Here is a 72,089-nt window from a genome sequence, read left to right as displayed (position 1 = left end):
TTTGACCGCAAGCAGCGACATCTTGGCAGGGAGCATTTGGAACCAGTTGCGACGAAACGAATGAGAAAAGTTACACTTTGACCAAGTTTAGGCGACCAATCAATTCGAAGGATGGGTATGGTTGTACACATTGTGCTGTGGCAGATTAACTAAAATGACGAGAAATAAATCATCTCATCTTAATGAGTGTAGAGTTGTGTTGACAAATGAGTAAAGATTTACCTTGAGTATTATGTTTTTTTTGCTGTATTACTGATTTTATCGAATTTGTCGATGAGGTTATTTTGCACAAAACATGAGCAGCAGAATTCGTTTTTTACTTATTAGAAACTAAACTACCTAAAAACAAAGTAAGGGGATTCGTGAACATGTGGAAAACTTTTTTTTCTGATTTTATTATGTTCTGGGCCCTCCTACTAATGGCTATAACATGTTAAATTGGTACCATTGTCAATGGATTTAATAAGCTCAGCGAACGTAAACATATAAACAAAACAAGACCGTTGTGGATAAGTAATTTCGGGTGTGAAGTAAAAAATAATAAACGAGAGATGTATTGCCCGTTGCCCGTGATATTGAAGAATTCGTTGTGCGGGAATGCTTGTAGGCAACATTTTCGGTTGCGTTGTAGGCAACATGCGTTCGGTTGTCCAGGTAAGGCAACATTTTCGGTTGCGATGGGAAAAGAAAATCCGAAGCCTGGACAAGGTGTTGGTAGTCTGTTATTGTTTTCTTTGCTTGGATTTTGGATTTTTATCATGATCGCATTAAAATCCCTATCGGTTGTTGATCTTATACAGGATTATCTTGAATAGCATTATGCTTGATGGCGAATTACGTTTCACTTAGGTCTTGCATTTTTTTTAAATATATAAGCAACATAAAATGTTGCAGTGGTTTTGGAGAAACTTTACCATGTCGGCTGAAAAGAGTTTGGAAATCGTGAGAAGAATTGAAAAAGAGTTTGTAAGATAAATACAATTTTATGAAGTTTGTTAAGCGTTATGCCCAAACTTGCCTTACTTATAAATACACTAAGCGAGGAAAGGCGTATGCGATGTGTACAGTCTTTCCCCGAGTTACGCGAATTTTTAGTTTTGATAGTTTATAGGTCAAATCAGTTCAATGTTCTCCATTAATTATCAATCGTTAAATAATTTTCAAAAAAAAATTAAATCATAAAAAATACATTAATAAACGAATTTTCTACGCAAATTGCATTAAATATGTGATATATTACATAAATGAACTAAATTTGATCAAAAGTAATTATTTATTAAGTAAATTTTGGCTGTACAATGTAATATTCGACTTACGCGAATGTCTCTGGAACGTTACATTCGCGAAACTCGGGGAAAGACTTATTGTAGGAGGTCGAATTGGAGGAAGAGAGAGCAATGAACCGGAAACGAGTTTAATTTGGTCACTCGGTCGTACAATCGCGCGGACATCGATTAGCACAATCAACTATTAGAATACAATCAATAATTAAGTCATATTAACCTCTCTGGCGATATCAATCTTTCCTAATAAATGTTGAATAATTTTTGAAGCAGTGTACTTTTAACTAATGGTTTACAACATCTTAAACCGTTAACAACAGGAACAAATGTCTGATATTGATTTATTTAACAGCAAATTAATAATGTAGCTAATCAGCTCCTCAAAACGTGACAAAAGATACTACTAATGCAGTGAGGCTTACAATATCACTGAATGGGAAACACTAACAAAAAGGCCCAAATAGAATAAGTCTGCAACAATGTAAGCCTGATGAAGTGAAGTCAGCAAAGACTGAGACTAACACCTCAATAATGTGTGAAACGAGAGGTATTTTTTGTGAGTGTGGAAAAGAAGAGGGAAATCTGAAAACAGCCGTAAATTATACTCCCATTCTAATAGGAAAACTTCGAAATCCCTAAAAAGAAGTTGAAGTAACGTTACATCAAATTGACAGCAGCTATAATGCTCGGTCCCGTGTGCAAATGTGTAAGTGATCACAATCGCGGTCCTGGGAATTTGGGAAATCACGGAGTGTTTGGGAGGTAGGGCTGAAGTTGGTCTACCATGTTCTTACGCACCGACACAACCATCTGTTTCTGCAAATGTGTCAATAGTTCGCTGATCATTTTCAGGTGCTAAGCGCGAGCATGTATTGTAATGCGTCCCAAGACCTACACATAAGCACACGATCCGACGAATGAACGGAATGTGCTACATATGTAATGAAATTGCCTTCCTAAGTCGGTATTGTTGTATCGAATAAGCTAATAGAAATGTCACACGTGACTAGCATTCAACAGCCGTCTCCTACATCGTTTTGAGTTTGGTTATGAAGAGTGTCCTTCTGGTGGAAGTGGTAGCTGAGCTGTTGGTAGGGAACAGAAGCAAGCAGCTAGATGGTGTGTGAAGAATATGGTACAGTTGATATACGAAACTGCTTAGGGTTGTCGAGAAATATGAAGAGTGAAGCAATGTTCCCCCATTCCACGTCGATAGGAGCACTTAAAGCTCATTCTCCATGGCCTGGTAGTCTTGCCCACATTTGATACCGCTGTTGAAATTGCACAGTTCTCCATGGGTGTTGTGTGAGGTCGTTTTCCATCGTCCCCTTGCGTATGATGAGCAAGACTCGCGGTAGAAGAGGCTAGGTAGCGGTAAATAAGCATCTTATCTATATCGTCACTTTATGTGTTGATGCGGATGTTACTGAAAACAAAAGGTGGGAAGTGGGTATGAGTAGTATTGTATACATGCGTTTGTAGAACCATAAGCGAATATCTGAAAAGTAAAATGATTATGTGTATTATATTTATGTATTATAATTTATAATGGGAAATTGGTATTTTTGTTATCTGGTGTGAAGTATTGAAATAATAAACCATGTCTTCAGCAAAATGTGCTGAACATACAAATGCTATCCAATTTGTAGTAACGAAGAATGGTAGTTTGTCCCAGTTAACTTGAACATCTATCGCATTTAACGTCCCAACGGGTAGGTTTGATTGCTTCCTTTTTCTTTAGTAAATCAGGCAAACACAATCATCCACTTGCCCTTAGGCCAAATATTCGCCATATCAGCATTCTTACCACAGCATTTGCTCAGAGCTTGTGCGTTGTCTCAGGGGAAACCCCTATCTATTTATCTGTCCATCGCTTCTTTGATACATAATTGATATTATTATCACAATTCAATTCCAAATACACGGAAATGTCGCACGGGAGGAGTGAGTTGGATTGCATTAGAATGCGTGACAAGGATCGCCTCGATGCTTTTTGTCCAAGCTGAACGGTTAATTTTGTGTATGTTTCTACGCATGTTTCAGGTTCTTTTCGGCCGACCCGTACTCGGGAAAACAAAGAATAAAGTTCGAAGAGAAAACGAATTGGCCCTGTCGGGTGTGCTTAATGTTATGCAGCTTATGTTCATGTTAACACGACATTTAAGGTGCGGGTGAGACGTTCGGTAATGGCAGAGCCAGCTTTTTGAATAGGATTACTAGCAATATGCGGCGATGGCTGTGGTTAAGACAAAAAATATCCGAAAGTACATCAGAACACAATCCGTTTATTTTCATCACCTCAATTATAGTACGAATGTTGGAGAGGCCAATATATGTCATTGTTGGTTTATGTTGATTGATACGTTGACAAAATAAAAAATAATCTTATGCTAAAAAAAATCAGCCAAGGGGGCTATGTTCATACTGTAACACATTTTCAGACACAGGAGAATTATTTACGTAATGGCCCCTAAATGGTTTAGCACGTTGTGCAGACTAGACAAGGTCATTGTCCCACCGTTGATTAACTAAAATATATAAAATAACAACAAGGACAAATTGTAAATATCCGGTTGAGCAAAATTCTAAATAAAATCACAAAGGTTATTTGATATTTGTTTATTTGAATACAAATAGCCTTTTGTGGCCCTCTCGAAGGGGGGTTACAAATAAACGTATATTAATAAATGCAGTCGAGTGAGTCATTCTCATAATTCATTGTCGGTCGAACATGAACTTGAAGTACTTTTTATACAATGTACAGTCAGTTCATGGCTTTTAACCAAACTTACCTGCGATACATTGAATAGCAGGATTGTTTAAAAATCAAACATGTTTAAATCGTCAAATCTTGTCATGTCACTGATGACATGACTATAAAAATATATACATGAACAAGCAAAAACAATAAATGTGCCAGCATCCTTCGTGGTGTATGCTTGCGAAATTCGTTAAGGTGAATTGTTAACCCATAGGGAGCGATAAATTTCATAGTTACAATGTGTTTCTCAGACACAAGATCCTACATACCTATACCATGCCTTTGCCAGAATATGCGATGAATCTTCTCGCTAATGTTCAATCGGGCCAAATGTTTTGACAGAAAAATGATAAGTGAGGAAATCTTGGGGATTATTTTGCGCTGTAAATACGCTTGAATTGTTTCAAAAGTATCGTTTTCGCTATTCCGATACTTTACGCTTGCACAAAGGTTATCGGTATCGGAAAATACCGGTTGCTTGTTATGACGCAAATTTATGTTAATGTCTCAATAAAGTATCCCAGCTGTCTGCAGAAAAGGTGCAAAATAGTATAAAAGCTTAATAATTGAAGCTTAAACCGAAGCAACATGCTATTCTTTTTATTTGGCGTAACGGCGTAGGTGGTCATGATTCCTAGACTGATTATACAAGGCATTCGAATTGATAGTTATTTTTACTGAAGGATGGTACAAATACAAAGCGAAACAAATAAACTTTTGAGCTAAAATGTTTTGTTGTGAATTGAAATATGCGAAAAATTTGTGGTGTCCTTCTTACGTATTGTAGCTTCATTCTAGTAAAAAATTAGAGCAAAGTTTATTAAATAGCATATTATAAAAAAGTATTTGTGCTTGCTGGCGTAATTTCAAACGCTTTATGGAGTCGCCTCATGGAGGCGCATGGTATGCATTATATACCGGTTAGTATCAAAGCTTCTAGGTGTATAAAAGTGAAAAAATATATACTAACATTATTGTTAAAGTTAATAAATTAGGCAAAATATAATGTAATTCAGCTTATATATCTTACAGTCAGTCAGTCTTTGCTACGGGGTCCATACGAGGCTTGAACCCATTACGAGGATGTTATTAAGTCGTGCGATTTGACGACTGTATTAGGCTCTTTCGTTGTTTATATGCATCAATTATTTGATGACAAACTTCACACTTACTGTGTACACCGAAATCATACTCTCTGGCGTAGAATTATGATTTTGATTTGTGTTATCATTACAAGAAATCGTTATCTTTTACCTGTTCAAAATATAAACAGATATTCGAGTTGTCAGTTACAAGAATATAGTGTTGAATTCATAATTTATATACAAAAAGTATTTAGCGTAGACAAAACGTGAAACATCAATTTGCCTTGTACCTTCCCACCACCAACTTCCACCCATCAATTCAGTGAATTTGCAGTTTGTAACTCGAAATGGTTTAGAAATATAAAAAAAAAATGAGTGCAAAACGTGACAGGTCTACATATGTAAAGTGCCACAAACATCATGCTAACCCCTATTGCTCAACGAACAGTGTTTAACCAAATCCTGACCTTGTGTGGGATTGTAGGCAACAAACAACGTAGATATCTCGAATCAAGTTGTTTTAGTCAAAGAATGCCCGTTTAGGTTGTATATGTTTGTTTACGCAAGAGAAACAAACTCGCTCAACTAAAGCGCTTGCTATCGTTTGTCCGACCCTTACTGTATGCCTAGCGGCAAATTAGTTAAACCTTGTGCAGTATGTATGCTGTGCGTACGCTGTAACCGAAGTGCATTCGAGCAAGAGTAATCAAATAGAGCAAATGGGTGTTTCTTGCACTACCGATGAGGTGCCACTGTGAACGTGCTTCGAGCTGCAATAACCTGTGCAACTGGCTGCATATTTGCCATTGTATGTTAAGCATGTGTGTCCATCAGTGCATTGCACGTGAATGCAAATGTAATAGATTAGTTCTTGCGGAAGCGATTTTGCATGCCTCTATTCCAATTTCTCTCTTAGTATCAAGGTTGATTGTCATCGTGCAGGTGTTCGAAAAGCATATTTTGCTTTTTCCCTCCGACACGGGGCTTTTTCCCGGGGCAGTTCTCCATACGAGCAAAATACCCGTTCGAGATTTGACAACACAATCGAATTGCAATCCAGCATCGGTGAATGGAAACCATTCGCCTTCTCGACAACACGTTTCCCTTCACTTTTGTTTAACATGGTGCTGTTCAGAAAAGCAAATGGACGATCTGGTGAGTTTATTTATCGAACATTATAATCGGATTATTGTATTCGCCGTTGCTAAGGATGGTACTTTCAATCGGAACAGTGCAATGCGTTTTCGATTGCATATATACACTTTAATTGATCACGACTAGCACACGACAAAGCCAATCCAAAGTATACTGTACGACCAGGTAATTAAACTCAGAAATTTTCTCAGAAAGATGCCGCCAACTACAGCCAGAAAGTTTTAGTAGTACAGAGCACAGCAGATGAAGGACAGTGATTGTGAATGGAAAAATAATATCAAGTCACTCGTCCATCCGGTTCGGCCTTAACGCGATGCATCACAGCAACGTATGTCGTGGTATTCAACCGAGTTGTGGGGTGTTAGGTCTTTTGTCGAATGTGATTCTTTGCAAATTCGAAAGGCAGCATGAGCGTGAGCCACAACAGCATGAGCCACTCATGGCAAGTGGTACAGCGCATGTTTCTGCAAGTCAGACCATTGTTAGCATCGGGGTTGCTCGTTCCAAAGCAAGTCTAGCAATGGGAACAATCGCTATCGAAGTCCTCTGAAATAATATCTAAACAACACAATAATCGATGATTGAGCACAAACAACATAAAGTGTGCCCTAGACGTACATTAGTGGCCAATTGAAACAGTTTCACCGGCAACGGGTCCATTTTCATTGGAACCGATCCTTGTAGACAGTGCAGGATTGATTCATTTTTAGAGTTTTCGTATTATTGTTGCCGTTCGTTGCCTCTGTTCAGCCAATGAATGTGAGCCAGCTTTGGACAACAATTCTGCTTTGGACAGTGGTTGCTAGTGCACTGGTCAGCCAAATTGGGGAAGAAGCTGCGACCCTTTTGTGTTGTCACAAAAGTCGTGCAATATTATTAATCTTGATCATGTTCTCGATCCACCGATTTTTCTTTACAATTTCGTTTAACTTTACCATAGAACAAGCTTTATCTAATGAAGAATATAAGTAAAAAATTGTTAACGTAGACAATAGATGAACAGGTTAGCATTACGAAATTTGTCAATGATTGAACGCAAGGGTTTCCATTTTTGAAGGGTATAAAAATCGATTTTAAAGTGTATTGGAAATTAAAATAAAATTGGAAAAATAATTAAATTGGTTTTGCTTGGATAAAAAATGTCATTTTTGATACGTCAATCAGAGATAGTTTATTCATAATAATTACTAAGGTTTAAAACTGTAATGTATGTATGAATTTAGTCAGATTGAAATTATGATAACTCATTTATATTTTAAAAAATAACTGCAAACAGCACAATGTTTACATCCCAACCCAAACTAACGGAATCGCAACCCTCCAAATTGCTCCGTATGACATCAACAATGCTAGTTTGGCGTTTAGATCGGTTAGCGTACCGGGAATGACATACTCTAGCCTGAGTGACAATGGTCAAACGTTATTGTTGTACGTTTTTACCCGTAGCTATCTCAGTCCGCGACAAGCGTCTATTATGGTGCTGTGCGATAAATGGTAAAATTAAAATATCCTCGATTTGCTTCGCCGGGAGCAGCAGCAGGTGCGAACAAATCAGATTTGCGTTTGTTTTCCGAATGGGAGCTCAAAGAAAGCATCCGCATGGCACCTCTACACATAACTCGCTTGTATTACCGCTTCATCGTGAGATTTATTGTGATCAGCGAACCTATCCTAATCCCGAAGCAAATCGGTAGCGAAGCCTGCTTCTACCCGATAAACAAGCATCAAAACGGTGAAAAGGGTCACGGCAGCTAACATTGATGTTACCAGTCACTAAGGTATCCGCGGGCATATGGAAAGCGCCAACGATACAGTCATTTGAGATACGGAATTCAATAAAACCCTTCGGAACGGTATGAATGCAGCACCGTTGCACTGCAATGGTAATAACAACCGCTAGCGATGGCAGGTGATACATGCTAACGGATTGGATGTGATTGGCCGTCGTTCTTGATTGCAGTTCGTCTAAGGTTGGTTGCAGAGTTTTGTATTGTTATGACGGCTATTGTGGTTATTTTCTCGGAGCAAACTGGCTGCGATACAAAACGTATGTCGCAGCGAAGCTAAACAATTAATTGAACGGGATAGTGTCATTCACTCAGATGGTACAAATGTAGCAAAACGGCTTAATTACTTCCCGCACGGTGTTTTAGATGTAGGAATTGTTTACAAATCCGAAGTTTAGATTTCCGTGCGAGAATCGTACGATAACGTAAATCTAACAAGGGGAGCTTTTACGATACTAGCCAGCAGTTTGAAATGGAGTCTGACAGTTGGTGGCTTAAATCGTGTATAAAATCAACACTTCATACAACATTACGCGCAATTCTAATTTCAAATGTTCAGCCTGAGCCTTGAAGCAAGAATATATTGTCAAGAAAGGTAAAAAAATGTTAGCGTGATTACCAAAAGGGATCGTAATTGTCAAATGTGTACATCCTGGATGAAGAATATTGCTCCACTGACAGGCTGAAATTTTTGCTCGTTGGCTGGAAAGAAAAAGCCTGAAGAAAGATAAGATTATAATAAAGGAAGTGTTGTAACTTTGTTGGACATGCACGGGAATTTAATGTTATACATATTGTAAATAAATGAATTAATCTCTTCAATATGGCTGCTTTAGTTTTTTTTATAAGAAATTGTACTACATCAACAACAGGTTATATAAATTATGACCCCTTCTATATTTTAAGACAGAAACCTAAAATTTTCAGCCTGTCTGAGGAAAAGTCTTTATGATTCGGGTTGTACCCATGTGAGAGCTACTGTCAGCCATATTAGATTTCAGCAATTATGTATACACAAAGATGCATTTTAGAACTGTATTGTATTTGTATTTTTGGTTTTTGTTTGAAATGAGTTATACAGTCACATTTCATTAGTTGGTCGCTATTTAGTTCGCATGATTTTTAGTTGAACGCTTGATAGTTGGCTGAGAGTTTAATTAAAAAGCATGCGTTTGTATAAAAAACCCGGTTTTTGATAAATTTCACTGTATATTCTTTTTTGTATTCTGTACTTTGGCCGATTCATACTTCACAAGGCTCGAATAGAAATGACAGTGCCCAATTGAGGGTTTACGTCGCTCGAAAAAGTATTTACGGCGACCGATAACGCTTTGACGATGCCGGATTGGCTAGGTAAACCCTGTATAGTCCTAATCATATTCTCTATCGTGTTATTGACGGATACTTCTGAACAATACGGTTAACATAATTATATCATCAAAAAGCTTTAACGTAGTGTATAATATAAATTCAGCAAATATTTTTTTGCCTCTTTTTAGTTCATTTTCATAAACTAAATGCTCTGTAAGCTTTGCATATGTTACCAAAATTCGTCACGAACACGTCCGCACTAAATTAGTGTCAAAATATGCTAAAGCTATCAAACAGAACAAACAATGTGGTCAGTTCGTCAGCATGAAAGCGCGTGTACCGGTCTTAAGTTAAAAACAAACACTAATTTAAACAGTCAAAGCCACTCGCAAAAACGCATTTGTTTATCCGGTCGTTCTAATCAACGAAAATCGCATCACACTGGTTAAATATAAGCCCTGCCGTAGCTGGTACCGTGGCGCGTCGGTGAGCGTGATACGATGGTGAGAGGAATCGGTAATCCATTGTTTTATCCTTATTTTTTATTCATTTTCACAACACTCCCTTGGGCTTACGTGTACACTAGGGTGTTTCATAGTGTTAAACATGTCGATACGATTATCAAAAAGCCTGGAAAAGGGGTGGGGGTGGAGAGAGAAGGAGATTGAACAAGAATCGATAAGAACCGTCCGTCCGCTAAAACCATATGCCAATTTCACCAACCCCTAATGTATGAATAAACAATCGAACGGATATGTGTTTATTGACGCTGAAAACAGATTAGGAAAATACGCGGCACAATTAAAACACAATTACGACATGTTCGGTGTCGATACCATTAGCAGCTGGTATTCGCACAATTTCGAGGATGGCACTATGGCATTCCAGATTGACAACATGTTCACGCTGGCCGTCATTTGGGTTTCCGCAGAAAATCCCTAACGGCTGACAGAAATCGGGCTGATTGTTTATAATTTTAAAACGTCAATTTTCATTCATTTCATCACCTCTACTCGTTTTGGTCTTCACCAACACCCACGCACTCCTTTTCCGTCTATAGCTATATGGAAAAGATTTTGTGGGCCAAATATTGGTCCCGTCAATGCATGCAGTTAGTGCGTCTGTGAACATATCCGGCACAAAGCCTCGATGCGGGTCAAAGGTAACGCGGTACATCGGCTGTCTCGCTAACGTTCGAGTTTCTGCATTCAATCAGGGATGTCACTCACTCATTATCGGTCGGCCAATGGCATCCCGTACGTTTTTCATTTCCTCTATCAACATCGCTACTTGCAGCATCACACCGAGAACGGGACGGCATTTGGCAGTTCAGCGAATTACGGCTACTAAAGTTTTGCCAGTGCATGTGTGAGGGCCAGTGTCAGAAGGAGAATGAGTGTGTGTATGTGTACGAATCTGTCACTGGCAGGGGTTGATCAAACAAGTAGGGAAGAGAAGTAGCGGGTCACAATTTTCACAATCACAGGTAAATGCATTCATCGTGTCCTAAAAAATAAATGCCAAAGAAAAAATTATAATTATCCAAAAACTGTATAGCGTGATGCTTTGTGAAATACAGTGGCAGGTGGGTTAGAGCTTTTCGACGAACCGACGAATAAGAAAAAAAAAATCGTTTTTTCAATTGAAAAAATTGACTAATTGGAATTTAATTGCAATTCAGAAAATCTTTTACTTTTGGTTACGTTTATAAAAATAATAAAAAAGTGAAAAAAATGTTTTCTCTAACACAGATACGATAGAGATATGTTTCGTGTAATGATTGTAATACTTAGCTATTGAAATGTATAAGCCTTTACCAGTTCAATAGGTTTATGTGTATAGGATAATATACAATTGAACTACAATCAGCATAAGAAAGATCACAAATATATTAATGTGTACTTATGAATAGATTAACGTGATAAGCGATTTATCATAAATAAATGTATTATACAAAAACGGTTTTTTTAAATCCACATTTTTACTTTTTTAAGAAGAATATATACATTTATGTGATGGAAATATTTCTTAGGTGACACCAAGCAGTGCAAAAGAACAAATAACTTAATACCTATAAAAATACAGTGATATGTAGTATATACTGTGAAATCTTCCCCTACTGTGCATGAAGTGTGATTGTTTGGGAAACTTTTATTTATTTCAATCATTGATGTTAACATAAAGCTTTTTTATTGAAATAGAACAGTTCCTAACCGTTTAAATACATAGTAACACAATAAACCCTTTCTGATGTCCCCTGACGGATCACTTAATAAAAAATAAACTGCAGTCTTTCATCAAATCATCCAAAACTGGATTTCTTCTGAAAACACAACCTATCTTAAAACAAACTCTTTTTGTCAGTCATGCATAAAGCAAAAAATAAAAGACCGGCTGATCTTTGGCTTTTTTGTTAAGACGAAGATTGTCTTGTTTCCGTTGAAAACTGCTTTAATATTGACCAACCAATCGAAACGTGTTCCAACAAACGGCTTAAAATAACAGACATATGGCCAGAAAAAAGAACAGAAATCAACTTCCACCCTTGCCATTCCGAAACTTAAATGATTCCGATATATTTTTGATCGCTTTCTGTTCCGGTTGTTAAGTAGAAATGGTCAAGGTTTAGCTCAAAGAGTTGTCTTCCCGATCCTTCAGGAGTCACCTATCAGAAACGCTTGACCGGGTTAGGCAACTTGTTTTTCTTTGTGACAGTGACAGAGTTATCACATGGAAATAGAAAAAGGGGTTCTATTTGCCTTTACAATATCCACATACACTGATGTAGTGTTGCGAATGTAGACTGACACTTTGGCTGAAGCGTTGGGGAATGATGTTCCGTCATGCGAAAAATAAGATAGAATTTAATTTGCCTCGCTGTCTCTCCAGAAACGAATGCATTCGTATGCTTTTTATTATATTACAGTAGTTTTGATGGTAGAAACTGTTTAAGGTATTCTAATATTGTAATTTCCCCTTTTAGATATATGTTTGATATCATAAGATACGTTCAACCTAAAAAGATATTCTTATACAATTTAAAAAGTTGTTTAGAAGGTTTGTCAATTTTATTTGTATTTGGAAATAAATAATATCTAATGAAATGCAAAATTGATGCTAATTGATAAATTACATGCATAATTTTTGTTTAGCTTCAATGACTAGCTAAATTATTCGTCAATAGATAAATGCAGTGGATGCAAAATGAAACGTTTCTTTGATAAGATACTGTTGTATTTGAACAACATATTTTTTACGATGCTTGTATGATATCTGTATTATGATTCTGCAGCTGATGATTATGAATAAACTAAGGTGAGTGGTTACAGTGAATTAGATTTTATTATAATACCCCACCCTGAAGGTATGTCCGTATTTTTATTTGTGCGGAATATTCAAACCTCAGATGCTCTTTTCTTGATACTCCTAAGAAACATGATATTGTTATTTGCCCGACAGAACTGGTCTCGGAAGAAAATACAAAGTTTATTGAGTTTTAAAAATTGAATCAGGTTTTCCATTGCTCACCTCGGTATGTGAAAGGCACATGAACGATTCCGAAATTACTATCTGTCATCATTGGATTTGAATTGGACTGCCTCGGGGAACAGTGAAAACTCGCACTGCTGCTGTTAGCCGTTTTCTACCGCACGGTAATGTTCCAACAAATCTTTTGCTTCGTATCGTATGCGAAAACAAAAAAGTGCCTTACTCCGGTGCCACACGATTTCCCAACGTACGGCAATACAATGCAGCAAATAGAATCAATTTTTCAAATTTATCCAAACCTAATCAACTAAGCTACCTTACAAGCAGCCCTGCCTTCTTCCCCATGTTGACTCCTGTGTGAGAGTGGCGAAGACACATTCATATGTGCGAGCTGAGGTATGTCTGGGGAAACTTCTGATGAAAAACAGAAAAGTTATATTTGCATTCTACCCACTGGGACACTGTAGATGATGCTGTCCAAGATGTGCGGATTAAAGCCAAAGAACAGTGGGGCGAAACGAGAAGCAACACAACAATGAAGGGGTATTTTGTTGAACGAATTTGTAGTAAATTGAATCAACTTCCTTGAGCGCGGTGCAAAAAAGTTGATCCATTATGGTGCGTTCCCAGACAGAGCTGGATTGTACAATTTGTTTGCACAACTTCGTTTTGTGCGCCGAGCAACCAACCGGAGTTGAGAAACCGATTTGCAGACTCCTACACTGACAATTGTGCTCACAATGTAGGCGAAACCAGCTCCATAGAGAGTGGATTGTTTGTTTGAAAGAATTCATAACACTAACTGTGTTACCTGTTGATTTTGGATTCACTGATATGGTTGGTGATATATTTTTTATATTTTTTGGGTGACCTGCGAAACTGACAATATTTTGAAGCATCTGTATAGAGCAGCTCATCTAAACCAATGAAATTAATAACTTTCCTCATTCGAGATGGCAAGAATTTTTGATTATTGGTAGTTATGGTATCTTTGATTTACAAAAGAAAAATATTTTTCATGTAGATTGTAAGTAAATTTGTCATAGTTCGTAAATTAGACCAAGGCCTTTGTGTCACGAAACTTAGAATAAAATGTCATGTAATTGCTTCACATTTTGAAGCAATTACAGAACAGAAGGAGGTACAAAATATCCTCTAAAGACCCTTTGCTAATTGTGAACGATTCTTTGTACCCTGCGCTGCTACCATCTACCATCAGAAAACGAGATAAACACATACATTTCAAAGGATTACTTTTGACTGCATAAGTCTTATCCAACCGGCATTTTTTCTTCAGCAATAGTCTTGAATTCAAAAGAATAATATAACAATTATGTAGCGCGGCATGCAACAGCTATACAAAGGTCAAACTCACCTAACTGTTTTATTGTACTGCAAAAGAATAGCATTTTGAACAAAGTCACGCTATAAGACTGCTTGCCAGCGCCCGGGTTCCTGTAATTTTACATAAAACATTTCAAACTGCAAGGCAGATGTTTCTGGATACCTGTCGTGATGATGTTTTGAGCTTTATGCATGCAAGTACATTCAAATTGGATGCAAAAGTCGTACCAAGCAGATGGAAAAATATAGCGAGACGTATTCTGGTCCAACCGAGCCGGAAATTCTTTGTGAACAGCGTTTCCTGTTTTAATTAGAAGCAAATTGTAGTTCGCGCTGCAGAAACATCCACCAGAACGATCATGAAGATTTGTATTGGCCTTCTTAGGTGTATCGTTGTTAATTTTAAAGAGAGAAAAGCATGTGAATTCATCATCATGCCGACTACCATTAAGTCACAAGAATTCTGTTTCTGCAATCACCTTTGACCGTATAAAATACACCAAACTAAAGAAGATAGTAAAACGCAATTAGAAAAGCGTGGGACGAAAGAAAAGGCCAAAAGAACGTTGAAAATGAAAATTATGAAAATGAGGCTTCATCCGGGTGCTTGAGTACAGTTATGTGGGCTAGTAGTTTTATTGCAAGGACTTTACAATTGAATAAAATGCAGAAAAAGTGCTAGGGTGGAAATAGGACGAACGAGATCTTTTATTCTAAGATGACGTGCAAAAAGCCTTAAAATATCATAAATTCATATGGAGCAACATAGGACTTTCAATTTACTATAGATTTGAGCTTCTTTATGGCTTTTTATTTCGTTTTGCAGTTTAGATTTTTGCAGTAGTATTTACATTGAAACAAGGTCTTTGTTCAGTTGTTTTCTTATCAAACGATTGAGCATAGAAATGTGAAAAGCAGGAAGCGAGTTGAATGGGGTTGAAAGCACATTTTTTTTGCTTTTTTTCCTCAACATTTGTTTATTTTCATAAAGGAGTGTCGTATTTAGTTTTTGGGATTTAGATATTCAAGGTGTGTTGAAATTATAAAAGCACTGAAATTAATGCCATTTTAATAAAATGCTGTTTATTTTTTGGAAACAGTCACTTCCCTATCTTGATAACTGATTGAGTACGAGACAAATAAACAGTACGAGAAGTAGTTCTTAATTAGCAAGCTTTTGATTGGATTGTTAGTTAAGCTTAATTGTGTAATGTGTTGAAGACCAGCAATCAACTTCAATGTCGAACTCGTTAACGTATGCTTACTATCAAAATTCATCTTTGGTACATCAGCATAAAAATGACGTAAGACACATTGTGTCAATCAACGTGAGTAGGCATGCTGTTGATAGTTGTCAGCAACGTTAAGAAAGCTTCATCGCAATAGCGACCCTGTCACTCCTCATGCAATGAGAAAAAAACACTCAGCCAGTCCCATACAATTTATTCCATTTATTATTCTGATGTGTACAAGTGTGAGTGAGTAGTACATAATAGAAACAATCTTTTCCAGACGATTTCGTATAACAGTCTAACAAAAACCATTCATGTCACTTCCCGTTCGTGTGCAATAAAATGCCGCATGAAGTTGTATTATAACCCACGTTCACCTCTTCTTCCAGAGCATAGCACTGTGCAATCGTTCTTTTGCGGTATTTTAATGAACGGCAAATGCACACGACGTGCTAGACGGTAGTGAAAGGCATGCATCGTTCACCGTAACGAATGTGATACATTTAAGAGTGCTCTGTTATAGCTAGACAGTGCTGGAACAAAAAACATTACGCAGGGACATCACAAGAAAAGTATATAGTGCAAATTCTGTTGATTAGAATGATTATGGCGCATTCCGTCGGCCGTCAGTGACAATTTTCATGTCAACGACATACCCCACGTACTATGATTACTTGTATGAGAATAGTATGGGCGGTAACGGGGTTCAGTTTAATCTGATGGAGGCAGTTTATATTTCCCAAATTTGGAAACGATGAAATTCGGAAACGTGATCATGACGACTATGTACTAACTTGTTTGACTTGATTGACGACTTATAGCAGTCATGGCGAGTGACAGCAACCTTGGTAAGAAAGATTATTTAAGATTTGAACTAAACAGGTGATGAAACTACTAACTCAAAGTTTAGGAGTTGTTCTCATACCTTATATCTAATTGACAGTTGCCTTCCGCCGTATTGGATATTTATTACTTTGTAAAACATAAATTTTCGAAACGCTCTTTTTTATTTAATACTTTTTTAAATTTTAAATTTACGTATCAAACTTTTTTAAACCTTTTTGATATAATGTTATTGTGTTTCAGCAAAACCCCCAAATCGCTAATCCTTAATAATTTTTTTTTTTTTTATAGCGGTATAACATATTTGCGACCGACAATTGTTAAATAATATATAAAAAAATCGCCAAAAGAAAACACCTCTTGATATCCGTATTGTCTGTTAAGCTCCTTGTTGATGCTGCTGTTTCTTAAAACTGCTGGTCTCGTGGTAAAGTCGTCAACTCGTAATAAATAATTACTAATAAGGTAATAAATAAGTCACTGAAACCCAAGCCCATTCTTGGTACTGGGAGGCCTTGACCCACAAGGATTGTTTCGCCAAGGAAGAAGAAGAAAAGTTAAGTTTAAGTTTAATTAAAGAAATCATTTTCATATCTATGGTATTGCTATGATTCTGGATTGTTGTTATGGTATGGATCGTTGTGTCCATGCAAAAACCAAAGCAAAAAATGAATTAAATAAAGCCGTTTTGATTTCAATTTACCTTACTCTTCCTCCGGTTGGTTTAAATTTATGACACTTTTGGTTACATAGCCACATTGATTAAAGCGATTGATTAATGATAGCGATTAAGAAAAACATGACATTCAGCACTTTGTTGCAGTACTGGTAGCACTGGGAACTTGGCAATGAAAACAGCAGGTGCTGGGTGTAGATTGTCATTAAGAGCAGATGTGGTGAAACTTTGTAGAACAATAATGGCAGGGTTAAACGAACGTTTGTGTATGTCATAGCGAGTAGCAAGCCTATAGAAATAACAAATGTGTGATATAAGTACATAAATATTAAGCTTTTCACATTGAACTCTGACCAAAAGAGAGTGATAAAAAAACGTAGCAATAGCTATTTTCATGAATTACAAAAAAAAAACGAAAAAGCTATTAAGTGTTCAATGAAAATGAATTCCGTGTGGTTCAAACATATTAAATGGGTTGTGATGCGCTTAAAACAGTTACCAAAGAACCAATACATGCGAGCTATATAAATCGATGGTTACGTGTTAAATTTATCCACTGTAGTTTATCTAGTTTATCCACTGTGTAGTATTTAGTTATAATCCCGAGTCATTATATAAGAAGATAACCTGTATTCGCACGCAATCCTCGCAGTGTAATCGCGATCCCTTTGGAGTGTATCCATATGCGGTGTGACAAAGATGTATTTATGTAGCAAAGTATGCAAGTGGCAGTAATTGAATGCCGTTAAAGACGCTATTGAGGTCAATACATATCTTCAATGGCGGGGATATTTCATGACAGGCAAATCATCTGCCTGGTACCTATAACAATAGTATGTTAAAATCAATAGAAAATGTTGGTCGAATAAAAATGATGACTTCCGTTAAATTTGATTGGAAAACATGCACTTCAGCCAATTATTACCTTTTCACAATTTTTTTTTTAACAGTCAGATTTTGATAGAGACATGTCAACATTTGGCACCACTTTAAATTGATGGCTAGAGTTTCTTTTAGAGATATAATAGGAACTTTAAATAAATACCAAAACAATGACTTTAAAAACCTACCTTTATTTTAGTCAATCAAGAGTAAAAAGACAAGTAAATAGAAAAAAAGAAAAGAACATTATGTAACTCTGACAGATTTTCTTACAAAACTTGTTTTTATTTAACTACAACCATATGGCACATTTACATTGATTTATTCATCGTGGTGATTATGAGTAACTCTTACATTTTAATTTGTTCTACCATTTGGTATGGTATAAATTAACAAATTCAGTTCGCTTTGCTAAAGGTTTACACATTGGCATGTTTTTGTATTGAGTTTCTTTTAAATTTGTATTTATTTGTTGTTAGTTTTTCGTTCGATTTGTTTACGGCTAATTGTTTTTCTTTCGTATCGTATAGTAATTATTGAGCGTTTGAGTTTCTTTGCTGATATGCTGACTTGCTGATAAGATGTGGATTAATTTAAATTATTATTCTTTTTCAACAAAAATATACAGCCAACAAAATTATATCAATAAAAACATTTTCTATTTTCACTTAAGGCTCTAGGAACTTAAATAATTATAGCAAAATAATCCACATCAGCGTAGTTTTTACTTGTAAATGTACACGGGAATATGTAAAGCGTTTGAGCTTATTATTCATCATCATTTCACAAAAACAGCTTGTATATTAATTTAATATATCGTTTATGAATAACCTTGGCAGACAGATGATAGCAACGATTTGTTTTTAAAAAAGGAATGGTTTTCGAATTGCATTACATGGTTTGGATCGTAATGCATAATTATGTAGCAAGTTTCAGCTGCCTTTTCTGTAATGATAATAAGTTGAATTAACTTTGCGCAGTCAACAACAAGAGTTCATTTTATTTCCTGTTTCTGAGACTCTCAGACACATACATACATCTTTTTTGCCGGAAGCATTAAACTACTGTAGACATTACACATTTTGTTGAAGTTTAATCTCAAAAACAATTTGGTCTGTTGTTTGACGCGTTTAATGTCATGTGGATTTACGATGCGTAGCAATACAAGGCTTACGTCATTGTGAGATGCATTCTTTGAATGTAAATTATGTTTCTGTTCAGATGAAATTTTTATATTTTCATTCAATTGATGTTACATAGCATATTTTTTACTGCCCACTTTTTATGCAATTTAGAATGAGTGCATTATCTTCCTATTTTGTGTTGTTAGTGATCCTATAGAATTTTCATTTAGTCCCTGTAGTCTAAAAATTTTACCCGATTTACTGGGATTTCCCATGGTTTTTATAAATTGGTGCTCATTTTTTGTATATGTTTTCATAAAAATTAAACATATGAAAATCAATTTGCAATCCATAAAAAGCTCAATAAGAATTATTTGTTAGTTATCTATAGATTGTAGATGAACCTATTCATAGTATCCTGTTTGAAAAGTCATTGAAATGAATCGTTCTTACTCAAGCTAACTAATAGATAGCTAAGCTAATTAATGAAAAGACACTAGAGAACTCAATTAGTTTTTCGTATATATCTTATATACATAGACCAAGCAAAAAAAAACTTCAATAGAACAAAAATAAATCATTAAATAATTGAAGATATTATAATAGAGTAGAATACAACGGATGCCACTGATGTAAATGTTATTAAACATAGTGTGAATTAATTTTATAACGTGTTTAATAATAACAAATACTTGGTAATTATTAGGGAGGATTAGGGTAATTATTAGGAGTACACGACTAGTGACATGCTATGTAAACAGGCAGCAAAAAAACATTGTTTTAATAGAAACAAATATATCAAAAACTTTCTCATTATGTTAGGACAGCGAATGGATCAATTATCCCTCCGAAGATAATTGCCCTAAACAATGGCGATGAATCGAACAAAAAAAAGTCAGTTATGCAAACCAATAAAAGTTTGGTTGTGCCAACCAATGTTTGTGGTGTGTACACATTAAACCATTTCATGTTCTAATAAGTTTAGGGAAGTTCAGGGCTTAATTGCAAATTGAAACCTAACATTCAATGATTTAAAAGCTTCTACCATTCGACAAGCAGCGTATTCCAGCAAAGTTTTTGTTTTTTTTATTCCTTGGGAATTTCAATATGTGGTTAAATCAGGCGTTAATTGAACTTTTTTTAAACTCATCGTTTATAAAGCTTCTACATGCTCAGCAGCGATAAGTTTTATGGTTTAGGTATACAAGTATAAGGCAAGCAAAAGCTGGTAGATTTCCGAAGACTTTCATAATGAAAATAATATGAGTATTTGAAATAATAAATAATTACAAATAATGAAAAAAAGTATAGAAAATCAATATTATGTGAATTAATCACGCTTCAATGAATATGAGAAAAGATGTTATTCAGGTTTTCCTGATGAGTTTGGAATCAGAACTGCTTCATTTACCACTAGCGATATGTTGTTCAACATATTTGTTAGTTGTTAAATATGTTCGTGAGCATACTAGCATTGAATAGCGCTGTTCAAATTAAAATGTGTTTTCGAAAACCCAGAAAACTTTGTGTATGCGTATTTGAATAGTGGATCATAGGATGCTTAAAATATTTCTCAAAATAGCATTGGCAGTGTGTGTAATTGTTTTTTAACCAGGCATTTATTGTTTATGGTATGATAACGTATATGTTACTGAAATGGATTACCAATCCATATAAATTGATGATTTTTATGTAATCACCTGGCTACGCTGTCTTTTATCTGTTTGCTTGTATTGTTTTAATCAGCTACATTTATGCTAGTGCCTTACGTCGTAGTATTTACAAACATATTATTCTTACGGTTGAAACACTACAATGCTTACTTTTAAATCGATGGTTGCGATAAGCCTACAGTCGAAGAGATAGAGTTACTAAAATGCAACGCTTGTATTAACATAGCTATTCGTTAATTTAACATTATTATTAAACAGTACTGTTCCCAAAACCACGCCCGTATTGAAGCAGAACGAATGGAACGTTGGAGGATAAAATAATGTTCAACCAACTGGTATGCCGCAGGGCTTACATCTAGCTAATTGACAACTGATACAAAACTAAAGGATGCAGAAATCTAGTTTCAGCTTTCAAAGAGCTGCATTTTGCACTGCCACTACAAAAAATAAACCGAGTAAACTGTAAGTGTGACTATTCAGTCAGATGGTGAGAAGAGTCATACATTGAATGATTTATAGGAAGCAAATGTATGTAGCAGATATTTTGACTGTCAAATTGGAAACTTCATGGATGGAACGACACATACAACGGACGTAAAAAAGCAATCCAAATTTTGACTGATGGAGGTGTGGCGTTTTACTGAATGTTGTCCAGGAAAATTGTCACAAATCAATGCGGTTGTATTATGTACTGGTCAAAGATAAACTTTTTAATTATGTTAAACTTAGTGTTATTAAATATTTTAACCCATTAGTTGATCATCTGTGCATCATATAAGCAATTCCAAGGTATTTCTTAATTGCGTAAAAATTCAATTGGTGTGAAAATATCCTTTACAGATTTACAGAAATAAGGTTGAATGTATGATGATAAAAACCGTAATAATTGGTTCAACTTATTCATAATAGAATTAGCCAACATTAGCCATGTAAGAACATACCAAAGGCATATTCAGATATTATATTTTGTGTCGCGTTTGTTTGAAACACATAGTTGTATGCCTTCAACCAAGCGTCGTAGAAAATTGCTGTACTACCACGGCATAACGAATTTGTGGTGGTCAGTTTTAAACAACCTCACAGCAACATAAACTGTGGAGTAAGAAACCACAGGAAAACTGCAGCAAAACAAATTTATTCAACGAGTAGCAAAATCTTTTTGAAGCCCCGCTTCCTGTGTTTTATCTGTATATTTTTTGTCCGGGTGTATACGCTAACCAGCAGAGAAATGTGCATCCAGTGTTGGTCGTAAAAAGATCCAATACCCATATGCATGATGCCGATGATGATGATAGTGATGATAATGTAGGTCAGTTAGGGCTCGAAGAACAGTATTGCAAGCAAGCAACAGTATTCAAGCAGCATTCCTAGTTTTGCAGGTTTTGTTGTTTATGTTGACGATGATTTCAATGATGAAATTAATACCGAACAAAGGATTGTTGTCTTGAGGCTGGAAAACTCGTGGTTTTCTTTTCCAAACTTATTCCTTTTGCTAGCGATACTTCTAACAGGATCAATACACAGCATTTAGCGCTCTTGGAACGTTTGTTTGCTGAGTAAATGAACATATTTTGAGTACCAATGCACTTCCACAGTGCATGTGGGTCTTCTTATTAGAACTAATTAGAAAATATTAGCTTATTACATTTAACAGACTTTTTTCAGCAGTCCAAACGATAAAACAAAAAAGGGAATCAGGGGATTCATTTGATGGAAGAAAAATACTCAATGAGGCTGTCAATGGAATAGAAGATAATAATGATACGAAAGGATCATCACAGGTGTTGCATTATTTATTACGGTTAACCAACGGTTAACCGCTAACATAAACGATTTTGATTGAAGCGTTTTGAGGTTTACATCATATTGCATTTTGCATTGATTGTTATGCAAAAAGAGACATTCAATGTAGTACGAGGCATAACACGTCAAACCACGTAATAAAAGTTACGCACAAAAAAAAACCGCAAAGTTCATATAATGCTGTTGCTGTGGTTGACGTCCGCTTTAATTGAAACCTAATTTTAACCGTTAAAGAGTCTGCAACGGTGAGGGAGGGTGAGTGTTAAAATGTGGTTGTTTGAGGGGTATGTATGGTTTAATTTTGTAGAATAGCATGCTGGTAATTGACAACCTAACTGTCCTCTCGGTCAAGTATACGGCCATGCTAGTCGTCAGTACAAATCTCGTTTAGATGTAGCAAATACATTCTCTCTGCGGATACAACAAAACCTTTATATACTACCGACGACTATACCGACGAAAGTTATTCACTGAATAAAAAAAGGATGTTTTTTTCATAGCCTTTACACTTTCACAATTTCGTTGAGAAAATATTTAATACCTTACATATTGTCAAACAAGCAATAATCCGACATTCAAGAAGCGTATCTCAGAATTCTGCCGGTATAAATACTAAACTGAACAGTTGTGGTTTCAACGTTGCATTTCTATTGGCCTCATCAATTTACATGGATTGTTTAAGTTCAACTCATTTTTACACTTGCACTTTGCAAGCATCCAACAAACAACATCGATGTAAAAGGTGATGCCGCCAGAAACCGCACAGCCGACGACACGGCCGAAATGAGTGTCTTCTCACGAGTACGCCGAGTTTGTTCTTTTCTCCACTGCTGCCACCAGTGCCACGATTGTCCTTGGCGCACGGTCGGTGTGGCTGAGTTGGTGGCCTCGAGATTTTCTCGCGTCACTTGCTCCAAGCAACGCCCGATCGAGTATAGATCGATTGAGCTCATTGGCATCCCGTTCACCTCGAGCGGGGAGATGCAGTAGTTCTTGGAGAGAAAGTCACCTGTAGGTGCACCATCGCGCGATGAGTAGCTACCGTTTGCGAGGGGACTATCTAGGAGCGTGTGGATGTGACATCCGCACGGAAAGTAGTTACTATTTACATGCAGTGTATCGATGCCCTCAAGCACGATTGAGCCACTTTCGGGAGTTTCGAGCAGATGGTTACCCTGTATCCGAAGCACCCTGATTCTATTGGCCGCAGTAATGTTGAGCTCCTGAATGGCGTCAATTTTGTTGTTGAGTATGTTGAGCAGCTCTACTTGCACAAGACCCTCAAAGGCGCCAGCTCGTATGATACCTAGATCAGATTCTTGCAGGGAGAGCAGTTTGACGTGCGTCAGGCCCCGGAATGTGTACGGCTCCAGGGAGGCAAGATCCATGAAAGAAAGCTTCAGATAGCCAACCGTTTCGAGCCCGTAGAAAGCGTCCGGCTCGATCACACGTATACCCGACGGTAGGATGAGTCGATCGACGTTGCTAAGGCTGGAGAATGCGTTCGTCTCGATCGTTACGGTTGGGTTGTCGGCGAGATGTATCTGTCGAATGTTGACGGCCCCGGCAAATGCGTACCCTTCGATGCGTAGGATTTTGTTGTGTGACAGCTGTATCTGCGAGACGTTCTGCAGCCCGGCAAAGGCAAATGATGCAACCGTTGCCAAAGGTGTATGCTGGATCGAGAGATCTCGTAGCCGTGGTAAACCACGGAAAGCAAATGGTTTAATAGTGGTGATGTTATTGCCGTCGAGTGACAGCTTACGTAGCGCTCATAACCCACCGAAAGCATCACTTTTGATGATTGGGAAGTAGTTTTTTGTGAGTGACAGTTGCTCTACCGTGACAGGGATGGCTTTCAATGGTATCTCACGCAGCGCACCGGTGTTGCACATCACCTAGAAGAAAGGTTGGAAAGAAAAGTTTGAGAAAAAATGAAAGAAAACAAATCAGGAATGTCGTTAGTGAGAAAGATTGACGTGCTCAAAAAGTGCAACAAGCGTTGTCATGGAGCTCGTGCTCCTTAAAATTCCCATTATTTGTTGCATATCGATATGCACTGTATCATGTATTGTATGCAGCTTTGAGAATATGTCAATCCTAAAACGAACTTGATTTGAATGTTGGTGATGGAATTGGCGTTGCTCTATAACTATCTGGTTATGAAGATGGTTTTGTTTATGGATTGTTAGCTTTCTTTTTCTATCTTTTACACAAACTTTACTCAACATTTGCTTGTCACATGGCAGTCGCATCACTGTTACAATCTCATTTATCGACGCCCTTGTTTTGTTATTGATTTCTCAAACATCTGCTCGATGGAAAATTGCAACCACAGTTTATTTTTCGCAAAATCTCAATCCTATGTGGATTCACCACTGACCCAGATGTGTCACCATCATCATGGTTATTAATTTGTTTAAGTGGAATTTTACTAACCAGAAGATGCGTCCGGAGAATATAAGCAAAGGTAAAAATCTGGATTTTGAAGATGGATGAATATTATGGAAACATAAGATAATTTCAGTTCATAGCGCATTTTGGATTTCGAACGAAAGCTCCGTTCTTGTTTTTTTTATACTACACTGCAAATTGTCAACTGAAGAATAAAGCTCCTGATGCAGTGAAGAAATAGTTGGGGCTGCTGTCCAACATTTGAGGCATTAGTCCCACTTCTACACGTTCACACAAAAACACATAGTCGACATGTGACATAAAAACCCATTGACTCACACTATTAGTGTCCACATTGAACGGCATAACCAGCATTTCTGGGATTAGATAAGTGAATCAACTTTCTAATTATGACATTCGGGAGGATATGGAATGTCAAGAGACAAAGACATGGGTCAACCTATCGCCATTTAGGTGTATCCTTTCGTATGGAAAAAAAAATGAAAGGCTAGTCATATAGGAACGGAAACATTGCACGAAAGGGCTAAAGGTTAGACCTATAACAGTTAGATAAATATGAAGGGTATTTGTTAGAGAAAAAAACCGAAAAAGATTGAAAGGCAGGATAGAATTAGAACATCACTCCCAAAGACAGAATAGAAAATGCAAGATCACCAATTGCAGCCAAAATGAGGGAAACAATCGTTTCGGAGTAGGGTTTGGTTAAGAAAAGCATTATTTTTTTGACTCATCAACCGTTGTCGGTCAAGACCTGCCTTGTACTACTACTTGTGAGGGTTGGCTTTCAGTGACTTTTTTTTTGGATTACCCCCATAGCAGGATAGTCAGTCCTACGTATGGCGGCACGGTCTATTTCGGGCTTGAACCCATGACGGGCATGTTGTTAAGTCGTGCGAGTTGACGACTGTACCATCAGACCGGCTAAAAAAAGCATACATATTAACATATGAAGTTAACAGCACCTGTTCTACGTTTTGTTTTGTTTAGCCCGGATACATACTGCATTTTATTTTACATTTCGTTTTACTACTTTACTACGATCTCACACTACTTCTTGAGTTCGCTTCTGGTCTGATTTTTATTTAATCAGAAAAATAGGTAAAAAGGTTATTTAAAGGTTTATACAATCGTAACTAAGCTATTCTTATAATACTAAAAAACAATTTAGCTCAAAGTTACCTGTGTTTGTGAGAGACAGATACACTCCACGGGACAACAGTGTGCCAAAAGATTTCTGTCGTAGAAGAATCGCCATAGTATTGCTAGGATTACCACTGATCGCCAGGATGTACTCATCTCCTCGGTCACCTTATTGTTCTCGCCTTGGGTAGAATGGTGATGCAACAGCTTCAGAACACTATGAAAACGTTGAATAACTTGTAATTCTCTTCTACTAATTGACTACATTCACAATGCTACACAACTGCTACAATCACTAATTTCGTATGTTTCGGCATAATGTCACTAATATAACAATGGGTGATGAATATGAAACTTTTCCACACGGTCAAATGGTATCTGAAATGAAACAGTAAAAACAAAAAAGTTAATACAATACCTTATAAAGACGGTTGACTTTCACAAAACAAAAAAGGAAATATAAAACAATGGAGACGCCTGGTGGCTTGTTCACGTGCTAGGAAATCAAAGAATACGTTTGATTATCGGCTCGCCTCTGCAATTGTTAAGTTAAGGGATGTTAGCAAAATTCGTGATGGAGCTATTCTTTGGAATAAAACTGTAATCAATTCAGGTGGTCATCGTTAAACTGCAATGAATGGTAAATAAACAGCCCGCGCCGTTCGAGTGCCATTTGTTTGTACGACCTGTTTCATCGATGGTCTTGCCAAGGTGAGATTATTTTGGAGAGGCTCTTATCGTGCATAATTGAATAACAAAAGCACGCTTCGGAGATTTATGGAACGAAGTTCGCCCTCGTAAAGCTGTTGCTTGAAGCGCGTGGTAGTTTTATCGTTACCGTAAGCTGACAAAACGCACCATCGACGGATGAAGCTTGTAACTCAACAGGATTGTTCCGAAAACTTCATTGAAGAAGAAATGACACTAAAAATCAGGCGTGCGGCGCGGTAAAACACGTTAGTTAATTTATATTTATATTCGCTAACTGGAGTAATATTGTTTGTGGGTTACAGATCATGAGCATCAGAGACATATTTTCGAATAATTTGAATGTAGCCTTCTAAACAAGTGAGAATGTAGTGGTAGATTTCTTCGATCACCATGTTGTTATTTTTATCATGCTACTCTTTGTAGTGGTATATTGTTTTCTCTTTAAAACTGTTTTCATTTGTCAAAATAAATTACAAACGGATTAGTAAGAAAGAAAGTAAGTAAGTATGTAAACGGATGCCAATTATGCTTATTGACATAACCGGTAAATTGCATTATATTTATTGATCGTAAAGTTTTCCTTATGATACTGCATTAAAACAAAACCATTGAAATTGAAGCGAGAGTACTTCTATATCGTCTGAGGTAAGCAATTTACATATATCATCATTAACAGTCTATAAAAGTTGAAGCAACTGGCATAACGTGAAATGTAAAGTGATGTATCGCATAATAATGGTGCATTTTGTAGCACTTATTGTAAACTTGCTAATACAAATTGGATACACTATATGTAAAACAAGAACGAGTTGCAAAACCACTATCTTTCTTTAGTTTACCAGTCCTATAGTAACTAAACAAAACAAGCCACAAGGAGGTGGGCCACGCAAAAAACGCCAAACTGTATGCTCACTGGCAGCTACACTGGAGGGATTAAACGTAACATCTATCAGATGGAAACTCAAATGGTGCGGGATACTAGAGTACATTGTTCTCGAAGCATGTACAGGTAAAGTTCCAGTAGTGTCTTGAAGAAAAATGGGGTGAGGAAAAAGTAATGTACCTTATGGCAACGGCAGGTCCACTACTGTTTACCGACATTCTTCGGCTAGCTACATGATCATCAGCTGCATCATGATAATCATTGCGTGTCGTGTTAGGGAAGGGTTTTGGTATTGCTGGGCAATAATAGCTTGAACATCCCCATGCAGTGCTCATATAATGGTACATACATACGAGAAATTTATGCTATTTACTAGCATTTGAACGCTGTATCGGGTAGTGAAGCAGTCTCACCATACCAACGCGTAGGATGTCTAGTTTGACTGCAGCTACCTCGAAGTACGCCTTTTAAACGATGGAAGATTTTGTTGCACGAAAGATGTTGCTCTATACAACATTTGCCATTAATAGTTGTCAGGAAAGTGGCTAAGTAATGTTGAAGTTATTTGCGGTTAACGTGTAGCAGTGAGTAAAAACTAGCAGAAAATGCCTGAATGTAAATGGTTTACCTGCATAGAATTTCGACCAACACAGGTAAGGCATCTCTTGTCCAGAGACAATGAAACGATGCAACAATTGTAGTAGAGCATGGTAATGTCCACAAGCAAAACATATAGGTAAATCCCGCCTATTCAGAAGTGTTAGTAAGAGGAAAAAGTTTTTCTTTAAAATTAACGTAGTTTCGTACTGCTGCGGCGACCCTGTCGTTGTTGTTTTTTCTGATATTGCCGGACAACTTTTCAGTACTGGGCCACTCTAACATTTGTGTAAAGTTGGCTGGTCGGTTCTTTCACCTGTCCTTTTAGTTTCCGTTTTTTGTGGACGTGCTTAGTGATTGTACATTGCAGAGCTCTGAGAATAGGTTTTATATCTGATTACTGGACTTAAGGAGCGATTAGTTTCATAGTTCCTACAAACAAGGGTATTCTTTTCTTCGATGCATTACCGTTGTGTTGTTGAACATTTTGTGTAGAAAACTGAAATTTGTTTGATATTAGATCCTTTTTTGAGTTCAACTGGAATTCGACTGGAATCTAAATCAGGATAGAATAAGCCTTATAATATGGTAATGTGGTTTATTTCATTAAATCGAAATATTTGGAGGTTCAGAATGGAACGAAAAAAAAATCAATCAAACCAACTTTTCGCTTACTTTATAACCACGAATGAGCATTGTAATTACAAGTGTTGAGTCATACCAAATTTATGTATTTACTCCTCTCGTGCAGCAGTGTAATATGTAGACATTTGCTGTGTGACATTAATCATCTCTTAAATCACTAATTTTTGTCTAGCATGATAATGACAAAACGATATGCTCGAAATTCAAAAGTGAAAAATTGAGCCACTGCTCACGATGAGAAAAGATTTAGCTGCAAATAGCAGTTAATCGGTTTTACTGTTTATGCTGAAATCATGATGGCATGACAATCTAGTTTCAATAAATTAAAGAAAATACAAAAATAATACAATGTGCTTAATTTTTCATAATACAATTACGATGTTCAAGTTCTCTGTTTCTAGAAATTTTATTAGAGCATATATAAGTCAGGATTTGTAGAATTCTTGAACCGATGTACTACCCACTGTGTGATATTGTGCTTCGTATAATGAAACTACGCAGCTTAGCATTTCATATTTAATAGCTAACATAAATCATTTAATGCTTTTCTTAGAATCATGTACAGTAGCAAATAGCTTTGTAACATCCAGCACACTGTCGCTTGGGGCATCTTAATTCTCAACAGGCAGACAAACACTGGTTTTAAAATATGTCCTTTTACCAGGTATTCATTTCCAACATTCTCCCATAGGAAATGCTTCGGAAAAGGAAGACTTGCGAAAGAGGCGACTAGAGTAAAGCTGATGAGTAAGTTTATTAACCACCGTAGACGCGAGTCACAGATGTGTGCGATTTTCGGTAAAATTGTGGTCGTGAAATAAATTCCCCTCATACAGATACGCTTAGAATAAATTGGCCGGGAAAAGAACAAAAATTGTCTGTTGTGCACACCTCTGAAGATTTGATCAAACCCAACTGTCATGGCAGCACAAAATTATCGTTATTTAAACATTTCACTTATTTATGATTCCGCTAAAAAACGATCCAAAGCAACTGGGAAAATATCAGCAAGAATGTAGAATAAAAAAAAACAGAAGATGGGTGGTTGAAAGATTTGAGGTCTATGATAAGCACGTCTAGCACGGATAAAATAATACCATGCTAGGGAAGGCCACAAAAAGAGTGAGAATGCGCTGCAAGGTGGGAAAATACTATCCAACCGAGTGACGTTAGTCATAATAAGTTTAAAAACGATGCGGTGCGCCACTGTCATTCGCAACATAACTTCCCCATTTCACTTTCATTCGGTATTTCCACCGGAATGATACCGGAAGCAGGAGGTAGCTCTCGGGAAAGCAGTGGCAGGAAATAAGCGTGTGGAAAAGGAAAGACAACGAAATCTAGTGATGTTGCGTTTGAAATCCCCAAGTGGCTGCCAACTTGCTGGAAGGCATGAAAGGCGCACGCGAAATGGGTTTTTAGCGCCCTGGGTAAAGCAACTCCGTGTCAGCCGCAGGCTTTACCTCGAGTTTAGGATCAAAATGTTGCAGAGACTATCACTGGTTCCACCATCGAGTAGGAAGTGTGCAGGAGCTAACCCATCAAACTGGGTAAAAGGAGAACGACCTGAAAGATTGCGGCATTAACTTACGGTTAACGAGACAATGCCTTCATCATGGAATACAAGGCTTTATGATTTTTTTGTAAGCAGTGTTCTCCAAAAAATAACAAGCACTTGTTTAGTGATATATTTTATGTTTCATTATGTATGGTAGATGATTAAACATACTGAACAAATCATGATGTCGGTTTTATATTAATTTTTCTTATGACAATTTATTATCTCATCTCATCTCATCATCTCATAACAAAACTGATAATACTTCAATTTGTTATAATACAAACTTTTTAAAAGTGTTGATTGATTTACTTTCTTATTTATTCCTTTTCTCGCATAACCATTTGGTCTTAATAACGAGGATACAGTTAATGATACTGCTAGAAGCTCACACTTTGCAATGGCAATTTCTTACAGAAAATCTACTCGAGCTTTATACCATCATCCACATCATCCACAAGTCCCTTGACGGGACCAGTTAATGCTCCCCAAAGAGGTGGAAAACTTCTCTATCCTCTTGAAAAACGTGAGAAACTCGTTGAGGCTAAGGAAAATGTAGTGTAGTAGATGATGGGAAAATGATGTGATAATTAGTTGAATAAATTTTGCCGAAATGATGCAAGACACCGCCAGACTGCAAATTAGGAGCTCCCTTTGGTACGAGACCAACCGGTAACAGCGTAACAAGATCGGTTATCCAGTTTCATTCGAGCAAAAAGCCTTCCCTTGGCCTTTTCTTCTGGAAAGCAGGTAAGCGTACTCCAGCTATGCTGTATTTATTGCACAGATGCGACAGATGCGAACACGCACGCAACTTTTAAGATTGGCTGAACTAGACATCTTTGTTCATCTTTTTCATACATGGCATGAAAGGATAATGTGATGGGGTAAAATTGGTTATTGGAGTATATGTGTAACGATTAAAAATAAAAAAATGTTGATTTTGCTTCAAGGTGTCTTTAAGAAATCAAAATCGCTGCGATATACAGTTAAATCGAGGATTTGATTTTTTTAAATTTATTATCACCGTCATCCCTAACAGGTTCTCAAGAAATCATTTTTTCTGGAATGGAGAAGGAGTTTGAAGCATCAAACTCAAAAACTCAGTTGTATGGTTAACAATGAATGGCCTGTTTTCAACGTCCTGTTTAAATTAGTTATAGATAGCCGCAGGACCAAACAACATAATCGATCTGGGAGGAATAAACTAAGAAAGCAAACTATGGAAACGTTTTTTATATAAATCACCTAGAAGACCAATTACTAAGTTTTCTAAGTTGGTGTAGTTATGCGTCGCAATCAGTTATCTTTCTCATGGCGACAGCACAAACTCCGCTCGCTGAAATCCGTTTGGCGCTCGCTACCAAAATTAGTTATTGTCGTGTTTTTTTTCATGTTAGCATGAATAGTTTTATTTTTATTTGAATTATTTTCGTTGAGAAATGTTGTTTATTGAATCAATTTGATTATAAATTTTTAATCAAAACAATTTGTTCATTTATTTACTTCATTTGATTAATGTTGTCTGCTATGACTCCACAACATATCTTAACATTAGTCAATTGCTGTATATAAGGCAAGGTAATTGAATAGGATGGCGGGGAAGCAGGGATAGAGAGTAGTGAATGCGTAGTCGGGAACCTAAATCATTCAAGCAAATATGGAAATCAAACAGACCTGAAGCGGAATCGAAGCACCCCATGGCTCGAATAAGGGGGTCGTTTGCACCGGTCGATATTTTGATTCATATTCCGGACAGTTTTAAGATCATGTTTTAAATTACGGATGTTTCGATTCAATTGGCGGACAGCCTCAAAATATCGACTATAATAATATACTACTATATTACTAAAATATCTTCACATTCTCATACACACTACGCTTTTTTAGTTTTTAACTTCTTTTAAGGTCCGAACACCCAATTGTGAGTATTGGTGTCGTCTTAGACCGACTGGATGTCTACTGTCCCCGTACGGCCATCAAGGCCATTGGTTTGAAGACAGAAGTCAAATATTGTTGTTTTATTGTTAATAAGCAATGTCAAAAAATATGTTTGACCAATCGATCACAATTTACTTCGGCTTTAAGGAATTTAAACCAGAATTGAAATCTTGCTTCGATTTTCGGACGGAATCAAGAGTTTTAGTAAAAATAACACTTAATTTAATAAAATACTGTTATTTTCACGATAACTAACTCTAGAAAAGATTCAAATGTTCTGCAATAAATTTGGATCAGATTAATGGGAGTTATAGACGAAACTACTTTGGAATCAGTTTGAATCAAAACTGAGAAGAATGCTTCTGGTGATACACTGACCGACAGTAACTATTTATTCATCATCAGGGGCTAGACACATTTTTAATTGATTCTAGAACATCATGACAACCTTGAAAAATTTAAATATGGCGTGGTCAGGAACTGGACATAACGAAATTTAAAAAAAAACTTATTGTCCGGAGTTTGAAGCTGTCCGCAATTTATATCAACACGGTAAATTGAGCAAGAGATTATGAAAGAACTTCCTTTGATTGTAGCAAAACTAATTGTCAATATTTCATGCCACTTAATCACTCAGCCAAAAATATTATGTGAAATGAAAAAAAAACTGTACTACATGCCAATATAAGTTATGTTGTCTGTAGTACTTTCCAAAGGTTATCTAGGTGTTTAATAGCCTCGAGCTGCTTGAGGAAGCGATTGCAACAGAGATAACCCCGAAGGACATTTCCATTCGATAGAGTTAATGCAATACGCGTGACCGTATCGAGTGTCCGAGATTAACGATGCACGTATGTATTCAGCTTTATCAGCAACATGCTGTAACATGATACTGAAGGCTTTGTGAGCCTATTGTTGGTGAGAAAGCAGGAGGAACAAACACGAATCATCTCCTGCCATTTCCTAAATGCAATCTGGAAGAATCGGGGCGTCTGGTTAGTAATCCAATTAGATTACCTTCGAACATGTACACCGAGCTGAAAAGAGCATCCAGCTCAGCATGTGAAACAGGATAAGGTTGCCAGCACCTGCCAAAATGTCAATAATTTGCCATCGTATGACATTATTTTCATTGGGAGTGCAGAATATATACGATTCACACACGAATAAACTCTGTATATTCCTAATTTGTTCGGTAAAATCTGGTGCATTGGTGCTCCAACAAGGCAGTGAAACTTTGATGCTTTTGCAATTTCAGTTGTAAAATCCTTTTATTATTTAAAGATTCATAACTTCAAATGGGAAGCTTTTAAAGGCTAAAGACAAGTGAGAAGGGTTATGTTTCAGATGTACCTTTTTTGAATTACGGCCGGAAATGAGGCTATCGTCATCCTCATTTGGGTTGTTGGAAAACGTTTTCCAAAGACCGGCACTGTTCCTCCCTTACAGGTTTTCAAGCCACGTCAGTCATACACATAGTTTCACACTGCAGCAAATAACACCTGACAGGACACAGACCAGATTGTTTTCCTCTTCTGACCGAAAGCCGGACGAGTGTTTGTCGAGATCTTCCGGCCAGACTGAGAAGGCACTGCCGAGGACTGGTTTTGCGCCACATACTACGACATGAAATCAGACTAAGAGTCGGTGAGTAGTGGAACGGAAACGAGAGACGCAGCAACCGCATTCGAAATCGTGATTTGTATTTTAAACTAGCAATTTACCGCTACCCACTTTTCCACAACAATCTGCACAGCGATACGCTCCTGTGTGTTAGAAGCCTGTTCGGTTCATCGTTTGCCTGTAAGCAGGTCAGATGAGTTAAGGCGGCCGAGAGTACAGAGTTAGGATTTTCAAACCTCATCGTTTTCCGATACGGGTCTTTTTCACTTTTCCACCCACTATTCGTTCCGGTGGCTAGACCTAGGCAGCAATAGCAGCAGCATCAGCAGCAGCAACAACAACTACGTACCATTCGTTTATACTAGAACCCGGAATGACGGCAAGCAACACGTACTGGCTGTGTACGTGCCTTCGGGCCATAGGGTACAGACATGGACGGGTGCATCAATTTCCCGCAAAGCGCACGGATTGCACACAGCTTAGGCTGGGCAGTTGGACCCATGTTGGAATGCTCCAAATCTCTTTCTCACCAACGTGCATTTTAAAGGTATGTCCACGGTGGAAAAGGGTTGCATTTTAGTGGGCTTGTGGAAAAATTTGCTGGTAGCTAGGTGACAATTTAAGGGAAGTTTATGCAACCATCAGCAAAATGGAAGAACGGTTGTGCCACCGAGATGGTAGTCGTTAGTCTTGACAGGCCATCGACAGAATGCTGGTTACCGTGTTGCCTTGGCCGAAAAGGGATGTGTAAATCACCGTCCCAACAGCTGCAGCCTTCGGTTGCAACCGCTGTCGATTCATGTTGGGAAGTTGTTGTATATTTTTTTCTTGTAGTCAGTGAACTAGCGCGTTCTGTGCCGAGAAACAGGATGGAATTTATCGCTTGGACAAATTTTCACTTCCTGCTACAGTAATTGCAGTGGCAACCAGCTGAAACAAACCCACGGGATGAACGTCATTATCCGGTTATGGCGTGAATGTCATCGGTTGCCCGTGTGCTGACGGTAAAGCTGACGAAGCAACGTTATGTCAGCATTTCAAATTTAGAAAAAAATTCGCGTATTAAGTTTGATAAAGGGACGAAAAGAATTGTAGCGGGAAGCGTCTATACCAAGGTATCGTCCCACATATCCATAAAATGAAAAGTTTTAATGGAATTGTCTAGGGCACAAAATTTTTAGTACAAATTTGAGATTGAGTATGTAAGTAAGAATTATTGTTTTAGCATTTAAACAAAATAAAAGCACAAATATTATACACTTTTGGTAGATAACTCAAGAAGAAGTAGATTTAGAAATAACTTTACTCATATTTCTTTACATGTTAAGTATTAATCCGTTACTTCTTTCAGCACATATTTACTTTTTCTTTTTGTTTCTTCTTCTTTTTCACATTCTTTTTGCACATATATATATAGGAATACACATGTTTTAAAACTACTTGGCGAAATATACATATACATACGACAGTTCTTAAAAATAACTTTACTGTTGTATTAAAAAAAATATCTACCTACCACATTGGATAAATCGCAGACCATTAGCGATAAAATAGAAAACAAATGAATGAGCGAATACACAAGAGAATTAAAATGGTTCCTAAATGGTTATATGCTTTGCTGAAAAATACATTTTTATAATTTATTACGAGAATCAACATTCATAACAATTATAATTATTTTCAGGATTATGCAGAACGGCTGAAGCCGTTCCTACTGAATAAAACATAAATAATTATCAGGTTAGAAACTTTGTTATTTTTTATGCTAAGATGACTGTATTCGCTATACATATTTCTATTTCGACAGATTCAAATGTAGTATTAGAAGTAGATATTTGTCAAATCAACGGTACTTTAAGTATAATTAACGATGCAAATCATAAGGTAAAAAAATGAACATAGTTACACCAATGCAAAATACAAATTGCATTCACTTCCGACACATTAAACAACGCATCTGGATATGCTTGTCTGATAGAATAATTATACTATTGGAGGTGCTCCAAACGACCTGTTTCATTAAATAAATTTACGAAAATAATACCCAGCGAACCCCTTTGTGTTTCTTTAGCAAAACGAGTTTTGTCATTACGAACAGGAAGCAGTTTCAGAAGCATCATGCACATAGAAAACTTCCACCCTTAATACGGGCATATTCATCAACCCAACCTCCACAATTTTCCACTTCGCTTCAAATTTTTGGGGGTTTGGAAAATAATATGGAGAACCCTGAAGTTTTCCCATTACTGACCACATCGTCCGGAAAAAGGGCAGCAACAAACCATTAATCAAGCGGGCCGGAGTATTTTTTACCCTTTTTTATTTGCTTTACGGATAATTTTAAGGGGGGATGAAAGGCAGCATGATTATTCTTTGTTTGTTTTTCGATTGTGCCAAAACTAATTGCAGTCATTGCAGAGAGCTAATGTGCAATTGTAGTGTCGTATATTCGACTGAAACATGTCGCATCAATAGACCCTGTATATGCGCATAGTACATGCACAGTGAAATGTTCAATAAAATAAAAAATAAATTAATAATAAAAATGAATAATACATGACATTTCCTTACATCCCCCTAGCAAATTGTTACCATTTCTTCTGTTAATTTAAGATGCGATGATATAATTAAAACAATGAGCAATTAGGACGGTGAGCAACGGGACAGAATATTTATAAAGGGAGCGAAACACAAGAATGCAAAAGGGAAACAGGAAAAATAAAATAAAGGAATAAATACAACGTGACGAAAAAATGGCCGGAAAACACGTTGCGTTTCTAAAGACCCAATCCTATAGAACCCAAAATACAATCAACAGCATTAGACCGTTTTGAACAGGGCAGACTGTGACTATTTAAGGAATTATGAGGCTGAAAACATCCCAAGTATTGCTATGCTCAATTTATTACTTAATTTTACGTAATGAGATACCTTCCGTCCGTTGCGTTTGCCCTTTTGCGTTTTCTTTACTCCCGTATGCTGCAAGGTAAGTGAGGTAGCACATTATTTTATTTCTATGTTTTAATGAACTGAGCAAATGCAAAAAACCCTTGCTTAAAAGGGTGGTAAAAGAGAATGGAAAATGTGTTAATTGGATCGAACCATGGCGCAAATCATAAATGTGGTGGGAATTTCTGTCGCTCTATTTTAAACTAGAAGCACAAAAAAGGATGGAACATACAGGAAAAGCGAGAACGTTTGATCTGACGATTAAGACATCAGACATAGTGAATGAATTATATATGTCGGTGATCAAGGATATCAAGGGCGTAAAGAAGCAAGTTGTCTTAAAATAGTTATGATTGGTGATTATTTTAAAACCAATGTTTTAAGATAACATTTAAAAGCTTTAAAATAATTGTAATTAAGGATTTTTATAAAATATGGGAAAAAACGAGCCTTATACTTAAAAGTGTAACATCCCAAGCTGTGAAACACAGCAAAATCTTATTTGTCTTCATTCTATGTACATAAGCACATCAGAAGCAGCAGAATTGCAAAGAAAAGGAAAGACGACAGCGCATCCACCATGTTTGCTGAATTAGACACCATAAGCATTTCCACTGAAGAAGCCATTTCGTTTAACGGCTTTGCTCATGCATAAGCTTCCTTAGTGTTTGGTGTGCTAGTGTTTTACGATTCATGGTAGTGTGAGCTCGATAACTGTCTCCGAGGGAAAGAAAGAATCACACCTAGCAAGATGTACCCATAAATGCTGCTGAATAAAACACGTCCTGAATGTCTACAACGGTTTCAAGAGGTTTATGCTACGCGCTGTTTGCATTGAAGCAGCGCTCTAATTAAGTGATAACCATTTCGTACTCACTTAGCTAAAACGGCAGAAAAAATAGCGTAGTTGGATGAACATGATTGAATTATTTTCGTGTAATAGTTTATCTACAATTTTTGTTGGGAATTGTATGCACATTTTTTACATGAATGCAACACATGTTTTGTAGTTTTGTATTAATTTATATAATTTTGGTATAACTTGTGTTTTATTTAAATGTTCAGACTTTTGGCTAACAATTTTGGTTTTCATGCAATATGATGGTGATATATTGAACAACCCTTTGAACAACAATCATTAAAATTAATGCAGAAAAGGCCTGTAGAGCAGCAGTTAACTATTTATTTTGTCTTAATTGTCTTAAAGTAACAAAGAAACCGAATAGTCTCAAATACGGTTATTCGCATTGTTATCACATGATTCTGTCAAGCTGATGAAAGTGTGAGGGATAATTTTTATATATGTGTGTAAAACATGGTAAAATAAGTCAAACAAAAATTTTTACTTTCGAAATGTGTGTGCTTAAAGCGTTTTACGGAAACGCTCCATCCGTATGGTCTACGAAATCGTGTTTGAATGAAGGTAAAAAGACTTCCTTTACCATCATACTCCCCCACACGACATACTAACGGGAAACGTTTTTTATCGTACAGCAGGGAAAGTGTTTTTGCGCCATGAAAGCATGAGCAATAAACAGCGTTCATTTTGCGTATATGCCTAGATGGAGCTGCAAAACTGGATGCGGTCATTTGGGAGCTTTCATGATAGCATACGGGGTTTGGGGTTTTTGAAACTCATTTGAAAAATGGAAAACGTTTGCGCTTTTTGGAGTGATTAATACGCGAAAACTTTTTTACGCTCATCTATCAGCCCAACGCTGTACAGTGAATGATTTTTTACGCACTGGTATGAGCTGGTCCTTACAGCACAATAAAAGCTACATGCACATGTACATGCCAACACGTGCAAAGAGGAACAGGGCAGCCTTGCAACATACTTATCGTTCCCGTTCCTGTGTCCATTCGAAAAGCCGATGAAAGTGATTTTGAGGCAATTTTTTTATGAGTGTGTGTACACGATTTCACATAATGGATCAGTTATGTCTATAAAATAAACATCGTTATTTTCAGCTACTGAATCCAATTGAATTGCTATTTAAAAAATCTACGAAAAAAAATTAGAGCTTTTATGCTTCAGAGCATAAATGATGCTCGTAGAAACTAAACAAAAAATTCGTTTTGTTTATGTCATTATAATAATAATAGTAATAATAATAATAATAATAATAATAATAATGTTATTATTATTACTATTATTATTTTACATGAAGCATGGAAGTCAATTCAACCCTAACAGCCAAGGTTCCTGTGCAACCTTCACGGTATCCTACCTTCTTATTCCAATGTATCTTCATTATTTAGCTCACTGTGCAAATATTGTGTGAATACCACTGCGTAGACCTTTTCCGTCCTTTTTGGTTTGTGTTAAAAGTATGTGAAATGGCAAACGACTCACAAAAATTAAATATATCCCGCGGAACGCATACACGCATGGAGGTGAGGAAACGTTAAATTGGGTTTTCATCTTTCCTCATCTCACCTGGCCCACCTGCCAACTGGGCGGTTTCGGTGCGCTCGGTGTGTGGTGAAAATTCTTCCACGAGGCGTGTAAACCATCATTGGGTGCCGGCCTTATCCATTACACCAGGTCGCTACAGGAAGTCGGTCACATTTGCCACTGCCGACAGCTGTGTAACGTGCGCAGGAAATAAAATCATCATCTGTTGCTGTTTGCTTTGGTCTATGACTTTGTGTTGGTGTGCGGGTTTACCAACCCACATTCACGAGCCAGTTTACGAAGGGAAATCTAAAATTCCACCGTTCCCAAAATCAGTGGGGCAAATTTTACCGTATAACGGCTCACACATGAGTTTGATGGTAAGCGCAAACCTTAACGGTTAAAGCGTTAACAACCAACACTCAAAGAGCTTTCCACCGTCAGAGAAGCCTCATTGCAGCTCAGGGACGATGAGGATTTAGGCAAGGCGTACGGTATGCAGGACGGAAAGGAGATCGAAATTGGGCGACACAGGATACAATTTTGTTTTTGCTGTGTGTGAGCCTGCTGTTTCAGCTGGCTTTTTCGGGTGCTATCAACTTTGTCGTCAAACCGCTCAAAGCTGAATGCAGAACAGAGCAGGGCTGGGAGAAACCCACAGCAATGCTTACCAGCAAAAATTCACGTACGTAGCCGTGCTAAACTCATCGCGTTGATTCTATTTTCATTCCAGCGGCCGAACATTTTTGTAATGAAGTGAACGCTTGTTTTGTAAATTGTCATGGGAAAATCTGTGTACCGTGGTGTGCACAGTCGGTTGACCGAAAACCATCGCCGTTGGTTGTTGCGTGTTGCATGGCGTTGACACCGATTGCATTTGCTTACGATGGAAATCATACGCTGGAAGGGAAGGGGGGGGGGGGTGTTTGGTGCATGATGCAAAAGTTATAACATGGAATTATCGCACAAAAATGTTAAGCAAGAAATCCAGTAAATTAAATAAATCCCGCGGATGAACCTGGAAAAGAGACTCCTAACTTTCAGTGTGAGTAGTTAACGTTAATCTTTCTTAACGAAAGATCATATTGATCAGATTGGTTGCTTAGCTTTGGCTACATCTGTACGCCAGTGATTGCAGTTCTACTAAACATAAAGATCCTATCGATAAACACATAATTCACCTACAATGATGTTCTTTCGATTGATGCTTACGATAACAAATCGTAAGGATTTCATTTAGTTTGATAACCAGAGCCGTAAACGTTTCAAGACCGTTAAAAAAAGATAAAAAAAAACACACAAACAAAATTGCCCATGGAATCTCGCCCTGGTTGTTTGGTGTCTTCCTTCCGGATGTTTCCTTGCGTTGTTTGTAGAAGTGAGATAAATAGTGTTGGTGACATCCTGTTTCCTTGCTGCTATTTTTCACTTTTCTTGGGAAGTTTCTTCATCGATGGTTCGTTACTTTTTTCCCTCTGCACTTCCTCATTTCAGCTAATGGAATGTTAATTAAATGTACGATCTAATCGTTCTTTACGCAAACGATCCTTTTAGTTTTTTAGGCTTTAAGTGGTAGAATGGTGCCCAAAATGCGAGCGTAATGAAGACGAAACACTGTAATTGCAGTAGGTTCTCTAAGAATCCAATACAAAGGTACTATCGGCATTGTCAGGGACATCTTTAAAGGAATCCTGAAATTTTAATGATGCTAAACTTTTGTGATGAAAAAAACCATTCACTTGAAAGCGAATTGGAGAGAAGGAACAATATCCGTTAATTTTTGTTCTGGTATGGGTCGAGAATGATAATCAAACCCATTGTCGAGTAAATAAAAAATCACCCTAATCGTCTTTATTGAGTTTTTGAAAGGGTGTGATAGGATGCTTTTGAATTGTGTGCTACTCCATGTTCAGATCTTTTTAGACCTCTTGGTACGTAGTAGAAGCATGGTAGAAGTTTTCTACCATCGTTCATTTAAAGTTTCCAAAGGCCATAAAATGAGCGGAAACCCCTTATTATGAGGCAAATTTGTCGGTCGATGTTTCCTGCTTCGCGTTGATGGCTTCGTCGTTAGGACGCGTGAAGTTAAGGTGCAGGCGCCGCTTAGACTTACTTCATCATCCGTTATGATATTCCTGAGAACGCCGTGAAAGCAATGGTTAGCTGTAAATATCGTAAGCTTTTTGGTGCGAGTTTCAGCTTTGCTAGAGGTTCTCCACATGCTGGACCGTACTGAAAGTCCTTCCAATAGATCATGATATCTCAACCGGCGTTTTCCCGATGTACTTATACGAGCCCTTGAAATAGAATAACCTAATTTGTGTGTCGCTTCGTACTTTGCAGAAGTAACTTGTGAAAGACTCCAGGAACAATGAAGTTACTTAGCCAACTAAGTAGCCAAACAGGGCGACACATTCAGTAGGGGGGTAGTGGTAAGAAAGACGGCCTGATGCATGAAATAAACTAAAATTGAACTCGATCGAATCTTCACTCATTTTGATTAAAGTAATATTTGGGATAAAATATAGCAATTTGTTTCAATGTGGAGATGTTTGAGATCTTATGGGGCTTTTGCGGCTTGTCTAATTGTAAGCTTACGTATTAAAATTTCATCAGTTCACTATCAGTCTCCTACCCGATCGGACGCATCTAATCGTTATCTGCGATCACTCATATAGAAATACACACACCCACACTAGTAATCAGGAAAAAATTGCTAAAGCGTTAAAAAGGATATTTCGGCAGTAAGAATAGAGTAGCTCCGGGTAATGCCGTTCCCTCGTGTAAAAAATAACTTGGGAATACCGAACTACCCAGAAGCGAAGTGGTTCTTATTCAGATAAATTTTAAATACCCGCCTCCACACAATTAATTTAAATCTTTAAAATATTAACACCCCAAACCAAGTAGACAAAGTGGTCAAATATTTCTCAAAACTAAATTAATTGATTGCGTTTACATAAAATCTGTCCCATTTAAAACACCAGATAAATTTTAAATTATTCTTCTTCCGAACATTTCGACACTGAACAGGTTGGACAGGTAACCTTAAAAAATAAATAACGACAAAAGCAAAGAACCAGGTTATTGAGAAAATGTCAATCTATAGTATTAAATCTCTATTGTACGTATGGGGATATGAGTCCGTGCGGATCTTGGTACCATGGTGAGTATGTAGTTACGCTGTGCGAGTTGACGTGAAATCACTCAAATAATGGTAATACAATTGGCTCACATTTTAAATGGACATACCTTACACCTTACATGTTTAAAATCTTACAAGAAATAAAAATCATCGTAATAAAAATCGCACGAGATCGGCCATATTTATATGTTATAATTTGTAGAAGTATCGTTAAGAAACGTGCAAACGAACATAAACTTGCTGAAAATAGGCACGTTACAAATTTGGCTGGGAGAGAAAGTTACAAACATAAATACAAAATCATATCTTTTACGGAAAAACCTAAACAATCAACAACAGTACGGAAGTCATTTCAATTGACACCCGCAATGAAAATGTTTATTTTCGTACCATTAAATTTATCTTCTCTGGGTCCTGGTCACTCCCAAGGATAACTCAGGTGTGGAAACTGATTCCGCGTTTACTGTCTGTCATTCAAATTCAGCATAATTTTACGGATGATTTTGTCTGGATTATAATCAGAAGCATTTTTGCGCTGGTGGGAACTTTCTACATTTCCGGGAAATTTGAAGATGGCAGCGATGGCAGCTTCAAAAGAGAAAATTCAAGGGAGCGATAAAAATGATGCAATTCTTTCTTCACAACGCAGCGGCGCTAGATGTGAGTGATAAAATCCTTAGAAGGAAAGCATTTTAGAGCGTCAAATCTAGAGATTTAGTTTTATGAGAAGATTGTCTGCACCAGAATTCGAATTGCTTCATTAAGTGATCACATAGTTCGGTGAAGGTTACAGTTTACGAACAGGTAGAAAGGTGTGGTGAGCGTTTTTTATGTCTGTGTTTTTTGCCTTGAACTGCATACACACAATCGATCCATAGAAAGGCTAGAGCAAAAAATATATATTTAGCTATTGTCAAAAAAAATTAGTTTAATATTTAGTCCAAACCATACTTAAGCTAAGACGCTGATATAGAACATCTCAAAATTTATCAATTTTAACAAGTTACTGGAAACATAGATACATGCATTGTATAGTTCTCATTTCACTGCTCATTGCTCTTATCGGGGCCTGCACAATATTTACAGCCAGCAACACACAATCACTAACCATCGAGACTGATGAGTGTTGCAGCTGTAGCTAGCGAAGGGTTGTTTTCGTGTGGAAAGGCTTTTATCCTGTAAAGGTGTATTCCTGCACAATAGATGGTACCGGAGTTTAAGCGCGAAGGTACAGAAAACAAAAGTTAAGCCTCTTAGCGTCGTACTTTGAATCTAGCGCCTTTCCATTATTAGTTATTCCATGAATAAACAATAGTTGTGCACGTTTCAAGTGGCTTTGGCCCCCGTCCAAACTGATTCGTTTTCAGCTCCGTTCCAGCATCATGTTCGAGCTGCTTGTCAAGAATAGTTCATCGGTGGTTTCATTGCGTTGTATTGAAGTACAGAGCAAACATATTGAAGCATATCAAGGTTCACCGTTAACGTTGCTTGGGTCATGCTCGCTTAAAAGCATCCAGGATGGTGTTGTTTATTTTTGCTTGCAATATGGCTGGCATATATTATAACAAGCTACATTGAGTTGAAATGGATGCATTAGTGTTCTGCCGAAATTGAATATTGCGTCGTACAATAAAATACTTAAACGAGCTGTGTTAGGTCTAGATGAAGTAGGTGTTAAACAATAATAGACAGTTTGCTCTTTCGTATGGTCGGAAATCTAAAGTATCATATTTTATGGGTCACTGTTTTCTCTTGTTATGGTTTCTTTTTGTTTGGATAATGTTCTAATTAAAGGTTATAATAATTGTGGTAAACTAAGACTCTTTTTAATGATATACCATTTTTGTACTATACATATGTTTGGAAGTTGATATGTTATGACTTCAAGCATTAAAAGTCCAACAATCAAGCCTTATACGTTTTCGATTTTTTATATTGCCTACATCAATCCATGCCTTGATTTTTAATAAGACTTCTCGCTTTTTTCTATTTGTTTAATCTTGTGTGCCAGTGTAATAAGTTAGCATGTTGATTTTGATGGTTAGTTAGAGCTTAACTTATTTAATGTACGATCGGTATGAAAAGTGAAGACAGCAACCATGATATTTTGTCTTTTGACTAAAAGTTATTTGACAAAAAAAAATCATGTATCGTGTTCTCACTCAAAATTCTCGGAAAATACACACTATCAAATAATCAAGAAAAGCGAAACACGAAAAGAAAGAAGGAAGAGCAAAATATTGGATGTGAAAAAATGGAGTGGATATGTGGAAGGTATAAAAAATCTTATAAATAAAAAAATATTAGAGAATATTATACACTCGCACATATATCTGATTTATTTGCAAAACTAAAGGCTTGTTAGTGAATAGTTACATTGTATTGCAATGTAACTAAAGGAGAAGTTTTGAAACATTTAATATTCTTGTATTTAGTTAACACGAAGATTATTACGATTCTGATAGAATTTATATTTAACGAAGAGCAATTTATTGTTTAATAATTTCCCCTATATTTTTTGCGGTTTACTCGGCAAATTAAGTTTAAAGAAGTATTTTATTGGCAGTATTGGCAATTGGCAGGAAGTACGAGCCAACTGAAACATTTTATGATAAAATTTTCTGTAAGCAGAACATACTTCACACATAATAAATAATATTATAAAGTCCGTCCTTGGTTGGTAAGTTGGTTTGTTTATAAAGACTTTGAGTCTCGCGATATCATTCGTCTCTCATCCGTCCTTTTACAGCTAGTTCGATAAAAGAAGCAACACATATACTAATGAATCGAAGCCTATGCCTCAATTCTGCACAGTATACTAACCGATCACGCTTTTCTCGATGCTTGAATGGAAGTAAATTATTCTCAAGCATCAATTAAAATGAAATGAACCGCGTTGGCTACAGCAAAGCGTGACTCTTCAATTGGGATGAAACTTTGAATGCGGAATCTATCGATGGCAGGGGAAGCATGGTATCATGGAAAGAGAAGGTGAAACAATGGTAATACCAAGTGTAAAGGACGCAATTATTAATGCTTTTCATTGGCACGGTTACAATTCGACGATGATGGAACAGTCATTGTTTGTGGAGGAAATAAATTGGCGAATAACAATGGCAACCCGCGCAACGGGTTGTTTCCTTCGACCCCATTAACCCTTCCATCCAATCTGAATGGAAGGTGAGGTGTATCACTTTACGCGTATTGTTGGTTGCGTGGTGGTTGTGGTGCCTTTTCAACTCGTTGCTATTCCATTTCATTTACCCTCAGCCTCTCCTAGTTGGCAAAAGTTATTTAGGAGTTAAATTATGTGCACCATGGCGATAAAATCTCTTACCGTGGCGACCATGAGACTCCATCCTTCAATAAAATCGCGCTAATGTGGAAATTTTGAAGCTGCTGAATAATGGAACGAAATTTAATTAATGAAAAACGATTTTGCTCATTCCTCATTGCCCGGTCAATCTTACACCGTTGTTGCGAAAGCTTTCGACTGAATTACGTCCGTCACACTTTATTCGACGAAGCGATCGGGGAGCGTGTTCAGCGCTTTTTCATCAGTGTGTAGAACGTTGTGTTGCATCTGTGTAGAGTTTTGTTTGTGTTAGCTCGCATACTCTTCCGGTTCTTCTAGTTCGCTGCATATTTTTCTTCATATCGTAGAAATTATGCTACAAGATTATACGAGATATTTTCAAGAGCATGTTTCATGCAGAGATTTGACCTGTTTTTGTTTTCGTTTTAAAATAATTGTCCGTTGCGGAATTTTATTTAGGTACTGCATGGGCTATTACATTGCAAAGCTCTTATCGCATAAAAAAATGTTATTATTTCATCCTCATTTATTTCTGCAAAATAGTGCAGGTGAGTGGGATCTGGAATAAAGATGTGATAAACATGATTTTTATGCCTTGTAACCATTTTATTTTGTTATTTTGTTGAATCTGTATCATTCCCTTTTCAATCGCTACCGTTATTTTTTTACCTTACCATCATTTCCCTTTCGACCGGAACAATTGTGGTTCAGATCCTAACGGAAATTCTGTAGGTACATGATGCATTGCAGTTGAGTGGTACGCTTGAATGCACGCTGGCATTGAAAATACAATTCGATTGGTGCAGGGGCCAAGTACAATGACCAAACGCTAGCCCATGGCAGATCGATTGAAATGCACTGAAAAAGCGAAGCGTTAATTTATTCATTCACTATTTATGATAATGGAGTATACTGTACAAAAAACACACACATATTTCATTGAAGTCACAATCGAGAAGGTTGGTGATTTAATCGAATGCATTTCGTGAACATCCGTCGCAGAGCCTTTGGCAGTAGGCGTTCAATATTATTTGGTTTGGTTAAGAACAGCCAATTGCTGATTAAATCAAATTCGTTCGACATAAATCAAACTTAAACTAATTTGTATCATTGGTTTTTGCATAAAACAGTATTACAACAGACTTTTTTATCGTAAACTTTACATGAGGACATGGAAACGAACGAACATTGTCGTAATGGTCATGGGTGCACTAAACATTACTAAAGTTATTCCTAAGTCTTCATAGTTTTGTGTTCACTTTGCATCCGATCATCGAGCATCAAAAGTCTCGAGGTCAAATAAAATCACTAAGTTATCGTCTGAGATAACAAGTTACACGTGTGATAGTGGCCATATCAGTAGCTCAATGAAGTTAACAGCTTTTTATGATTTCGGAAATAAATGAAGAAATATGTATAGAATGTAGTGCTCACGCGCACCTGTTCTAATAACAGCATTCCAACTCCTATGCGTCGCTCACGATTTACCACGATTTAAGTGCGACATTAATTGCACTTTAGTGTTTTTAGAGAAATAGAAAGGGAGAAAGAGTCCGACACGCTGTATAAATCGAGTCTAACAGAATAAGTTATCAAATAAAATTAATTCATATCGGGGAGTGATCGAAAAACGATCAGTGCAAGCAGCACAAATGTAAAACTTTGCAAAAAAATTGTATAAATAATAAATACATGAAATGTATGTATATCCTATAATTTAAGTCATATGATTGTGAATCATTGTATCTAAAAAGTTTCACAATGGTCCCTGAAAATAAAAACGACACCACGCACTAAATTCCCTTGAATTGTTTAACAAAAAAAAAAAACGATCATCTACCACACCACATATATTAAAGCCATGTTTCTGAATTAGGCTGCATTAACAGTTAACCAAAGACTTTTTCCGCTTGATAGATTCCCAAAGAAGATGCGACAAAAACGGCTTGCAATTTAGTAACATATATGCAAAGATGAAAAAAATTGGTTCCTTTTTAGTTCCTTATCCCGTTGGGTACTGCTTTAGTTCGTCGACGTAGGAATAGCAGGAAAATTTGCCCTTAAGTCAGTCAGCTAAAGGATTATACGTATAGGGACTTTTCAAATTCAATAGCTTACATTAGAAAACTTTTCTAAGAGGTCGAAAGACTGGGAAAATGTACTGATATTCCGATTCTGGATTTATTAGCTGCATCGGACTGGAATTTCCTGAAAGCCATATTTGATTTTTGGCTTAACTGTGTGATTACCCTTAAGAAAAATGTCTGAGAACCAACCAACATTGTTGGGAACAGCAATTTTGCATCCTATCATAATCCGTCTTGTTTGTCTATGTGCTATATGTACTACATCGCTTGTATGCTTGTGATGAATGAATGTTTGAATGAATGCATATTTAGATTATTTAGATGAACCTTACCGTTATTTTAATAATGAGCTGGCCCTCAGAAAACAGTATTCATATTAGCGTGTGAGATTTTATCATAAATTATTAGTATTATTCTGAATTATTCATCCGTTTTTTAAACGTTTGTCGCTAGACGGATGTTTGATTTTTGTGTTTCCAGTAGCAGCGTTTCATTTAGAGAAGTAAACTCAACGCAAAAGTTGAAGAACGCATGATTGTTGTGAAACTGAACAATAATGCTCGATGAAGAATTAAACGTCCATTTTATTTTTTCCATTTTCATTCATTGCTTACATTCACGCATAGTGGTATGTTCTAGAGATCAGAACGGTTGCATGCAGTCTTATTGAATGCATAATGCAATATTACCAGTTGCTGCTCTGCAGGAACTTAACAATATTTTCTCGAACTGTCGGAAGTGACTGAACCTTCTTGGGATTAAGTGGGCAAGAAATTGATCCATGCGGATCTAAAAAGGACTTTTCCTTTTATCATCGACTGCAGGGTGTGAAAGGGTAAGGAAATAGTAAGTGAAATATTCTCTTTATGGATATGCACTATTTATTTGCCTTTTTTAAGTAGTTTTTCTTTGTCTAATTCTTACTCCTTTATCTTATATGCAACCGCCACACTATAACTTGTTTGTTTTTCCTTTCCATAGAAACACATAACGATATCCTGGTGGCGTAGAGAAAGCTAAACGACAGGATACAGAACGGATCTGTCTTCAGAGATCGTAAATCATCAAGCTTTAAGGCAGTGCACAACTCATGCCCCGTGAAGTAACGGGATAACTGCCCACAGATGCACCAAGTCACATGCAGTTGCAAAAAGCAGTCTTCTTCATGGAGGATTTTCAGGACACATGAATTTCTATTATTACGATCCGCTCTTTCGGAAGTTCTTGTTTCAGCGAAGCGAGAGAGCATAGTCATCGCAATGCCATGAATAAGCTATTTTATCTTTCTTCTTCACGAGAATGGTTGCCATGGTGCAATGGCCCGGAGGACGTAGTGGTTGGTTTTAGTGCTGTTGTGGTGTATTTTCCCTTTCCTTATCCGCTCAGTCTGAACGTTTCATGTATTTGATCTCGTTTGGTTCACCCTGGGTATGGCTTCGGGTCATGTTGAAATGGTAGCTTCAATCTTTCGCGGCACTGCAAACAGCATGAGCCAACACTAAACTATAACATAGAACCATCAATTACTCGCCCAACCGCCTGAATGATGCTTGTACGTGAGAGCGTTCATCGTGAAAGGCAGGAAGCGACGTGTCAAGGAAGCGTAAATGTGACAAGTTTGATCCGGGATTAACAATCTGTGAAGATTTGTGCAGCTGGTGGTAGTCCCCAGAGCTAGTTTAGGGATGATCTCATGAAGAGGTTAGGTGACAAACAAATGGGTATTATTCGCGCGTAAGAATCGTGTAGAATGTAGTTGTACATCTGCTGCTCCAAAGCGAGGGATAGGGATATAGAAGGCGGATCTAAATGAAGACATGCTGGAATGATGTTCAGTGAAGCATGCTGACGTCCAGCGTTATGTTTTGTCGTGTATTTCCCTATACCTCAACACAATCTGTGTTCATGGGATTCTTGGAACGACATAAACTTTTGCATGAAAAAAATGTAATTTTTAATGTTAAAATTTATTATGTATTACTTTTTTGGAAAATGATTACATTTTGTCGTATTGTCAACATTTATTGTACGAAAGTTAATTCTGCTTCTTCTTTGGCGCAACAGCTCTTGTCAGTCAAGGTCAGCCTGTATCGCTAATGGGTTTGACTATAAGAGACTTTATGTCATAGTAATCAGTTATACGCATAGGTGCAAGGGTCCTATTCATATGACGCTTTAACTTTGAATGAGGAGTATGTTGTTCAGTCGTATGAGTTGTAGTCGAATGAATGTACCACAGGATCCTGTAATTGACCCCCAATGTGATCATTGATGACTAAAGATGAATACCGGTTAAGACAATTTTATTGAACGATAGTTGTTTAACGAAAAATATACAAAAAGACACATTTGTTAAGCTCATAAAAAATTAAGACGTATTTGATGATAAACGCATTCATACGTAAATTTATCAGTTTTTTCATGAGTGTTGCATAATTAAGGGAGGAAGCTTTAGTACCTTTTCATCGAGATATTATGCTTTTATTGGTACGGTATCAATTCTAAAACAAACTTTGATCTCACTGGAAACCTTTGAGTCTTATATCACTGTTTTCAATTTAAAATCAACGAATAGACTTTTTACGTCTGTCTTGGCTCTGAAAGGGTTTGTTGGGTTATAGCGTTCTCAACAATTTTCAATCTACATCATGTTTCAATCAGAGCCTCAAGCGAGAGACCACAGTCGCTACATGTTGACTAATCCTTTCCGCCGAAAAATCATTATCATGTTTGCTTCGGTTGGTTTTGATCGAATTGAAATCATCCCACCTTTCCATATCAGGATCATCGTGAAATCAAATCAAGTTGTTTGTGAGCTTTTCTTAGAAATAGGCCCTTTACATTGAACAGGATGAAACGGTTTGGAACGTTACTTGATATGCTTGATACAAGTTGGTGGGTGTTTTCGTTTCTTTTCTCTTCTTACAAAGCACTGAAGTGACAAAATCAGCTATAGCGTTGTGCTAGCATGTAAATAAATCTCTTGTACTTACGCACTGACCCTGTTACATCAATGGAGTCTTTCACAATTTTCACAGACTGAAGCGTCTCACAATCAGTACAAAGCATGATGAAACCGTTTAATCATGCTACTTTGTTGTAGGGATACATTATCAAGTGAATGTTCCAAAGTTGATAAGCGAAACCGTTACTTTGTTGATTGTTCCATGGTGTTTGCTAGCTGTAGCGAAACCACTAGCTGCAGTGATCGAAGTGCTGAATGATGCTGTTTGTAGTCAGACTTTTATGTTCTTCTTATTTTTTTTCATTTCCAAGATTCTGGATCCAAGAAGTGATACCTTTTCTTATTTCCCGTAGCGTGACTGTTTACGATATTCTATATAAAAACAACACTTGCAACGGAGGAGTGAGGTAACCAATCACTTTCGTAGAAACGACATTATAGACGGTAAATTGCTTTGAAGTGATGCTTTACTTTTTATTTTGTTTATTTGCATGATTATGTACGTATGTATTATTTACGTATGAAAACTAATTTGATTATTGTGCATGCAGCAAAATATTGAGACATATTTTTTTAATATTTTGTGTAATCTGGATGTTTTGTATATAAGTCTAAAATGCAATGTGCTTGATAAAGTGCACAGCTCTAAGCTTCCAAGAAAGCTGTGCTAATTGTAATGCTTGAAGGGTGACACGTCACTTATCTTTCTCTAAGCTTCGTGTGAAACTGAGCGAATGTAATAAAGCACAAAAGAAAAGGGTCATTTGCCGCAACCGTATTCGGGACCAAAAAAAAAAAGGGTTTCAAGTGGAAAAAGGTACTGCAAAGACTTTGATATACTGACGCACATACACAAGCACACACTATCACACAAAAGCTATACGAACCACCACTAGTTTGGGTGTCTCTAAACTTACCTCTTGCCTTGTGCGATAAAGAAATAAGGGACGGCAAGGGGATGAGTGGGTTCTTAAAGAAGATTTCATGGAATCGATGCTGGAACTCGTTGTGATACGAAGCAGCACTAAACGCCAGATAAATCCTTTTTATCCCTTTTTGCGCTCATTTCACAGCATTTTGTCCGGTTTTTGCTTTCTTTTTGGTGTTAAGAATGAAAGAAAGGATGATGTTTTGATTTATTGCTGCGTGACATTGCGTTAAACGCATTGCCTTTTTTGTAAAATTCTTTCAAAGTGTTTGTGAAACTCCTGTTTTGCTTCGTCCGTTTTGCTCTAAATGCTTCGCCAAACGCCTGTATTTTGATAGTTGTTTCCCTTTTGTAATCACTCTAGCGTGTCAAAAGGTCATATAATCATGTGCTAAAAAAACATAGAACATTTTAAGGAAGAACTGTTAGTCCTTTCGTGAGACAGCAACCAACATTAGAATGCTTATAAAAAGTTTGAACACAGTGAAAAAAGAGGCATACTGTTTCAGAAACTCTGTAACAAATACAATAATAACTAGCTGCTGGAGAGTGTGAGAAATGGCTTTTTCAAGGCATTCAGAACAGGTATTATTAGGTTGCAAACAAAAAAGTCAAAATAAAACAATATCTTTGCGAATATGAGTTCACATTACAATTCAAATATCTATTTGACATAAGAATATTTTATATTTTTAATTAAATCTGAACATATCTTAGTTATAGTCATATTGATAATGATTACTTCTAGGATTTAATATTTACCATTACTGCGTTGGAAATTAATAAAAACCATAAAATAAAATACCTATCATCAACAGTAGTGCCATTGCAGTTTAACCATTGCAGTTCAACAAGATTTTCAAACAAGGAAATCTGTGAAACAAAGCATCAATCTGAATGTTGATTACTCAATATATACTAACTATAACATTCGTAGTCTAAACCTCGTTTATCGAATGCTCAAGAGGGCTATTAAGCTCAATTATATTACGACCTGACATGCTCCGGATTGAGTGGGGCATAATTTATTCCCTCGGTGAAACCTGTGACCATTGCTAAAGCTAACAACTTCACTTGGTCTCCTCGTTGTCGAAGAATCTTTTCGCGTTTGCGTTGAAGTTAGCCATGCGGAAGCAAACAAGTCATAGTGCTTCTGAAGCATTTTCTCGGCTTTGAGGCTCCCTTCGAAAACATTTTCCTATAGACCATTAAGCGTTTAGCGCGTTCGCTTTTGCATTTCTCTTGATTTCCATTTCTGTTCTGTCGTCACTCTTCGTTTGAACAACGGAATGATGATGATTTTATTGCTTTCAATTCCGTTCCCCCAGCTCAATTCCAACACCTCCATTCTCAATTGTGGTATTGGCTCCGAATTACTCCTAGGGGAGTATGATGACGGTTTTACCGATGGAAACATTTGCAATGATTGATTCTATTAATCGCTTCCTTCCGGGGGTTGAAAATCCTTTCTGACTTTACTTTGGTACGAAACAAATTTAGTTCAAGCGATAAGTTAGGAATTGTTCTTTAAATTCCTGAAAATGGCTGGGTACGATTTTCTTTCAGTGTAACAAATACAGTGCTCTGATAATTTTTTTTAAAGAAACCGTCCATGGACTGATCTAAAAATTACAAAAATATAAAATGTGCCTAACAATTTCTAACTCTAAAAAAATGTAGATAACTTTACTACAATAAACTAGACATCAATTGTAGCTATCACTATTCAGCAACCAACAAAATCTACTCAAGGAAGAATTGAAAGTAAAAAAGGAGCTACAACAGAGATGACCTGTACGGAAGAAACCTTATTCAGTCTCAACCGTTCTACTATTTTCTCAACATTCTTGTACTTCATTAATATTTATACCCATTTCCTACTTGACCTCTATGCAGTCCCGTCACTGTTGTGACTGCCTTCGAACAAGATCCAGTTAAGGTAAAATCATGAAAAACCTTCAACAAAACAAGCACCATCTTTTCACTTCTCGGCCCACGGCCAGGGTGACCATGTTCATTTCGTTTGCTGAGGGTTTTTTTTCTTGCTTTTAAACTCCTAACTTTTGCTCAATGAATTGCAAGAGACAAGAAAGATACTTCCTTAAGAAGAATAGCCATCTTTGAAAGAGTAAAGAGTTGATGAGAGAAAAAAAAGATTTGGGCTGAAAAAAAAACTGGAGATCAGAATTAACCCAAATCATGCAAGCAACACTAGCAACGGTCAACTTTGTCCAGTGTTTGTTGAGAATTTCGTTTAAATCCGGTGTAAATTGCGCACTGTTTCTGGGGCTAATTTACATTGTTTTTTCCTACCTCGTTCACATTGTTTTTTTGTTTTGTTAAAAAGAGCAAGAGGTAGAGAAAATCTCATGATTTGCTCATCCTAATCATACTATACCACGTCCCTTTCGCAAGATTTTGTTAAATTTTCTATCTAGCTGTAGAAGTGCTGAGTGAAAGTACACAACTCTTGAATATGTAACATGGTATTATAAACAGGCTTCTTCTTTCACCTGCAGTCAATCAAACGTGAACAAAACTCTCCGGGTTTAGCAAAAGAGTAAGTGTTGCGAAAGCAACTTCGTTGATAGTATTAACATCATTAAACTTCGGAACAATCGCTTTTTAACGAATAAAGTTGTATCCACTGTGTAGTTAAAACAGCGGTCTTTCGTTCGATAACTGTTTAAACAGTTTGTTTTTCCTGCGCTAGGTGTATATGTGTCCTTTCTGCCCGCAATGACTGTTGCACCATCGCGTTACGTATCGAAACCTTACGCTTTTCCCAATCTTCGAAAATTCGAAGATCGACCATGATAACTGAGGTGTCCAAACCTATCTTATGTCATTGACTTGTATGTTTTTGTTAAGGTGTGTCATATAAAAGGCACACAATGGATTAGAGAACTGGCGACTGGTAGCATTTCCTACCTAGTCGCTGATTGCGTGCTCAGATTGCCTCGGATATACAATCATGAAAAATGAGGTGAAGAAAACGAAATTTAGTATAATGGCCTCTGATCATGCGAAATGTTTGACAGAGATAGACGAGACAGATATGCGACGATGCACTGACCACTGGGCGCCTCCATTGCTGCTGAAGGATATAAACAGGCTATATAAACATGAGAAACGTGAAGAAGGAATAATTTATACAAACTACTTTAGTTGTTTTTTCATTTCTATGTAGTAGTCTGGCAAAACTAGCAGCATACCATTCATTTCTGTAAACAAGTTTTTGCTATTGCTTTTGCTGGTGCTGTGACAGGTATTATATAGTAAAGTCGGTTTCGCATTGCTTTAGTACCGTTTTGCTTCCAATTACGGACACTTGAGACACTTTTGGTACGGGATATTTTCTAACTCATTAGATAACTTTCCACGGACGATTGTTTGATTGATGGCGAATCTTTCCCCTTCCACCGTCAAAAAAAGATTCGTGAACCGTTTTGCGTTTCCATGGCACGATTCTTCTGTGGATTAGAAAATGGCGATTTTATGAAAGTATACTCATTAACACTTGTTTTTACCGTATGGAAATCACTAAATACCTTTAAAAGAATGTTCTCCCATGCACAGGGATCCCAAAAATATGTTGAAATACCAAAATACACATTTTTCTTAGCACCTGTCGAAAGATTACAAGCATAGATTCGTGCCATCCAGCCTGCCGTGAATGGAAAAAAATGCACGAAAAAGATTCAACGAACTTGTTCAAGTTTCCGTGGCCATGAGAGACGGTGATTTTGATAGGAGTTTTAAACCAGAAATCATTCCACCGAAAAAGGTTAATCAAATTTAATCGGCTAAGGTTTGGATATCCAATTCTAAGGGTCAGGGTCTTCCTGGACCGGCAGAACAACGATTATATATGTGCGATTTTGTTTCTTGTACTTATAGATGTGTTGAACTAAAGTATTGCTGTGCGATTCAACGATCATTCCCGTACGGTCATTAAAGCATTTGTCACATCTCTCTTCAACTATCGTTGTTTTATTATTACCACTGTATCTTTGTTCTTATTATTATCACAGTCTATTTTTTGCAATTAAGCACAACTTACTACGGTTATTTGGAAATCGAAACTTGTGAAAAAATCTAGCTTGGCCCAACTTGCTAATACTCTTGTTAAACCGGTCTAATGGTACGGTCATCAACTCGTACGACTTAACAATATGCCCGTCATTGGTTTAAGCCCCGAATGAAACGTTCCCCCATACGTAGGACTGACTATCCAGCTATGGTAATAAATAAGTCACTGAAAGCAGAGCCCACTTGTGGTACAGGCAGACCTTGACTGCCAGCGGTTGTTGTGTAAAGAAAAAGAAGATGAAAACATTCTGGTTCGAATCCCGGAGCGAATGAAATACGTGTTTTTAATAAAAATCATCGTATAGTTTGATAAAACACAGTAATTTTCAGGTTGATAACTACCTCTACCATAATTTCCGAAGTACTTCAATCTGGATCAGATTTGTAGGAATTATAGAGGAAATAACACTGGCGGTGGCTTTTAGCAAAACTGATATGAATGCCTCCGGTCGTGATCTGAACGACGTAATGTATGTATTTATCATAATCAGGGCCAACTAGATGTCAGACATATTATTAATTGATTCTAATGTATCATGTCAAGCGTCTAAAAATTTAAAAGCGAAATTAAATAAAAACTTCCTAAATGTCCAGAATTTGAAGCTGTCCGTAATTTGAATCGTAACGGTATACCGTAAGTTAAAAACATGAAAAATGTTTAAAATATTTTAAATAACAAACATAAAATAAAGAGTAACATTAGTGGTATTCGTAATAATATTAGATAAGTCAATTAGCTCTTCCACAATGCACAAAGGCTGCTCGCTGTTACAACTGCAGCACGTTACGGGCAAATAAAAAAGAAGGCGTTCGTCTTGTTGTCGACTTCGATGTGGTATGAGCTACGACCACTTTCTAAACCACATATCACCCACATCTTCTTTTTTTTAAGAAACCAAACACGTGTACACAAACAGCATAACCAAGCTGTGCCGATAGCCACTCGCCGCCCCAGGGTCGCTTGCTTTTACAGCTGACTTCTTCGTTCATAATCGAAGGGTTGATTGAGTTGGTTTATGTGCGTTATAATAACGGAAGCTTGGTCAATGTTATGTTTGTTACTTCTGATTTCCGGTTAACTCAGCGTCACATGGTCCTTTTATAGTTGTGGTAGCGAGCAAAACCTGAAGTAGTGCCTATTGGGTTAAACCATGAAATAGCACCTCGCTTACTGCGACTTGACTCGGGTTTTATACCACGGGGTTGGTTAAGTAGATGGGGACTAGGAAAGGGGGAGGTGGCTAGAAATTGATGGTAAAATTGTGAAATCTTGTTATGTGCGTAAAAGAGAGTTGAATTAAAATCACCTTCCAACCACAGTTCGAACGACTAGAGTTTGGAAGAAATTGAACTCTTTGAATCCCAGTGCAAAGAATTGACACTTTTCTTAGCTAGCATTAGGTACCGACTGTCAATGGCAGTTTCGATCCCCTTTGGGTGACATTTTTATCAGTTTTGTTGTTCAATACGAAATGTTCGTTTTCTTCACCACATATGACGATGCAATAAAACGTGCCATGATTCAACCCTAAGTGCACTGAGGCAGGATTTATGTTTGTGTGCGACACAAAATTCGGTACAAAAGCACACCGACGTTAACGTTGCACAGGTACGAATGTTTTCCAATGGTTTCCCATAGCGCACCGTCTGGCACTCGTGTGCTTGTATGTGAGTGTGTTCAATCATCCGTAACGTTGCCGAGCTCATAATCATCAGTTGATGGCTTCCGGTGAGAAATTGGTGCAACGTTTTGAAACACAAAAGAAAGCACCCACAAACGTCTGCAACCATTGAAAGTATGTTGTTTTTCTCACTTATTTTTGTTCATGTCTTTAACATCTTTGCCCTATCCCACCTGTGGTCTTCCATCAATTACAGTTGGTGGTTTTGGTTTGCAACCGCGGTTCCAATTATTGAATTGTCATTTTTAATTTCAATTGCTTTTTGATGTTCTCATTCTTTTCCGTTCTCTTTTTGTTCAACCATTTCTTCATTGCCCAACCAAAACGTGTTGTTTATCTTCCTTTCTTTTTCTACATTACCACGCGCCGCCACGCGTCTACGACGATCAAAATAGCATTGAAAGAAACAAATCATTATTGAAAGTTTTGCATTTGGCAGGTGGAGAAAAACTACCAAGCAAAGCGTAAATGTTGTTCACACCTTTGAAATGTATAACCGGAAAGAACAATTCCAGAGAAATTTGGTGAAATTATTTAAAAAAGGTGCTGAAATGCTCTTCACTGTGTTCAATTGAAAAAAAATGCTTGAAATCATTGGTGATTCTTTTGTACAAGTCGAATGAAATTTATCTTTTTAAATATAGTTCGACATTGGGGGCTTTTACGGAACTAGCCAGCTGTTTAACATGGAGTTTCGATACCAGCCTGTACAAGCAGCTACCACACACAAGTTAAATCATGTTGAATCGATATTTTAGAATGTACTAAAGTACTATAACTAATTCTAAACAGAAAAATAGAAAACAAAACAATTTTAAAATGCATCTTTGTTTGAACACAGGCTGAGAATGTCAGCTTTCTGGCTTAAAATATAGAAGGGGCCATTATTTTTAAATTAAAGTTTGATATGCCGGTTACCACAAAATTCCTCGATAAAATTCAATAATTAATGGACTAACAAGCATGATGATCATGACTACATGACTGTTTATGAATAAAAAATTCTTCGAGACTTAGCACATGGCAGCAACCACAAATAGAACTCATCACCTAAAAAGATGTTCTACGCTTGAACGTAATCGTAGAATCAATTCCTTTGTACGTGCAAGGACGCAAAATCGGAGTTTGAAACGAAATAAAAAAATAAGATGAACAGTATTTATCTAAAACGATTCAATATATCATGCTTAAGCGGCACTACAAATCAACAGTTGATTTTCGATACAGTAAATAAATTGAATAGATATCGGTTTCAATCCACTTCCATCCACCTTCCTTCACACGCGAAGAACCTTTAACCTTTCGACCGATATCATGACCGATGGTTTGTGGTCATGAAATGATATTATCAACGGAAGTATCAATAAAATACCTCACACCAATTCACCTTACTCATACTCCAGCCTTCTTTCATCGCCCAGTTAACGATGCCAACCAATTTGTGTCAATAAATCGCAAACACATTGCTTGCCGTTTCGGTCTCGTAAGTGTAGGCAGCAAAAAGTTCAACCTTCAGAGGATTGATAAAAAAGAACAAGCAAAGTGAGCAAGTGAGTATGTTTGTTTGCGTTCTGTGTTATACTATCACTTCGTATTCTGGCCATAATGTTCATAGGGTAAGGCTTCACGTCAGTTTCGATAAAAACACACTGCAGGTCCCACGTGTTCCTATTCAAGATTCAATGACTGTGAGATTACATGAAATTTGGGAGAGCTAGACCAACCATTTCTCTCTCGCTTCGATCAATATTCGAAATTCACTGAGAATATGTGATAGTGTGATAAAGGGAGAAAGGAACAATAGTGAGAGAGGAAACGGAAAATGATAGGCTCAAAAAATAGGATCAGATTATTGGAAATATTGGCGAAAATCACTTTACGTCATCGAGATAGAGGAGAAAGATGATGTTGCTGCGTGGGGATGGACTTTGTGGTTCATGTATTAAACTATCTTTGAGAGTATAAGGGTGAGGATTCCATTACAAAGAAGTGAAAACTCATCGATCATCATAGAAAACCACCATCACACCCGGCTTTTGGTTTATGTGATGATGGGTTATTGTTGAAGGATTTTGAAATCCCTGTAAATAGAAAAAGTCAGTAAATTTGATATATTGGTGAAACACACTACCACACCGGTGGTCTCGACCATAAGTACGAGATTCCCAGTTATGATGCAGATTCTCTGTCATCAGATACAGAAGAGGAGTCTAATGCAGTGATAACGTCCTTAGTCACTGGTATAAATATAATATTCCAAATAATTGGCATCTCATCTATTGATGCTCGTAAATTGACGATTTCATTATATTCCTTCTTATTCACATTGATTCGGACTTTGTCCGAATCGGATTGTTATCATCATATCTCACATAACTATTGATCCATCTTGGCCTTATGCCTGCTTGCCAGCTTCACCTCGAAGCGAACGGGATGAAGATAGGATAGAAATTTCGAGTCAACAAACGAAATATCTCAACCCCTTTAGGTTTGTTCGGGTCTAATAAAATCCTATTCAGTAAATCCTATAGAGTAATTGGTTCGTCCGATTTCTGTGCGACCCACTAGTAGCAAAGCCTATTTTACGCGCGCGTGTCTCAATGGTCAGAGAGGTCTGTCTGAAGACTATTTCAAGCGTGAAGTAGATGGATAGTATAGATAGCAAAAAAGTATTAAAATACCATATAAATAATTGTGATCCACTGCACAAATTCGTTTGCAGCCGTATTTTGGTCTTCTCGTGTATGGAGCATAAAGCATTTTAAGAGCTGTTGATGGTGATGGTAGTACGTGACCTCCGTATGGAGCTGGATTTCGATGTACGTGCTGTTGCGGTAGATCAGGCATTAAGAGCATCATGTTGACGATACTGGTGCTGACCGGTGGATTGTATATGTTGTTTAGTATGGTAATGTGTGTGATATTTGTATGTCCTAGTATTTTCCCAAACCTCTGATCATTTAGGATATAATACGTGATAATATGAAAAAAAAACTACTTGTATTACAACTAGATGAAATCCCTGTAATTGATGGTAACACCAACATATTCTTTGTCTCAAACAGATTTTCGAGATAATAATAGATCTTCGAAAACTACCTTGTGGTGGAAAGATAAGATACGATATGATGGAAAGATAAGATGCCTTTTCGTATAAGGTTGATTTCAGGAAAATCGCTATGGCTTCTGTGAGTTGATCTTTTTTTAAATCAAAATTCGGTTGATGGCAAATGTTCAAATTCAATTAAATGTTCCCAGGAACACATTAGTTTATTTTATTTTTCGTAAGAACGGCCTAGTTGGTCGTATCACTATTTGTAGTAATCAGAAAGAATGGCATAGTGCAAAGCATTAATACTATTGTTGGGTAGCAGAGAATCAATAGAAAATAATTCAAGATTAATTCGAGAGGTAGTTTATGTTCGTGGGCTGGTCTAGTGGTACTGCTGTCAACTCGTACGACTTAACAACATGCCCGTCATGGGTCCAAGCCCCGAATAGACCGTGACCCCAAACGTTGCAATAACTATCATGCTGTGCACAGTGGGTGTTGACACGTCTGTATGTTGACATAAGAGCAATAACAAGTGCGAGATAATTATAAAGGCAGGTGCGTTTATCGATTAAAACGATAAGCTGATCGACGGTGCCATAAAACAACGAACAGAGCTAGAGAGAGAGAGAGATAAAAGAAATGTTCGGAGCGGTCAGGGTTCGCGCGCCAGGTCAACGATCGAAGATCGGGAATCGGGACAGTGCGCACTGATTCCTAACCAAATAAGGGCATGCAACCAGAAGCAGAAAATCCACCAAAGGGACAAGTCGAAGATTTGTAAAAAAGTGTGAATATTTAAATTAGTCGAAAAATATACTTTTTTAAATTCACGATCAACAACCGACTTGGTAATGCTTCCACAGTGGGGCAAGGGCGATTGGAAGGCAAAATAAAGTTATCGTATAAAAAAATATCGTGCTTTGTAATCCAAGCAATTAGTTGAGAAAAAAAACTTTAATATTATAACTCTGTCATTTATACTTCATAAGTTATGACTGTTAAAAGCTGAAAATTCTTTCCAAACTTTACTTTCCTCTCAAATTTTGTCCTTTTTTACATAATGAAATTAGGTGTAAATATGTATAGTAGGAGGATGAATCATATATCGTTGGAAAGGAAATTTTATATACTTTAAATGAAAAATAAAACAATTTTTTTTCTTTCTTGTTCTAGCATCTTTTTTACTACAAACTGAAAAAATCGCTCCAAAAACAACATTTTTCAACTTTGTTCATTAATTAGAAAATGTATACTTATGAATATTTTAATTTTTTTCTCCAAACCTAATTTTACTTCTGGTCAACATGTTGTGAAAATTTACGACTTATCATTTAACCTCATTTTATCATTATAATTATCACGGTGTGCCATGCAAAAATCGTTCACCTGCATTACCGCACAAAGAACAGAACGCCCTGTACTTGGCGTTGCGGCGTGTTCAGGATTTTAGTACTTTTTGAAAAACCGGATTATTTTGTATGTGCATGCCATTTTGTAACCACTTATCTAGAAACCGTAATACATTTTTTGTATCTAACGTGGAAGGTTACAGAGTTATTGACGAAGACATATCAAATGAATTATACGGCCTAAAAGCGGCAATAAGAGGAATTGAAAACGCTGCGTGAATTTTAAATCACAGAAAATTGACAATAACATAAAACAAATTACTTCGAATATTTTGTTTTCTTAAAAAATGTTGACTGAGATAAAGTAGGTTGCCTAAATTATTATTTTCTTTTGCTTTTTATACAACGAATTGTCTTGCACTTGGGTGAGCACTTGAAAAATTTATGAAACCAAATTATTTTTAGTTACTTGGTTTGGTTGGATGTTTTTTTAAATGTTGTGTTGTTGATTTGAAACGTTTTATTATTAAAACCAATACAATACATCAAATATAAAATTTAGTTGATAATGATTGTATTCACCGATCATTTCACTGTGTATTTCACCTCATGTGGCCACATGGTAAGATGAATTTTTGGGTGACAGTTCATAAATGATTGGTCAATGCTTGCCTTGTTTTTCCCGTGGTTTCTTCACAGCAACACTTTCATTACTTTTCCTCAACATGAATCTCCATCCTATCTCGAATAAGTTGACGATCCCTTGAAGATTCACCGTAGAGATTTCACTATAATAACCAAGGTCTTTGAAAGAGAACAGGTCGATGCGTTTAGAGTAAAATGACAGAAAGCCATGGGAAAATGTTGACAGTTAAATTGAACATTGTTTATGTCTAGCGATTGCCGTTGCTATGGAGTGAATGAGAGTTTTGTTCAGTAATTTGCATTCATTTCCTATTAAAATATTATCAAAATTAGGAACCAACTAGAAAATTACACGGCTGATACAATCCAAGGATCTCTTTTATCATTCGTCGCCGTGTTATAAGCAAAGGACGGTATGCATATTGTAGCAATGTGTGCCGATTGGATGTTGCATTTGACTATCAGTGTTTAATATAAAGTAAATAGGATTTCTTTTACCCAGTTGGAACATATAATGTGCTTTTTTATGCCTATGTAGCGTCCTTGGCTTGGCCGCAACGATTTCGGCTTTAATGCGGCGGCTACGAATACGGCGGCCGATGATAAGGAGGCGGACAACGACAACGAGAGCGACCGATCGGATAAACGAAGCCGAAGATGACGAAGAGGAGAATATATCGGGGTGATCAACGAGCTGGAGAGAAACTGCAGCTCTCTTAACTGGTGACGGTCTTAGTGTGCGGATCGAATGATTAATTAAATAAACCATAGATTCTAACTTAAACTAATAATTAGTCTTTTCACCTGTTAAACTTTCCGTTCTCTCAGCAGGACCGTTGCAAACGGTAGTGATTCGTGATCACGGAATGGCAAACAATAAAAAAGGTTATCAATGTTTCTGAATACACAATAGATTGCAATTACTTCTCCTTGATTCTCCAGAAGTAATTGACCGCACGAAATCTATCCAATTTAATCTTCCTTATAGTAAATTTGTCCTCTTTTCCACGTTCAACTAATAGCCGTTTTTTGTAAACACTTTTTCATGAAACTGTCAAAAGCGAGTTGAAAATGGCAACCTAGCTACGGGCTTTGCATCGACTTGTTCTCCTTAATAGATCTTGACAATAACGATCATTTTGCTATGGACGAAGGGAATGAGGATCAAACCATTTCGCTCTTATAATACCTAGTGCGTCGATCTTGGTCAAATCTTAATCTAATTCATAGGTCTTTCAGAAGTACATAGCAACTAAAAATTGAATTTTATTCAGCGAATAAGTGGGCCGATAATTTTGTATTATTGTTTACAATTTCTTTTCTATCGAACTATTAAAGATCTACAACTTAACAAAACTGAACCCAACCCCGATTCAGATATGAAAATCGCCTATTCCAGAATTATGATAAAATTGCTTTTCCGTATCAAAATCATTGCATGGCTATTTCACGTTACTAGATAGATACGGGCTATGGTAGATACATTTTCGTGTATCATCTAAAGGATCGGTAATAAATAAAGGTCATGTCCCGGTATGTTGTCCTTAACCAAAGAACCGGAAGAACGAATAACGTGCTCGACCATGCAAGATACCGAGACCGTTTTACAGTAATTAATTTGCCCTGATACCATCTACAGGGTACCAGGTAGGGAAGAGTAATAGAGAAAAAAAGGAAAAAGCAGGAAATACTTGACGGTTATTTTTTCGGTATTGGACACGGGGAAGGTAAACAGCCTTTCTCAAGCGCTGGCGTTATTACGTGAAGGTAAAACAAACGGTATTCCATAGAGGTAGGATACTGTTGGAGTTATTAGAATATAAAATACTATTAGAAAAAGTGAACAGCACACGAAAACAAAAAAAAATCAATGGGATGCAACGGGAAACAAATCTGGAAGTCTACCTGTTAAACTTGTAATGTCTTGAACACGATCCTTCCTTGTTAACCTTGAAAATCCTACAGAATTCTCAAATCAAGCGGTGATTGGTGCCGGTGCAGAATCAAAAAGCACCGTTGGAGGGTCGAAAAATATTTTAAATATTTAATCAGGCAGTGGAATTAGGCAGCCGTCAATTTGGGGATAAGGTGTTCATTATGGCTGAATGATAAAAAAAGCCGAAAATCTCCCTTGTCATCTTTCCTGGTTTAGTTAGTGCTAAGGATCGAAAGAGAAAGAGATGGAAACAGAGCTTAATAAGTCTGTATGCTGAATAATTTTCAGCCAATCATTGCAAAAAGCTGAGTAAATTGAAGAAAAAACGGTGTGCCCTTTTTGGCTTTTGGTCTTGCAAAAAAAAAGAAAAGAAAAAAGATAACACGAAAAAGAATTTGCACGATGCAAACGATCAGTTTTTTTCTTTTTCGCAACATGCTAGCTTCTTTCCGGGTTTCCAATTCTCGGAGCAGAGGAATGATAAGAAAATTCCATTTATTCCATTTTGTGAAGCATACACCTTCAAAAACACAAAAAAAACGTTGTAGTAAAATTATCGCAATAGTGAGATTACCGTTTCAACGGAGTAGCAAAAAAAGATTTCTGTGAATTTTGTCATTTTGTAAAACAAATTAGAAACGGCTTGCGTGTTTGAAAAGTGTATCTGCATATATTTTTGGCCCTTGGCTTAAGTATCATATAGATAAAAATGGGAATTAAGTATTTTAAACATGTGCAATTTGACCAAATCGATGCAAAACGGTCATCAGTGAAGAAGAAATGACAACAGATTGTTTATTAGAGTAACACACCACACGAAACGAAATGCATAAGTGTGTTTATTAGCAATCTCTATTTGCATTTTTTTAAATGATTTGTGATTGGAAAAATCACAAGATGTTAAACACAAGTATAAGCATTGTTACCGAGAAATGATTCAGTCATGATGATTTTGATTACTTTGTCACACTTCACAACACTGATTTATAATCTAGCAATTTAATGCAATATCTTTGTGAAGTAGTGTTGAAAAACATCGTGAAATGGAAGTGTTGGAGGTTGAAAATAGCAAATAAAAAACAAAAAAACTGTGTCAATGTATTATGTCAGGTTAACGTTATTGACTTGATTTTTCTTACGCACAGCTACTTTCATGCACCTTTGAACATACAGATTGACTCACGATTTTGTTTCCCGCTTACAGTATAGGACGATAATAATCTTTACGGTCACGTCTTTGAATTAACTTTGTGGAAGCAAGAAACTGCGGGCAAACAGGCACAATAAGAGGAAGAAAATTATTTCTCAATGCCCTGAACAGTTTTGCTTACTGGTGTTAGAAGCTTCAAAACTTGCCACTTTAGTACATGGTTATTTGAAAATCGACCTTTTATTTGTTACTTTTTTAATAGTTTTTTGAGTGCTTTCCGGTAATAATAAAATGTAAACAATGATGAAAAGTTTAAATAGATTTTGTCGATAGATTTGTTCATTTGAACCAGCAAAGCTTGAATTATTTCATTGAAACAAGAGACTTATCATAAGAAAGGACATATGCTTTCATCGATTAAAATTCCAGCTATGAATGATTGCGCTATTTTTGTTGTTTAATTGTTTGAAAAAGAACTATTTGTTTTTGCTCAAAAGGTCTGGTCGTACTGATTGTTGTTATCAATGATAAGCTCGACAGAAGTATTTTTAATTCCTGAGTTCATCGTACATCTTGCATGCATCTTTAGATTTTTATTAAGCAAGAATAATTAAGCAAGCGAAAGTTATAATTTTAAATAATTATCAAAAATTTATATTCCTAATTGTAAAACACGGGAAAAATGCTCAAACCTGGCTTCTTTGAAGAATAAAAGTAAAAATGTTTACAAATGTTCATGATGTCTACGGTTGGTACAAACTTTTGTCTCTCTAAATCAACTTTATAGTAATACTGTATTAGGATCGCATCATACTGTCTGTGACTATGTACACAGGCGATTTGAGGTCAGCTTTAATTATTTACGCATTTAATAATTGATTGCAATTGGTTGTACGACGGATCCAATTTATTCGCAGCCTTTCACTCCATCTATGCAGGAAGAGCTAGGTTAACGTTGGCAACTCGTGCAGTTAGGCTTAATGCTCGCTACATGTGCTGCAGTGGATTAAACATGACTGTATGACTCATCCACTGACATTAAAATGTGTTTTTAGCACACACATAGGAGAAGGTGGGATAACATTACACTGTTAAAGATTTTTATCTTTATTCCATTGAATAAAAAACTTTGCACTGATGTTTCGACGACAATCGAAGCTTAAACATCTGATTCAAGAAAAAAGAAATTTGGAAGTAGAATGTAATGTATGAAAAATCAAAATAATACATTATCATAATTATCATTCTACCTAACCATTTTGCCCCACGATTTCCTACATGGACAAATGTCCTGAAATTTGCAAGCATTGCATTAATAAGATTATGGATAAAAGTGTAATTATTGCATTGCTGGGCATTACTATGCAACTATAACAAGTGAATGATCAGCAACCAACACATGAATAGATTTTGCTGTTGAAAGAAGTGATTGTATTCTTTGTTGTCAGAAACCTCGATACAAAGCATAAAGGGATATATTCCCTGTTTAAAGTCTTACAGTGCTACTCAGTGCTTACCAGTATCTGTGTCCCTTGTGTGTGTATTTTCGTGCTAGTGCCTTAGAAAATACACGCAACACTCGTGTAGAAATGATGGCCGTCGAATGAAGCGTAAAGCGGTGGTCTGATGCAGGAATGATGCTGCATCTGCACCTGATGGGAGCTGTAATTGCATAAATTATTCAACGCCACTGTATGTTTACAATTTTTAGTTCGCCACTAGAGCCACCGACGGAAACTGCATCCGACTCGGTTTCGCCGGATCACAAGGTTCTATAGTCGTTGACAACAGTGTCGAAAATACGACAGATTCACTTCACAGCAAGAGCACACTGATGCGTTGAAAATAACTCATTTTCACATAAGTTGAGAGAGTGTCACTTTCACTATCGATGCAAGGCGATTCGCTGCAAAGATATATTATTCTATTAGCTTTACTGCACTGTTGTATATCGTTTAATACTTAAACTAACACATTTGGTAAACCATTGATATCTTCAAGATATTTTAGTTTAAATGTCATTTGAATACTAAATGACAATGATTTTCAAGAGCGTTGCCAAATTGAAATAAAATTATGAGATCTAAAAACATTCGTTACATTTTGCAATACTATCTCTTGTAACATACTATACTAATAATTTTGCTGATCATTTACAAACCAACCTTAAGGAAGGCAATACTTCTATCAGCTATATTTTTCGTTTCTAACAACCTAGCAAAATTACTTGCTGCCAAAGGAACCATAATTTACTATTCCATCCCGTCGGGTTCTGGCTGATAGCGACATATAACAATTGAGTCGATGAAATGATTTTTAAATGAGTTTTTGGAAACAAAATAGTCTACACAACATGATTTGATTACATGAGTTTTTCGTTTAAACGAGAGCAAAGTATTGCACTAAATGAGTGCAAAGTATACGGACATAGAGCATTTTTTTAGTTAAAAGGCTAATTGTACACAAACAAACACCAAATGAACATCAACGGAAAAAATACAGGAAGAGAAAGGTATACAATATTTTGCATTGGTTCTCTCTTATCTTCAATTTGTAGTTGCTTTTTGCGTTCCTTTATCTCAGTTTGCACGCTAATAAAGACGTTGTATGTGCTGCAGTGCATTGAAAAGAAAAAAAAGTTGCAGGCCAGATAACGATACCGGCATATCGGGGTGAATTATCACCTTTAGCAAAACGACGGCCAAAAACCACCCTGGTCAAACTGCGACAGTATTCGGTCACATTTGTAGTGGTGTGTGAAGTTTAGTACTTTGTGCACACCAAACTCTACTAGGATGAAGCGATTTCAACACAGCACACCACACTGTCCACCGTGTGACATACATTCGAAACACGGGTGAAAACCTTTCTCAACGTATGCCGGATGCTGTCCAGTTCGTTGAACATAGTGCACGATGTGTGCATTCTACTCGCTGCTATTACTCGCCTACATTGTCTCTTTGCGGTTGATGTGTTTGTATTTACTTGTGTTGGCAAGGTGTGAACGTGCTTGGTGGATGGTTTTATTTTATGTGGCACTTTTTTGTATTCCTTGCATAGAGGAAACATGTTGAAAAAAGCAATGAGGATAACCAACAACCGTAATGTTTTTAGCAGGACACTCTTTAGACCCAACGGTGCTGTCACCGTCTGAAGCTCCTCGGGCAAATGCAGGTGAAACTGTTACTATCCAGCCAAAACCTCTATAACTATGTTAAAGCAGGAAATTAAACATGGGAGCAGGATACGGACATAGTTGAAAAGGATGGAATAATGGAACGTAAAACGGGGAAAAATTCCACAACGGGCATATACGCTTGAACGATCAGAACCGCAGCAACCAACACCAGTGGCCACACCAATGAAACAAAGTAAAAAAAGAAGGAAAACAATTTTAAAAGTTTGCTGAATAGAGTGTTCTCTGTTTCCCAATCACGCCGGTATTCGACTCGTTGGGTTGAGGAGTTTTTTTTTTATCGCAAATATGGCACACACATACTAAGCAGCATCCCATTAAGGTTGCCAACAAAGTCTCCCCGATAACGCTGTTATCGGTGGTTTGACAGCATTCCCGGTGTTCATGCCCTTGGTATACTGTTTCTATTGTTTCAACTGCCCGTTTGGTGCGATCGCATGTTCAAACGCACAAGCACATCTGATCTAGAGGTGAGCTATCGATGCAGATTTAACCTCTCTGTTAGCATGAATAGTGGTTGTTGCGTTGGTTCAGTGTAGTGTGTTCTTTACTTTCTGCATCAATAGACCGAGTAGCGCATCCACGGGAGTAGCTTGATTGTTTTTCGTGCTTGTTTGGGATTATTTTTTTTGCATAGGACGTGTTCACCTTAGTTTATAGTGTTCGAGGCTATCACTGAAAACATTCAGGGCACGATCTGCACAACACGTTGCTTTGGTTTGCCAAATAACTTGCACGCATTAACTCCTGTTCACGTTTTGTGGGAAGAAGATGTAAATTCCGTTTTTGTTTCCTTTAGGGGTAGGAAAAAACACTCAAATATGTTTTGCTTCCATATCATATAACGTCTAACACACGCTGCTTGTGATTGCAGATTGAGAGAAAAGATACAATAAAACTTATACAAACAATGGACTGCATCTGTCACACGTCCACTAGTCTTTTGTGTCATAAGTGTGTATGTGTGAATGTGTGCTAAATAAATAAACATCACAATAGACCATCATTGCGAAGGACGCTAAGTGCAATCGATATTGATATGAGGAGTAAAACACGAGGATAACTGGAAGTGGTACAATAGACTGAAAACATTTGTTTTCTCTCTGTCGCAGCAGATTGAAGAGAATATCAAACATTCACGTGCAAACCGGAAGATACCTTACGGTCATATACAAAACTAATCAAATATAACAATGATGACCGTCCGAAAAATTACTTTGGAATGCATGATGCATACCAGCTTAAAAAAAGCAACCATTCTGATAAAACCGATTCTGATAAAATACCGCGTTGAGGAAGCTGCTGAATCAGCGTTGCCTAGGACTAAACGACCCCGGTGACACTCTTTCTGAGGATGTTGTCCGTCAAATCTGCTGTAGCCTATCTGCGGATGGTCGTTTAACACTAGTCTCTATCAGTACAAGATATTCTCATTGACCTGTATTGCTTAACTTTTGCGCAGGGAGCAATCCTCGATATATGTTTTGCTTATCTTAAAACGTTTTGGTTCCGGCTTTTAATTGCTGCAATTTGTTTCTGGATAAGAATGTTTCGAAATCCATTTGAGACCGTTGGACTAGTGTAGTACAGTGAAAAAATTACCCACACAGAGGTTCTGAAAGCATTAATGAGTCCCATTTCACATTCTGCCATCCACGGATAGCTTGGACCCAGTATACGATCTATTTTCCTTACCAATGTTGGTTTGAAAAATTTGTTTTGAAGACACTGAAAGCCTTATTGCAGATTCCGGGGGGAAGATGAAGAAGTCAGATGGTGGCGTGACAAGTAGGCAAGCGCATGTTTAGAGTTTCGGAAAATATCAATGTGTCAAGAGAGGCACTAAACGATCAATTGTCCGTGACCAGACACGGTAGCAGTGTGATGCAATACAACACACATAGCTTTATCACTTTCAGGAAGGATGCGTACACCCTCGAAGACTGATTGAATGCACTCACTTAGATACGTATTTCACATACACTCCTCCAAACAGATTTGGCAACACAATTGCCCAACCGGTAGTTAGGCACTCGTTGTACAATTACGCAAACACTGTGAAATCGGGCGAGCGTATATCCGGGAAACTGTGAACGTAAATCCGTCCGACAGTCGGAACGTTCACACACTAACTGGCGCGTGGCTTCTCACCGGTTAGACGAGGACCTACAGCATATCGTTCAACGTGGACTATTTCTACCAGCTGACTGAGGAAGTCGACAGAATACCGATGACGAAACGAATGATTCAGGTTCCGAGCAGCCACACCAGCTACGAAAGCAAACCACGACACCAGCACGAAGATTGTATTGTTCGTTCGGTCGTCATTTCGGAGCTTTTTGGAAATAGCTGCTTGCAATTATGCAGTGAACGAAGCATGCTGTGAGTGGGTGGTTTGAACTCCAAAAACACGATTGGAAGTGAGTGTCCGCGAGCATCACATACGGTAGTAGTGACATTGATAAGATAATTGAACCTTAATTCGATTGTTTGATTCAGTACTCTTTGGTCGTCGCAACTTTAATAGTTTGCAATGAAGAATGTGTTGAATGAGTTATTAGTGATGTCATAAGAGTGGTGATATAGTATGATCCAAATATATAAATAAATAAATAGATAAAATAATATTTCCACTTCAAAACCTGAGCAATAAAAAAAGTTAATATCTGATCTAAGCCTGATGCAAAATACCTCGTGGTGTAACTTCATTTGTATGCGTCTCAACATATCAAACATAACATATCATGCTGTGTTACATCGTTCGCCAGGAAAAGGTCCGTTTACCATTTTTTACGATTACAAAATTGATGATAGATCAGTGCCGCGTAGAAAATGTGATCCGCGATTTTGGCGTTCATTTAGATACCAGACTATCGTTTCAGAACCACTAAGACGCAACACTATCAAACGCTTTCCGTTTATTAGGCTTCATTTTGCGTGTTGCGATAGACTTCAAGGATCCATTCAATGTAAAAGCTCTGGTTTGTGCAATTGTCCGTCCTACTTCAGAATTTATTAGTGTTATTTGGACAGCAACAGCAATATTCAATAGATAGGCTAAAATCGGTTCAGCGTAAGCTTACTCATTCATTGTTTTATCGTATCTCGTGGTCACGTAATTCTCTTTGTCCCCCTTACCCTACAAGGTGCTGTTATTTGGACTAAAACCTCTGAAATATAGAAGAAAGACGGCACAGTGCTTATTTATACACAAACTTATTAGTGGATTCCTGGT

General features: G+C 37.1%; 1 protein-coding gene across 1 annotated transcript; it reads right to left on the bottom strand.

The window, feature by feature from the left end:
- Window positions 1-18,472: 18,472 nt before the first annotated feature.
- Window positions 18,473-71,030, bottom strand: LOC120896550 (leucine-rich repeat and immunoglobulin-like domain-containing nogo receptor-interacting protein 1). Its single transcript, XM_040300741.1, is given in 4 exon segments — window positions 18,473-24,346; window positions 26,043-26,381; window positions 67,176-67,564; window positions 70,550-71,030. Coding segments are annotated over 2 exon segments (1,332 nt in total). The 5' UTR covers window positions 26,160-26,381; window positions 67,176-67,564; window positions 70,550-71,030; the 3' UTR covers window positions 18,473-23,131.
- Window positions 71,031-72,089: the final 1,059 nt, after the last annotated feature.

The sequence above is a fragment of the Anopheles arabiensis genome, chromosome 2 (assembly GCF_016920715.1).
Source record: "Anopheles arabiensis isolate DONGOLA chromosome 2, AaraD3, whole genome shotgun sequence".
In the NCBI taxonomy this organism is placed as follows: Eukaryota; Metazoa; Arthropoda; class Insecta; order Diptera; family Culicidae; genus Anopheles; species Anopheles arabiensis.
This window is presented reverse-complemented; position numbering and strand designations above follow the sequence as displayed.